The sequence below is a fragment of the Phoxinus phoxinus genome (assembly GCF_949152265.1).
Source record: "Phoxinus phoxinus genome assembly, chromosome: 9".
NCBI lineage: Eukaryota > Metazoa > Chordata > Actinopteri > Cypriniformes > Leuciscidae > Phoxinus > Phoxinus phoxinus.
The window spans coordinates 3,664,816-3,736,904 of NC_136884.1; the positions used below are offsets into that span (position 1 = coordinate 3,664,816).

Below are 72,089 nucleotides of genomic sequence, written 5' to 3' on the forward strand. Positions count from 1 at the left end.
TCCGAAAAAGAGAAAATCTCCAGCGAGCGGCAGTACTATGAGCGAACATGCCTTGTTGATGCCAGAGGTCAGAGGAGAATGACCAGAACGGTTCGAGCTAATAGAAAGGCAACCGTAACTCAAATAACCACTTGTTACAACTGAGGTCTGCAGAAGAGCATCTCTGAACGCACACCACGTCGAACACTGAAGCAGAAGGGATACAGCAGCAGAAGAAACACACCGGTGTCACTCCTGTCAGCTGAGAACAGAAAACTCAGGCTAAAGTTCACACAGCTCACCAAAACTGGACAATAGAAGATCGGAAAAACGTTGCCTGGTCTGATGAGTCTCAATTTCAATTTCTGCTGCGATATTCAGATGGTAGGGTCAGAATTTGGGCAACATTAAATAATTGATAGATCCTGATAATAAAAGAAACCTAATATTGGCCAATAACATATGCACAATATAAGACTCTTGAAAATCAGTTATTCTGAATAAGATCGCTTCTCAATTCCCCACCATAGGTGGTATTAGCAGGTTATAGATCCCTGTAGCAATCAGAGGATTGTACAAGTCACAACATACCTATGGCACATGTAATTTGACAAAAGGCCATAATTTGCTCTATTTACCCACAATTCACTTCCCCGTTCCAGTAAACATTCTCATGCTCCAGTGCATCACTACCATCTAAAGCATTATCTGTATAGCTCGGCTTGTGGTTAAGAGTGCTCAGGGCAAAGGAGAGAGGGGGCCCGTATGAGTCCATTATTCCATTTGCTCTGAAAAACAGATTTGACCTCTCAGTGGTGGAGTGGTACGTCACGGGCTGATGTGTGGCTGACAGTGCAAAGGGGTGCATGTCTGGATAGGCTAATTAGAGGAGCGGTGGCACGAACGCGCTAGCAGCCCGGGCTAAATCCCATTATTTGGCTCCCTTCCCAGAGAGAGTGAATTGTATGTCAAGTAGGATGCATGTGGTAACTGCTATGAAATTACAGCTGCCGGAAGGCTGGAGGGCGAGTAATGCACATCCATTGTGTCATCAAGTGCATCCAAATAAGCAGATCTAAAAGGAAGCGCTAGCACTAGGGCCAGAGCCGCGGCGGCAGGGGCCTCCCACCTGATGCGGCTGCGGCGTTTGTACTTGTCCCTCATTTACTGTGTTTCTTTACCACAATCATTACTGATATGTGCATGTGCGACTCTAGGGGTTGGATTCCAGGGCTTAAGATGAATGTTTTAAATCACCTGGTCTTTAGCCGTTTTCATGCATTGTGAATTTTGTCACATACACACCCACGGAACAGCATCTCTGTCCGAAAATGTAGTCCTAACCCTAACCCTATCCCTACCCCTAAACTTATCCTTAAATAAGAGGGAAACCATAGGTTAATATAACACTGATGTAGAAGCACCTAAACTTGGCTGTACGCCTAAACTTGACAAACTGTAAACGTGTCCCTCAAATCTGATTGGTTGATTGGAATGTTGATCCAGGAACATGCTGAAATCAGGTTCTCCCCAGTATTTCATAAAAGAGTGGCCCCATGGGCCCATGTCTGCAGACACATCAATAAAGGTATGGCCTGAGCTGAAATCCACTGAAATTAGAGCCGCACATGGATATATTAATGAGATGCATCCATTAACTTTCCTAACTAGCAATTCCTTGTGTTTAAATTAAAACGGTAACACGGTCAGATAAAGCAAAACAACCCAAGGTAAATACTTGTTTTGGAACAGATATTTTTGAATTTGTGTCATGCAGCTTCTGTCTCTATAGAGCTGGAAGAAATCCAGCAATCTCAAGTGGAAAAACTGAAGAGCATTTCTGCTATATTACAGATAGAGGAAAAAGAAAGGCTCTAAAACTGTCAGATGAAGACACAAGCCAGAGTTTCCGCAAATCTATTATGAATGAAATAAATCTTGGCAAAGAGGCAAGAGAGAAATCGTACACACACACACACACACAAAGGACAGGGCCACAGAGAGTGCCTTTCACGAAGAACTGTTCATTAAAACAACATGGGTCAACAACCCTTTGCTTTCTCCACAAACTCGCCATATATCAACCACACTGTCAGTAGGTAATGCGATATGAAAGAAAACAGAGAGAATGAGCGAGTGTGTGCAACCGAACAACAGAGGAAATAGCGCATGAAAAAGACAGTTTGTTGCCGAACAAAACTCCCAAAATTCCTGACACACACAGAATTCTTTGTTCCAGCTCAGAAAAGAGTTTCCCGGGACGGGCGGCAGTTACCTTGGGTCTAATCACACGTGCGTTATTTAGACTTCAAACACCGAGCTATGATGAAAAGTATGTCTCCTGCTAATATCTGCCAGCACGCTTGGGTTAAACTGCCTAAGAAGCTTATTTCCATCATAAATAATGCATATTCAGATGTGCTTGACTTTGCTAAAATAAGAATCGCCCCTGTGATTGACATCAGGGTTTGTTTAAGCCTCAGTTTCACCTTTGGAAATAGATCTGTCTGGTTTCATATGTAGATGCGGGTACAACTATGACAGCCCACCGTAGGTACACATCGCACAAACTGTATGCTAAAGCTATATTTGGAGGAGTGAACACATGTCGTCTTAGCCCATTCATTTGCTGTGGCAGATAAAGAGGAAGCGTAGAAAGCTGTCGCAAATAAACGACACGAGTGATTAGACGTCGCGATCCAATGAACAGATCGTAAACATGAAAAAAAAAAAAAAAAAACCCCAAATTCAGTCACACTGACACAAATTTATACATATTTTCGAAATACAAGAGGGAATTGGAATATTAGGTAGGGCACATTTGATTCACTTCTCACTCGTACGCGAGCCGCTCCGCCTGGGCTTATTACAGACACAATTATGGATTGTAAACTAGTTAATGAATACAAAGTAGGCTAAATCTATCAAGGTATTAATGTTTTAAAACACAGCGAACGCATCTGGAGAAATGCAGCTGGAGTTTTTCATTTGTGAGCGAGCAGAGATGAATATCTGCTACATAATTTCCCTCATCCAGATTTTTTAAGACCACGGAAATGTATCCCATTCCATATTAATCCTACTCTGTACAGCGATGCTACTAAGGCGCTCATATCTCCATGCCGCCCTCCCCTTCCTCTGAAATTAGCACATTGAATGTCTCTGAGTTGGCTGCTAATAACAACAGCACCTCGGGATGGCGGGGCCGTTCTGATCAGCCTGACGCCGGCTTAACGTTTGACCTTGGGACACAATATTAAGCTATTGTGGAGACGGATGTCAGACCCGCGACACAAACTTGAGCTCATAATGGTGGAAGCACGCACGTGCAAATCCACATACAAATATTCATAAGATACGAGCGAGTACAATCCTGCTTATTGGGGAAACCTAAACTACATGTGCGGACTAACGATCGGGCGATAGATTGTGGATAATTTATTGAGTCTTAAACATGGCCCGCATTTCCTTTGACTCAAAGTGCAGTAATCTGCCTAATTTATTCACAGGCATTCACAGTTTCAAAAATAGCTCATCTCGTATGTCTGAATATAAACCCTTTAATTATGGTTTTGACAATGTTTCAGTAAACCCAAGGCTAGTATAATACCACGACACAAAAAGGACACACTTTAATGTTACTATGAAGAGCAAAAAAAACAACTACATTTACATTTCCTTCGGACTGAACCTTTGCTATTTGGCAACTTTGTTGTCTACTCTACACTGTGCTGTTCAAGTCCCTGATGATAATTATTTGATCTTGTTTAGTTCATTATTCATCTTATGGGAACCTGCTGTGGCTTGTGTATAAATGCCATATGAAAGCATTGTGATCTGAGGATGCAGCTTCACTTTTATCCTCATTCCCCAAACAGATCAATTAGTAAAACTAAACAGTAAATTATTAATCGCATTGCTTTGTGTCCCGGTTTCATCAGCATTAGAAAAACAGTTCGTTAGTGCAGGAAATGGGCAAGTGATTGAGTGGAGATGAAAACCGAAGTGATGCGGCGAGAGCTTCGGAGGGGCGGGATGAACCGAGCTGTCCGTGACGTCGGGTGACGAGGGCGCCGCACCTGCGCCAAACGGGGTCAATCTCGGTTTCAAAGTCGGCGGTGACATATGCTGCCCGATGGGAGCTTCGTGTTCGTGGAAATAGCGCGACACGCCCTGCAATCAAAGAATATTTTGCATGAAATATTCAAATGAGGCTCATTCGCACGCAACCGAGGGGCCGTTTCAAATGAGTCCCTTATTTGTCAGGAGACGGCCAGGTATATAAACTTATTTTTTTCTTTTTCCCCGAATAAAATCTGAATTTACAGGTCCTCTCAGGGGCAGCAGATTGCTCCACTGTTCTGAGTTGGGCAATTTGAATAAATTATTCGAAGGAGGGGGGCGACTGGCGCTAGAAAGAGAAAGAGAGGGGCGAGAAAAAGGGCTCGGTGGTTCATTTTGCACGAAATTATATTTTTGCTGGAAAGGTTAATTTTGAAGGGAGTTTGAATGGCTGGGAACGCTGCAGTCGCTGGATGGTGTTGCTGGAGGTGGCTGCAGTTATTAAAAGCGATTGCGTTTCCTGCCGGATCTCTCCAGAGAGAAGAATCAGTGGAGATGTTAAACCTTGCTTGACACCCCAGTTGGATAATTGTGGGTGTGGAAGCTAATCAGCAGAACATGTCTCCTCGATTTAAATCTTGTCAGTTAGTCGAGATTAGACCCTCCCGTATTGGGTACCATTAGCTTTGTTGCATGTCAATGTGCTGGAGAAAGCTGTTGGCAAGGTCCGGCTACAAGGGTAAAAGACGAGCTCGCCGGTTAAGGCAGATGTATTCAAGACCGCTATGGAATTTTTATTTTTAACCTCAGAAATACATACATTCCCTGTGTGATATTATGCAGTGTTTGAAATGGCATTTGTGGCCATTGACCCAAGTGTGAGTCTGAGAAAAAGAAAAAGAATAAAAAGAAGGATTTGTTCTGATTCTTCCTCTAGAAAATAATAAAGGGAAAAACTATCCATACACTGAATTTTAATGTCCAAAAAGGTTAAAAAAGCAATAATTTGATGCACTGAATATCTGTGCAAAAAATTAAAGGATTTTTTAAAATAAAATTAACACACAAAATTTCGCTGAGCAAAACAAGAACAACAACAAAGTAAAAAACTAAAAATCCATTATTCATACATTGATATAGATTTAAAAAAATCATGAGGGTAAAAAAAAACAATTTGATATGTTAAATATCTATTTGAAATACGTGTGTGTGTGTGTGTATACACACACACACACACACACACATATATATACATACACACACACACACACATACATATACATATATATATATACACACACACACACACACACACATATATATAAATATATATATATATATATACACACATATATTATACACACATATATTATATGTATGAGGTGCAAAAAAGCGTGGATTGAAAAATATCCATATTTTTACATTAAAAATAATCAGATGGCTTGAAATATTAAACATTTCCCAGGAAACATTCATATTTTAGTCGTGTCCAGACTACAGAAATGCACATATGTATTTCCGCTGAAAGATATTAAATTACAGCACAGCACTCGCTTGAGTGTGATCATGAAATCCATACATTGACAGCATAAATGGCCAATAATCTTTGACAGCGTGATCTCATTAATAAAGGGAGGGTATAAATTTTGCCCAGTTTGAAAGGACGACTAATTCAAGAATGTGCAGTGAATTTTATAGCCGCAGTCTGGCTGGCCGAGGGCCAGGCCTTTGCATTCCCCCTCACGGTAAATATTTGTAACAGATTTCTAGCTGCAGGACAAAAGCTTCTTTCAGCGAGCGGCTACCTCAGCCTCGCGGCGAACGCTGGGTCAGGCCAAATAAACAACAAAGCTGTGCCAAGTTCACCGGCCCTGCTGATTTCTGCATACCAGCACTACTCCTCATCACACCGGCCTGAGTGCTGACAGATGTTCCTGCCTCGCCTCGCTTTTTTCTCCCTCCCTCCTTGCAGATGACACACACATCCAACATATGCAACCGGCAGACTTTTAGATATGAATTTAAGAGTTTTGCATTCTAAAAGTCGAAATTGACTTCAAACACGTTCCTGGTCTTTTAGTGATCAATTCATCAGTGCACATTATTTCAAAGAAAAGAAAAGCAGTGCCAAAATGAATGGACGTTCTTACTTAACACATGCAGGCTACTGGATAATGTTAACTGATAGGCAAATTGAAGTGATCTCCTTTGTGTGCTACAAAACATTATAGCAAACCTCTTCCACACACACACACGGAGAGAGAGAGAGAGAGAGAGAGAGAGAGAGAGAGAGAGAGAGAGAGAGGAGAGAGAGAGAGAGAGAGAGAGAGAGAGAGAGAGAGAGAGAGAGAGAGAGAGAGAGAGAGAGAGAGAGAGAGAGAGAGAGAGAGAGAGAGAGAGAGAGAGAGAGTTCAACCCTCCGATTAGTCGGATCAAAGCTGCATCTGCTGTGAGGCTGAATTGGTTCAAGGCCTGTGGGCTCTAAAGCTGTTGATAAACAGTTGTTTTTGGCTGTTGAGCTGGATCATGGACAAATCCACGCGCCACGAGAGGCGGCAGCAACAGGCGGGAGTGGCAGAGCGAAACCGACCCATAACCGCACGCGTTAACACCCCTCTGAGTGAAGCTGAGCCTGTGGCCAAAAAAAAAACATTTTCTATTACTAGAAGCTCAATCTGTTCAATTCAACAGCGTAGACGGGATAACACGGCTGTTTGTGTGTTGCATGTGCGCGGCGAGGGACAATAATCATTTGGCGTGTATTATATTCATCATTTAAATAAAGATATGCGGTTTGTCTCATTCCAGATGTAATGAATCACTGAAATTATCAATTTAAAAATAAATATGGAGATTATTTTGCCCCAGCAATATGTCACAGAGCTAAAATCATTAAATGTTGTCAGAGGCCATGTTGCAGTTTTATTTAGGAGTTTTAATAGTCATTGAAGCATTAATTATTGATAAGCCCCACGATTGATTGGCTGACTAGATAATGTAATTGAAAAATGAAAATCATCACAGTAAGTGTCTGGAGTACTGAAATCGACAGTGTGTGTGTGAGTGTGTGTGTGTGTGTGTGTGTATCTTAGGGGATCACCCTATGTAGGATTTCATCATTACTGCCAGACTATAAAAGTAGTGCTGTGATTAAAAAAAGCTGATTGATTTGGCTCTCATTGGAATTAGCCGTCCATGCTTTGTCTAAGGGCCCAGTCTGAGTGTGTGTGTGAGAAAGAGACGGGATGTGTGTGTGCGGGGGAAACACAGCTGTCTGTGCGTTCATGTCGTCAAAAGGTGGCCCCACTCCCTCACATTTTATTCTTGCAGCGTCGCTCCCGAACACAGTCTGCTATGCTAAAGATATCATTGCCACACACACACACACACACACACACACACACACACACACACACACACACACACACACACACACACACACACATTGATTTTACTATCTGCTGCAATGAGTGATCATCCACGTCCAATTCCACAACCCAAAGAGGAGTTCAATATCCATACGGATGCTGCAAATATATTTCATTAGGAAATGGAAAATATGATATATAAATCTAAAATTCAGAAAGAACAAAGGTCACACCATTATCTACTTTATAATCTTAAAAAAGGGGAAATAGCTTTAAAAATTAAAATCATAGTGATGCTTCTTTTCTTTTTTTAAATATTAAAAGATAAAAGATAAAATAAGTAAATCAATTTATAAATATGCTAAATATCAGTGGTTGTGAAAAAAAATTGGGCTACAGGTCTGATGTACAGTAATATTAATAAATTTTAATGTACATTTGTGTTTACTTTTTTATGGTAAATAATTATAATAGTGTTGGGTCGCCGCTTGACCTAAAAACCTGAAGGAAAAACTCTTATTTGAAATATATTTCATTAACCATCAGCTACATTTAAGCTACATACTGTATCCTAAAAACATCCTACACATGAACCTAAAAAGATAAGAATTACATCCCTGATTCCCACACGCAGCAATTTGTCACACTAACCTATTCTGCCATCATCACACTCAAAGGACAATAACGCAACTTTCCTTAACTTCCCGAGTGCCAAGAAAGACAGAGGGAGGGCGGGTGGTACAACGTCTTACATACACAAGCAGGAAGACGAGGTAGCGTCTCCTTTGTGCTCGGCGCAGAGGGGCTGATGTGTGTTAATCGGCAGCCCTCTTGCCCTGCCTGGGTGTTAATTCAGCAAGCTGTTAAAGAGAGCTGTAGATTAACAGATAAAGGTGCTGTGCGTCGGGGTCAGGCTGATATGGACTCCCAGTCTACCCGCCGCTTGTCAGATGCCTGCGTGGATTAACACCGAAGCTTCCTGTTCTCTCCCTCCCGTTGTCGCGGGGTCAGAGGTCAACCGTTTAGCCCTATCCTTAGGCCCTCGATGAGAGGCGAGAAGGCAGGCGATCTGCATACGGGCGACGTACGCGCACGAGTTCATTTGGAACGGGGCCGGGAGGGGAGAGAGATGCTGCCGTGAGGGATTACAGAGGCATAAATTCAGAGGATTTTATTTTGTAAATGCTCTAGATGTGAAAACGTACGGGAAAAGAGATCACACTTTGAGGAATGTGTCGTAATGGAGGGGGATGAACAAAAAGCTGGAGGAAAACGTGGGAAAAATGAAATATGTGGAACATGAAACTCTGCAAATTTGACTTATAACAAGCAAAATTACACCCGCTGTCATTTAAATTATGGCTGCCCTCTATAAAGGTGTCTTTTAGGTGCATTAATTGAATTCGGCAGTATTTTCCAATAATAATCTGTAAAGTTCATCCGTCCATCGCTCACAGGATCCCTGCTGTGTGCGCGAGGAGGACGTATCTATTTCAGTGGCTTAATTTATTTTCATGATTCGCTGATAATGACTGCCATGCAGGCTGTACATCAGAATTAACCTTCATTTCACTGAGGTATATTACGATGACAGTCTCCGACACATTTCACCTACACAAAGGGCATTCTCTCTCTCTCTCTCTCTGTCTCTCTCTCTCGGCTTTATAATCATCCTCGGCAGACGAAGATTGTTTGATAGCCGATTAATTTTCATAGGAAATCAAGTGGCCAGCTCTCCCAAAAGGCACACATGCAATGTGTTTGCTGCTTTTTTTCTGGCAATTAGCCATTTTATTTAATGCTTTCTTTTTAAAATTCCATTTTTTATTTTAGAATTATTTTTGCAATTATTACAAATAAAATCCCCACCCGGCGAATTATTTTCAGCGCTCCCGACATAACACAAGTGATGTAAATTAATCAGGCACATCAAGCACGGGAGCTTTCTAATTTCTATGCAAACCATTAAGTGTCAGATATGAATTTCACCATTTGCTATGGTCTCAGTCAAAGGATTTCATTAGGGGGCTGACGTCACGTTTGAGGCACGATCCGGATCATTCCTGTCCTATTTTCTCCCTCATGAGCTCTTTGTTCTTCTAGCCTTTGTGGGATCTTTGCACTAAAAAGGACTATGCAAATTGCAATAATAGATTTCGCTAAGCGCCACGGCAATGGTATGATAGCCTATTTAGGAGAAAACCAAAGCAATATTCAATTTATGGTATTAACCCAGGCACATGCAAAGGTTGCCAAAAAAGTGATTAAGAAATTACAAAATTGGTCCAAACCGCTTGCAGTCTCTCTCTCTCTCTCTCTCTCTGTCTGTCTGTCTCTCCTCCTCCTCCTCCTCCTCTCCCCGCCTCCCTCCGTTCGTTCGTCCGCACACAATGACATGGCAAACATAATGAGGGTGGACTGGTAATTAGAATGTTCTGGAGAGCTGGAATAGTGAGCTTACCCAGGGCTACACTGACGCTGAGAGTGAGGTCTGGAGGTTACTGTCCGGAGCACAACCAGACCCGTATGGATCACAACACTGCTGATATAGAGAATTATTTCATTATTCATATTTCTGAGCACGAGAAATGAAACGATGCTGTTTATTTAATAAAATGCAATACAAATACTATAATAAAAATTACATTTAATATATAATTTTATGTAATAAAATTATTTACATAATAAAAATATATATTAAACATTTAATTGTATTATAGTATTATATTTTTTAACACTATATTATTTAATATAATATTTTTGTGAATTATTCATATAAGTAGCAATAATAATAATTCCCTGGATAGATTATTTATTTATTTATTTATAGTAAAAGTGTACCTCTGTTACTGACGTTCATTTCTTTTTTCCACAAGTTTTCACTATTTTTGCCTTCAAAAGTTCATTTGAAATGGTTCTGCAGTGAGACAAATAATTTTTAATACAAATACAAAAATTCCCCATGAAGTCTCAATTCTCATAAGGGTCATAAAAGCTATAAGCAAAACATTTATAAAAATAGTATTTGGCTAATTATCATTTAAATAGTTTTAGATGAAGCACGTCAAACTGCAGGACAGGTCAACTTTACAAAGTCCTAAACGACTATCCTATCAAAACGAAGGAGTATTTTTCTTTTTATTATTATTATACATTACACAGAAGAGAGAAAACAGGATAAGGACACACTGCATGCCAGATTCAAACCTGCATCTCCCTGGTGAGCGCCACAGCTCAACATGTCTGGACCGTGTGCTAATAACTGCAAAGCCACCGCTCTGACGATGAAGGGCTAATTTAACTGGTTCTCACAGTATCTGGTGGTTTATACAGAGACCCCGCAGGTAGAGCCGCGACATGATCTGTCCCTCTAGCGCATCTCCACCGCGAGCCTACAAATAAATATAATCAATCCCACATTTACATACAAATAGGCTTCTTAGCCCTCTTCATACTGATCTGACGGCCGTCCACACGGGAGCAAATATATTCACTCTACACGCCAATTTCATATTTATCATCCGATGGCTTATTGATTGTTTCTTTTTTTTTCTTGCTTCTTCAAAGAAATTTTCCCCTTCGTTTTATTAGTGGATATTGAGGGGCATGTTTAGCAGATACGGCACGTGTGTTTCATCATTTCCTGGCGGGCGAGATTATGACTATTGACATTGTCACTTCTCTCGGCACTTATCGTTGCTTACTGGTCGCTATCAGAGCATCGGCGCGCCACTTAAAAGCCGTAAACCGGAGGAGCGTGTGTGCGTCTAATATGCCTCATTCGCTTTGTGTCAAACTGACAGCCCACCACGCTTAAATAGATGTCAATCCCAACACAGGACAAATATCCATCGCGGCAAGCGTGACCGACGCAGTATGTTAACACAGCGGCCCTATATACAGATACACACTGAGAGAGCTCCATTATGCATTATACGCTCTCAAACGGCCACTTCACACGTATAATAACACGTAAGGTATCACTTCCTGCGTCACCGATGATACGAAGTCACACCGAGGCAACTGTCGCGGTGAAAAATGCAACTTCCTCCCCCGGCGTAATTAAAGTGTCAGAATGCGGCCGGCCTCGCAGACAATAACCCTGCTAGGTTTAATTTGAATAGGCAATCTCTGCTTTGGCTATGCATTAAGAGAAACATCTGAGATATTGCTCTATTAACTGTTTCACTCACCCAGCGCTGGCCTTTTAATTAGAGTTTAATAGCAGTTATTAACTCATTACGGGGCATAGGGGGAGCATTCGTAGCTACTGTGACCTCTAGCAAAGTTGACACTTCAATGGTAGAATATTTCCAGAAAATTCATTCATTTAATTGTGACCTATGCAAATGCGGAGTTCGTCATTACAACCCAGCTGCAATAATTAACTAGAGTGCCTCAAATTAAAATATAAATGGAGGGATTGTGTGTCAGCCATGGCATGAAAAAAGAAAGGAAAAATGAGATTTCATTTGTTTGAATTGTTTTAAATGAACTCGGCACTGTTGGCAAAAGCCGCATCCTTTGTTTTGCAAATGGGAGAGGTATCAGACTATCTAAGACGATATGTGACGCTCGGTGTGAGTTTCTGCGGAATCATACACGCTGCTCATTCCAAAACACACACACACACACCATAAACAAACTCTCACCCTCGTTTCACACATTCGAACGTGGAGTTTCAACACGTGCCATATCACATGTCGGCACTCTGGGATCTTGTGAACAAACTTATTACGACTTGTTTTTCACATTTAATTTGTTTGCTCGAAGACACTAAGTGGTTTATTGACACATCAGAGCTACCTGACACCACTGCTGTCATGTGACGCAACAAAACATCGCATTTGCAGTCAAATGCAAATATATCAGGAATATTCCAGGTTCGTGATCCCTCCAAGACGAACAAATTGAAAAGGTCAAAGGTCAAAGAAACAGCACAGCAGGCATCTAGATATTAATTTTCAGGTGCATTAAAGGAATGATATTTTCCATGATCATGAAGTTCAGAGAGTGTCAGAGGAATGCTCTGAAATGAGCATTTCCTTCTGGAGAATTCTGGGAAGGTTTGTCAAGAAAGTCGACCCATCTGTACTTGAGCATATGCATTTGTACAGTTAATCTTAAAAGCAAAAACTGGCATTGCAATTTTGCAATTCACCACAAATATAAAGTTACAAGTTATAATCAAAATAAAATAAGATACATTTAAATCACTAAAGGCATGGATGCACAGTCATCAATATCTATTGCTGCTTATTAAGCAAGCAAAAAGACTCGCTTTAAGTTTTACGATACTCATCATATCGAATGTGTCTACAGCTGAGATTTCAGTCTTCCCATCCTCCCCACACACACACACACACACACACGATTTTCATTTATAATGCCCCCTTCAAATCGCCTGAAGGAAAAGTTTGATTCAAACAGGGGAGGAAAAAAACACCTCACAAATTAACAAAACTGTCACTCAGGAATTACAGCGGGCTGAACGCTGCAAAATGCATTCTTTGAAGTCCTCATTTCAGCAAAATTATATGAAAAAAAAAAACTTTATATCTAATTAAAATGATAACTGTATTCTCATTTTTCAAACTCTCCATATCCTGAGGGCCAATTGGGATGAGTGTTTTTTTTTTTTTTTTTTTTTGCCATCTCTTCACCGCTGCGGCGTGCTGAACTGCTCCTACAGCAGGATCACATCATTACCATCTCCCCAGCTGAGTCGCCAGCAACCATTATCAGGCAGCATTATTAATCTTCTTGTCTTATCAACTTGCAAATCACAAACCATTGAGCCTTATGGCGTGGTTTTGGGTCCACGGTTATTCATTTTGTAGGTCTACCTAGCCTCCAAGTCCTCTTAATCACCTGACGATTGTCAGTCTCTTCCTTTTGCCCTGCCCCTGGTGGCCTCAAAAAAAAAAAAAAAGAAGTCTTTTAGCCCCGCTCCCTTTATTACGCTTCCCTCTAACGTTTTTTTTCGAGGGTCCCTGCTTTTGAAGCGACTAGACAGTGAAGAGGATAATTTTCATTAATAGAAGAGAATTAACATCCCACTGCCATGAGATGACCTCTTTCCCTGACATGTATGTCTAAGTCATTCTTGTCATTTTTTTCTTTGCCATTAACATTCTTGGAAGAAAACGACAGCAGAATATAGGACTGATAGAGAGAGAGAGAGAGAAGAGAGAGAGAGAGAGAGAGAGAGAGAGAGAGAGAGAGAGAGAGAGAGAGAGAGAGAGAGATTCTTTAAAACTAGATTCACTGACCCTCAGTTCTTTGCTCTGGAATCAGTTTGCTTTACTTTGTACTGAAATATTCATATTATTGCGAAAGAAAAATGTGTGCTTGCTGCTTGCCTTTGTATGCGTTTAGCTGGAGTTCCCCTTTTAAAAACTATGCCTGAATTTGTCCCTTTTTTTAATGCTGGATGTAACTCGGTATGAAACTCGGACCGATGCACGCGAGAGCCAAATTAGCCAGTTCAGATTTCTTTGATATTTTAAGTAAGAAATTCAGCTCAATTCTCACAATCTAGTTTCTGAGCACTTCATTTCATCTTTGAAGTCACACAGTGTTTAAGTGGACACTTGCGTTCTCACTTCCACACAAAGGCACGGCTAAACGCACGCGTCCACACGCTGAGATTTCAACTTTTTTCATGGGATACAAGGCGAAATGTGTTAACGGTGCAATGCGGGGAGCAGATAATAATTTCCATGCTTCTCAAATCAATTCTGTGAGCTTCATCTAACTCCTATGAAACCTTTGCGTGAAATCCCAGCCCAGTTACACCTCCCGAGCACTTATAAATAATGAAAACTCGTTTGAGAGGAAAAAGACTGCTTAGGGACAAAATGTTGATTATAAAAGTGTCTTTTATCCTTCTGTTCCCATCTTTCTGAAGATGCAAAGACTCCAGGCAAACAAAGCAGAGCGGAGGAGCCACATCCAACCAAAAATTAATTTTGATGTGAAAAGTGCTGACGTTCACGACACAGATGGACAGGTGGTATTTAGATTCGAGCAGTGAGATTTAAACAGGCCTGACTCTTTGACTGAGATGTCTTGTGTGTGTATTTGTCCTTGCTCTTACCTTCTAAGGAACACAAGACATCTGTTCTCATGCATCCTGAAAGAGTTTTCTGCCCCGACCGCTGAATCTAGTGTCAGAAACGAGATGTTCCCTGCACAAGACGTTGGCTGGACATCCAGTTACTTGTGGTGGTTTGGGTGGACGGTTATTTGGGGTCAGTTTGTGAGCCAGACGAAGATCTGAGACTTCTGTGGAAAGAAAAAAAAAAGGATCTCAGTATCTTCAAAAGCATGTTTTCCTATTTTATTCATGCCGCTGTGATGCAGCAGCAAATTCAAGAGCAATTAGAGGCGGTTTCATGTCACTCCATAAATTGCAGCAAATGGATGTCAAGCAGACAAACAGAGGCAAAGTTATAGTTCGGTTTTAGTTTTAGTTTGATTCAGCCATGATTTTGATAGTTACAGTTTAGTGTTAACTTTATTTATATTTGATTAGGGTCAGAAATTAATGGGGGCAAAAATGCCACAAAAATTATTCTAAATGTGAGGAGTCGGACAAATATACAGTTGTGGTTATATAGTCATAATACATTGAATCTAAACTAACAGGACATAAGTTCTAATGAAATAAGTTCATGCATAAGTTTAGTTTGCAATTAACTTGCATCTGAATTAAACAAACACTCTCTTATTCTAAAGAACAGCCGAGAGAAAATATGATGCACAATTATTTTTGTTTTGTTTTGTGGCAAATATTTAGGAAATGTTCTGAGATGTAAATCTTACAAAAAACAAATAAAAAACACACTTTGTTTTAAAGTTTTAGCTTTTAGTTTACAATTAATAACCCTGGACAGAAGAAGAGAGACATGGAGCATGAAAGAATGTCTGTATCCTTTGGTGATCCCTCAGTCTAAAACTGAAACACAAACACGGCACCTAAACACACTCATGGGCGCGCTGTAAGTTTGCTTTCAAAGCCTTGTGGCGGTCAAGTTTTCCACATGCATAAATACCGGGATAAAAACAGGCGAGGATGACACTGGCTCCATGGTTTAGAGCCGGCAGGAGCAGAAACCCACTCCTCTCCTCCGGTGAGGATTTTCTCAAGGCCCCTGGCAGGTCAAGCGACAAATTGCAGCCTGAGGTGATGGAAGGTTCTTGGCCAGCGCGGATGAGCTGTCAGTGGCCATCTCTCAGAGGATCAGCTCCTAGATCAGGCCACGTTCCTCAGGGGGTTTCCAAGGCAAGCGTACTCAGAGTTTCACTTCTCTATGCTAATCCAGTCCTTAAAGGACTGTAGTTAGCGTTCTCGGGCCGGACTTTTGGGCTGCAGACCGGTTGATCGGGATGGGGATTGGAGGTGGGGGGGGGGCAGGACTGAGGCCTCCCAACCCCAAAGGCTGCTCTAGGGTGGGTGCCTGGGGCTATTGCTTGCAAATCAGCACATTTTCCCCAATCAAAGCAAATAGAGGAGGCCCACTGAGCTTCTTAAGAGAGTGAATTATTCACAGTCAAAAAGGTCGCCACAAACTAACTTCTCTGAAATGAAGCGAACCCGCGCTTTTTTGGGCCCGCTTCTCGAAAAGTACATTTCAATCTTTAATGGTTTGAGAGAAGAGGAAAGAGGAGGGGAAAAGAAGCACGGAAAAACTGCAAATGGAGAGAGTAAGAGCGAGATGCGATCAAAGTGATTTTCAAATTTGCAGATTTATGCACTTCGAAATATTAATGATAGATTTATTAAGAGCGGACCCCGGCTACACCCTCGCTGGCTGGGTAATTAAGTTTGCTCTCCACCTTGATGGTGAAATCCACAGTAAGTGAACTTTTGATGATGTAAACTAGTTTAAAACGGTTTCTGATCACCCACATCCCGAAAAGACGGAAATCAAATGTGTTCAATTAAATTAAATTAGTGGTCCTCGCTAAACTTTTAAAGGCGTTGTGGCTAAAACTACTATAACTGGCACAACTGGGGATAAAGACCAGTGTGTGTTTATACATTGGTAAAATATAAAATATAACAAGAATTGATGTCAGAGCTGTGGTACTCCTCTTGGTCAAATTAACTTTTAAACTTCTCCTGATCCATTACTTCTGCCAAAATTCTCAGTAAAAGTGAAAAATTATATTATACCAAGTCACATTATTTTGTCAAAATTTATTTTATCTCATCATTTTAACATTTTCACAATTATTATTGCATAATTTGACATGATCTAATACATTATCTCATAATTATAACCTATTGTGTCATCATTTTGACTTTATAATTGTTGACTTTTTGAAAAAGTGGTGGAAATGGGCTTCCATAATATAAAGACTCAAATTCAAAGTTGAAATTTTGAGATACTAAGTCATAATTATGAACATTTTTAATGTCATAATTTACTTTATCTCATCATTTCGACATTGTCACAATTTGATCTCATAATTTGGCATTTTGATCTCATAATAATGACTTAGACTGCCATAATTTTATCTTTATCTCATAACAATGATTGACAGCCGCAAGACGACGTCCGCATGCAGAGAACATTGTGCTTGGTACATTTTTTTGTCTTTAAACCAAACTTGGGTCAGATGTCGTCTGGCTAGCGAGCTTCCCATAATGTTTACGCATTAGGTCAGTAGGTGGAGAGAAGACGGTCTTTTGTTGCTGTTCAAACGCATTCGACCATGTTCTGGTCAAATGCTTTTCCGACTACCTCTAGAAGTGGTTGAAAGTGGACAAGCTCAAACCATTTTAGACACCGTTTACACCTGTATTTAGAGTCGGTCACTAGTGATCCGATCGACCAAAACGCATCTTAACACCAGGTGTAAACAGGGCCTTAGTAGCCTATCTCATAATTGTTGATTTTTATAATTGACTTTTTGAAAATGTGTCGAAAATTGGCTTCCATAATGTAAAGACCCAAATTTCTCAAAAACTGTTTATAAAGAGTGTCCAACAAGAAAAAGAGAGCTAAATGTTTCTTTGATGGTGCCTCGGGTGATTTTGCGTCAGCTCTTGAATAATTAATCGTGTTTGAGAGTCCCAGGCTAGCGGAAAGGCCCGTGGAGAGACTCGTGGGAACATGGATCTGCAGAGCTGGACCCATCACCACTAGCGGCACTTGTTTTCCCGTTTGTTGAGGCAGCGCCGGTCTGCCCTCTGTCTTAATGAGCGTGGACGCGCGGGTGCCCACGCACCTGTGCGAGGAACAGAGGGGTTAATCCCGCGCGGTGAGCATCGAGCTGACAGAGGTAAGGTGGAGGGGAGATACAGGAGGCTGTCGTTCCCTCGGGTTTCTACCCCAGCACGCTAGAATGAGTTGTTTCAGTCACTGCTGGATACCTGACAAGCAGGCCTTCATGAATTACAAAATGAAGATTGATAATCCCTTGTCTGTTTCCTCTGTGTGTGCACAAAGAAACACGCACAGTAAGAGAAAACCGAAGAGTGATGCAAAAATCACTGTCATTTTGCCATGCAAGCTGTTCTCACTGGTTGGTACTTTCTCTTAAATGTCATTAAAAGAATGTTTTGAGTTCAATAGGTTCAAAGTTAAGCTCTACTGAAATCATTTATAGCATAATGTTGATCATCATAGTAAATAACTCATCCCTCAGGTTAAAAAAAGAAAAAGAAATTGTGGAAAGCATATTTTGAGATGTACACTAGGCCTGTTTCACAGACAGGGCTTATATTAAGCCAGGATTAGGCCTTAGTTCAATTAGGATATTGAATTAGCTTTTATAAATGTGCCTTAGAAAAAACATTACTGGTGTGCATCTTGAGACATGTTTTAAGATATTTCGGAGCAAGTTGCTAAATATAAATATAAATATAAAGTTAAAAAATATAACGTCTGAGTTTTTGCACAAGTCTTGTGGATATATTTTGAAAATAGTGTCTACTTTAATGTTTATTAAAATGCTTGCACAGAATCCAGTACATTTCTTTAATTAATGAAAATAACTCCAAACACATCAGCTCAAGGAAAACTAGTCAACTCTTCTCCCAGGTGTGAGTAAAATAAGCTGAAAACCTATTTTTTCTTGAACTCTGAGCTGTTTAATCTGAAGTCCCGTGCAGCAGTCAACTATCAACTGCAGTGGAGTAAAAATTCAAAACAGTAGGTTTGACGAGAGTGATGGACCAGTGGCTAAAATTGTTAAGGGGTGGAAGAAGATGTTTCTCTGCTGGTGTCAGCAGAAGTTTGCGGTGCGTGGAGGAAAGCAGGAAAGCAGAGAAGCAGAGGAAGATGCACTTGCCAATCGAGTCACAGCGAGACCAAGGAAAAAAAAACAAGTGCCACTGTTTGGGAAAGCTTGTTACACTCCAACAGAAAAGTCTTGACTTTCTTTCTCTCTCTCTCTAACACACGGACTGTCAGGCAAGGATTTTTTCCTCTTCTACACTATATTTTCATATTAACATTTAATTTACAGTGTCATTGTGCCACATTTCTGTGAAATATCATTCCGGTTATTGGGTTTGTGTTCAGGGGAATGTGTGAAAATTAATTTTACAGAGACACAAAACCTGGTAACAGAGCTGCAAATGAAACCGGCAAGGAAAACAGATAATAAATAAATAAGTGGATACAAAACAAGACACCGCAAAGTCACAGCACGACGCAAAATAAAAACCCTGGAACGCATCCATATCAATTTCACCCCTCCAGCCTACCGAGAGAATTCCGAGGGAGATAAATAAAGAACATTTAACTGCTCTCCTTTCCTGCGTTGCCTCTGGCCGTGTTAAATTCAGGGCACTTTGGAGGAAGAGATTGATGCTTTCCTATCTGATGCGTTACAAATGTCTGGAGGGATCCCGCTGTCCTGACTCTTTAAAAACCTGCACATCAGCATAACCGCCACGGCCACACACGCGCACGCCCGGGAAGTTTATTGACTTGTGAAATCGCATTCAGGACAGCCTTTTATTTTTCCCAGACTATAACCTTGCCTTCTAGGTTGCTTACTCAACAGAGCTGATTATGAGGAGCCGTTATTCTCCCGTTGAAAGGTCAGTGTGGTACTACACGCTTCCGTTTTAATATCAGCTCTCCATTACGAGCCTGCAAGCACTCTTAGGTTATTAACAAATTGGCGCCAAACATTGGGGCATCTTTTTTTGCAGAAGGTGAGGGTTTGTTCATTGGGTTGGAGGGCTGTTGGTGGGGCGCAGGGGCGCAGACAACAACCCCCGTAGCTTGTCGGGTGGAACATGACAACATGCTACATCTCTCTCCTTGTCACGGCCAACGCGCCAAATTGGCATCGCTACGTCGAGATGGTCAGTCCTGAGAAGCAGGAACACAAGTGGAAAGAAAAAGGAGCGCTTTACATATAGACACACAAGAATGACTTCAGGGCCTGTCAGAGGGGAAAAAGTCAAATAGAGCTGAGTGATAGTTTTCTCCGTCAGCCGGCCAAAATGCCAGATAGCATGTAAATCATGATCGGCTGACCGTTTCCCCGGCTTCTCTTGGCTACTTGTCAGTTTCCTGTCGGCCGTCTCCGGCTGCATGGTTTGGACAATTGTCTTCGACTTAGAGAGAGCCTGAGATTGATGTTTATTCAAAGCGTCTCGCTTCAAGGGCCGGCCAACATATTTCAGCAACGGAACCATCAGAACGGACACCTCATCATTAGTCCACCTATTCTGGGTGTAGAGGAGTTTAATATGCTCGAGGATGGGAGAGCGGAAGAGGTTGAGAAATTGTATCATTTATCTAACCCATATTTAAAGGGTTGTCAGGGAAGTTTAGTGAGCTCGGGTTCAGGGAACTAATGGCTCAGGATGTCTTAATATCTTTTTTAAGTGTTAGCATTTGCCACATTGGATTTTCACATGATCGTTTTTAATGTGCCATAAAAAGCAATCGCTCAGACCTTATGCTGCCAGTGGTGGAGCATCAACAGTGGGGCATCTTGAGTGAGGACAATTATGAAACAATGACGACTCTGACGCTGCATAAAATTTCAGTCAGACAATGAAAATATGTGAATAAAACCAAACCATACAATGCCTGTTGCCAGCTGGAGTTTTGGGCCAAATGTAACACTCGCCAAGTCCAAAATGCGACTAAAAATGGGCTAAGGTGACAGTTGGCCGGAAACTTTATTAGGCATTACAAAATAATACAATGGTGTTACTGTGCGTGAATCGGATCGAACGGATAAAAAAAAAGAAAAAGAAAAAAAAAGGAATCTAGATGTATTGAAGATTTTTTCCCCCTCCAGAACTCATGACGAATATGAAAAAAATGACATAATGATAAAAAAAGATACTTTTTAACTGAATGTGTATTTTAAAATTATTCAAATTCTCATTAAGACCAGCGCTGCCTCAACAAACGGGAAAACAAGTGCCGCTAGTGGTGATGGGTCCAGCTCTGCAGATCCACGTTCCCACGAGTCTCTCCACGGGCCTCTCCGCTAGCCTGGGACTCTCAAACACGATTCATTATACAATTTTATTTTCTTTTTTTATTACATTTAAACCCTGACCATCTCCATTTCATTCCTGCAGAATAGTGCTTTCCTAAGAATTCTTGCAGGGTCATACTGAAGAGATGATATTAAATAAGATAAATAAAAAAAAGTATTAATAACTACCGGTAGTCAATTCTGTAATATAGGTGTCTATAGGTAAAAATAAACAAATAAATACTAAAAATCTAATAAAATCTATTTTATCCCAATCTAATTCTTGACCCCTGAATGTAAAGTGAAATTCAATCATTACAACAGGTCTTGTTTCCTACTTCTGAGACAATGGGAAATAACTTCAAACAACAGGAAATGAGACCTCTAGTAATGACCATATCTCACATGAGATACCAAATTAAGCAATTTTCCATTTATTGCTAGTATTGGAGCATGATGTAATGTCTTTACAGTGCTGCCAGATGGCAATGTAAAAGACAAACTCTTTTTGGACGACGTCCCGTAAAGAGTGAATCATCCTAATGCAGAGTAGTGGCTGTGCCTCCAATGACCCGGGAACGCGTATTGACTTAACCCAGTCGTCATAGCTACCCCGCTCTATGTATATTTCCACAGGTGAGCAGTTAAAAACATGGATGGGCCAAATCCTGTCCAGAATGAATTATCCAGACCGTCTCTCCTTTCAAAACATCCTCTCTGGTATAATCAGCCCTCTATTGGGAAAAAAAAAAGGTCTGACACCAAAAGCTTTGAATCAGGAAAAAAAAGTGCAAGTTTAAATAATTTTCAAAAACAGCAGGCCAATAAATTTCCAAGTAGAGGTTAATTTAGAAAGGAGAAACCCTAGCGTAATTACCCTGTCCGATTCCCCCTTGTGCCCCGGGGGCTCCAGTCAAAAATGTCATGGAGGGGAGTTATTTTCTCCTAAAACACAGCCCAGGAAAAAAACAGCCTGTCCTAACAAGGCCCCGGCTAATATCACCCCCCATCATATTAGCTTTTGTCACAGGATATTACCACATCACCCGCATCCCAACGTCGCAAATTTCTTAATAATGCACTCATGTTTTTTTTTTCACTCTCTCATTCTGCGCATCGCATAGACGAGGAAGCAATTCCACGCAAGGCAAAATCGTCCGGATGATATATTCCACTCGGGTGACAGTTTGGGCCAACAGAACTTCATTTTATTAATCAGCCAGGGCCTGCGTCAAGCGCAGGTTCCTAAATCTAACCCGCCCATTACACGTGGTGCCGGGTATTCATTCTGACATGATGTGAAATGTTTAGCAGTCACACTCTTGTCTTACTGACACATGGACTGCCCACCCTGTCAGCTGACAGCGCCCTCAAACACACGCGCACACACACACACGACTGCCATCCTGGAAATGTTTTAATCCTCTTCTCTTCCCATGCCGGACCGAGCCGCTATCACCGCCATCCCGCACGGCACTAATTATGATCTTAATCTAGTCACATCAGTTAGATCCAAATCAAATTTCCCCAGGCTGCAGCTTCAGCCACCCAGGCAGAAAGACGACGAGCTCCCCGTCCTTTAATCAAAGTCTGATTCGAGCTATTTCAATAAGACAGAGGCAGAAATACACCACGCTGAGGCTTTTGCAGAGAGAAAGAGAAAGACGACTCTTTGGTGAAACATAACAACCCCCAAAAACCCAAACAAGCCCAGAAAAACACACCCACGCACTTTTTGGGGCCTCTTTGGTGCGAAAACACGCTCATGTTCATTTTGTGGTCAATACGAGCTTCTATAAACAATCTGGGTAACTTTAGCGAGATGAAAGCTGCCAGTTTCTGTGAGTTACCTGTACTTTTGCACACACTTAATGTTCTCTGAAGCTTTAGATCTCATCGACCAATAAAAAACAGGGCACCCTTGAGAGAAAAAAAATAGCGGGAGATCAGATATGAGAAAAAAAAAAACTAAATTCAGTAAGAAAGCACTAACATCAGTTTGTTTATGTTGTCATGCTCACTCTTAGCGCTATGCTAATCTGAAGTGAAATAAACAAGCTTCTGCTGATGTTGCTGTTTCATAAAAACATAATCTAGCGTTGGTTGGGGAGAAAAACGCTCATTTGCACTTCAGAGGTGCAACATAACAGGCTTGGCAGGCCTTTGCTTATGTTTCATAGACTCCCCGCCTATCACTGCTAAACGCTAGAAAACTCGAGTGCGAGGACTCCAAAGCAGCCTATTAGAATTTATAAACAGTTTAACGCTGTGCGCTAAGCATTTAAACAAACATCATGAATATTTCACTATTCATAAGATTTTCCCTCTGATGCTCTAAACGCTGAATCCACAACTAAATGTAACCTGTAACATCTTGTTAGCTAATTGATTGTGACGGCTTGCTAAACACACGCAAATGCAATGCGCTCCGCTCCGACAGCACGAAACGGCAAAAGCAGATGATAGTCTGCTCTCAGCTCGCTGACTTTAGCAGGATCTATCTCTTGCAAACTAAGGCCTGTAGCAGCTTACTGTTACACATATTTACCACAGTATCTGGCAAAATACCATAGTAACTGTAGAAAAGATTTATTGGTTATCATCATAGATAATTGACTCTCTTCACACAAAAAGGAAGATTTTACTTAGTAAAACACTAACTATGCTATTTTGTCAGAAAGATTGTAGATACATTGTAAAAATCCATGAGGGGAGATGAGTGTTTAGAAACACTGATACAGTTTTTACAGAGCTATTTTCATTAAAATACCACACTTTGCCTTATTGAACCATAATTACTTTGCTCTGAACACCGTAAAAGAGGACCTTTTGACTTCCATCTTACAAAAAATTAAAGGTTCAGCTCCAATGCAAGAACTTGCTTTTTGTGCCCACTAGATATGTAGCAGTGTATTCTTAATAGCATGGCTTTGCAGTTGGTTCCCTGCATGCTGTTAGAGGCTCAAGAACAACAAAAACGAATGTGATGCTTCTTGTTGAGGGCCTAACATTGACAAACTGGCAGAGATCCATCACTCAAAGTGAACACTGTAGTGAATTTCACAACAAAACATGACCTTTGAGCACTTTTGGCATCTAGAACCTGTCCAGTGGTGTCCATCGCAAATGAAAAAGGCTTTAATTGTGACAAACGAGCAACCTAACTGACATTGGACTTCATGAACTTAGTACATAAGAAAAAACAAACGCCTAATGTATTACTCTTTGCAACTCTGGTCTTATGACGGACTTTCTCCGCAGCAGCTGCAGTGGTAACAGTAGGATGAGCCGCTGTGTGCTGCTGCAGCAGAAAGCACTGATTGAATCAGAATGCCTACACGGGGGCTTTGTCAAGCATCTGCACCCGCCAGCTCCCCTGGGGGACGCCTCCGACCGCATCCTCCACCTGCCCGGCACGACACGCGTCAGTGTGGGCCCTCGGTTCTTCTCCGGAGGGGGCCTGCACCCCTCTGCTTGGAGAGAAAGGGGGGTGGAGAGAAGGCCAGACGCTCTCGTAGGTACGATTCTCCCACCGTAACATTATGATAATGCTGTAATCGCAGCAGACAAGCAAATCACAAAGCAGGTAATTTCCTATCTGCCGTGCAAGACTGATGTAAATGCCGGTGTCTCGTACCACAGGGGGAAAGGCACGTATGGTGCTGTCTTGTTGAGATAATAGGCGGCAACTAAGCTATTTTTATACCCGTGAAATCCCAAATCTCGCCAAAACAGAGCCCCTTACACACGTTCTCGGCGGATGCTTGTGCATTTGGCCCCAATCAGTTCGTATTAAATTGTTCAAAACCGGCATTTGTCCGGTCACAAGAGAGATGGCTTTGGTGTTGTGTATGCAACGCGCATCAACATCTCCTCCCACAACAGTCTGGTGCACCCAACGCACTATATGATCAAGGGAGCCACCACTCAGTCATCCCTTCCAAAACATACACAAAAATCCACAACTCGCCTGGCACCCATCTCTGTCAGTTCGGATGCCGGGCTGAGCTCTTGTTATTTCAGTCTTTGTGTTGTGCGGCAGTGTGTTTACAGCACACAGGCCTTGTTTCCTCCCTCAGAGAACTGCGAACTGATGAATAAGTAACAGTGTGTCTCCATGTGGCCGGCCCTCTCTTCATCCCTGCGAGTTCCACGAGCTCCCCTGGCAGCAGAAGACGCTCCGCAGAGGCTGCCGGCTTTCCGGAATGCTCTCTGAGGGTCTGGGGACAAACATGCAGCAGAGAGAGAGGGGAAAAACAGCTCTTTATCCCAGACATCAGTGGGAATATGTAGAGACGGAGGAGGGGGTGGAAGTGCTACACTCTAGCAGGAAAGGGAATGCATTATGGAAGTGTCAACTCTCCTGAGGAGACACTCCAGCGCCGGAGGAGGAACTTATTAACCCTTAACCTGCTAATTAAACAGCTCCAACACTGAGTCAAATGCCATTTCATTTCCTTTAACTGCGAAGAGGAGACTGTAAATACTAACAGTTTTTGTGTTCACGTGGGCAGGGGGAGTTCATGTATATTTGGCTCACCAAATAATCATAGAAGGAGCTGTTGCCAGAAGGAGTTGCAGGCCATGGATGTGCAACATTAAGTTGAAAATGCCTTTTAAAATGCCAAAATCTTAAATTTTTAATTGTGGTTGCAAACAAGCCGCAGAATTCCAATAGAAATGCTTGTTATTTTTTAACTAGAAATGCAAAGTTGTTAAGACAAACTTGTTGGGATGTCAAAGTCTTGTATGAACGTTTTGAAAAAAAGCTTAAAAAGCCTGACAGACAGACGGATCGACGCATTGATGTTCAACTTCTTGTGTGTTTTGAGGCCAATTCAATTCACATTCTAACTCATGCATTGAAAAGGAGCCAATTCTTCAATTGCGAATTTTACACAACCCTGCCGCAGGCGTTCTTCACAGAGCGTGACGTCTTCCAAGAGGGTGTTTCCTAATCGCATTGATGTAAAAAATCTAAAAAGGCGCCTTAAATCTTTAAAACAAGCACACGTAGAGAGCCGTGACTCGCTAATGGCGTGTAATGCCTTTTGTTGTCGAAATGAGAGCAATTCATATCGCCGCTAAAAACAATGCATCAATTAAGCAATTAGCCGCGAACAAACTGGGCAGCTATCCAAGCCACCCAATAAGGCACTGTGCCAAGGGGCTTGTACCATTCATTATGAACATCACAGAGCAGAGGGTTGCCTTTCATTCACAGAGTGGAGGCATTTGTCTGCCACTGAGGAGATGTTTTGTTCCACCAGATGTGCTTTTAACAGGGGCCACATGGTCGGTCAAGGCTTGGAACTATGGGGGGACACTGTGGCCTCTTCACTGAATCAGATTAATTAAGTCATCAAAGCAGCCCAGTGGCAGTCGGGCTTAATTGTGGTAATTGAGGTTAATAAGGAGCTATTATGCATTGATCACAAGCTTTGTCTCATTGAAGCTGCAAATTGTGCTTGGTTAAACACCCAGAGAGTGGAACGGCAAGCTCTGTTTCTGTGGTGCTTTTTCATTTATTCCCACCCAGGAACCCAGCCGGTCTTAAGGAACGGTCACAAATTCAAGGCATGCGAACACCGCGTGGCCATTCTTTCGCCGAGCTATTACAACAATGCGCCCGCAGCTTAGATGAAGGTCAATTTTATATTTGAACAAATCGCTCAGTGGAAGGTGGCCGAGCACTTAGTTCTGCTGTAGTTTGAGATCTTATTAACAACAATCTAGATGGTGGCTTTTATCCGCCTGATATTTGAATCGGACTGAATCTTAACCTTTATGCTGCGGGCCGCGTTATTAATTAACACCCACCAAGAGCGTCCCTAAACCCCTTTCCCGCTCGTTCTGCATTAGTTTATTAGGAAGTCATCACTCCGGGTGAATTTAGACATGTCCGTCGCTAACACTTGACCGTCTTCCTTAAACAAATGTCTCCGACCTTACGACAGAAAGATATAAAAGTGACGTGGCCGCCTCTGATTAACGATATGCTTTCACGTCTGGCTAATTTCACCCACGCGCTTCTAAAACCCTGCAAATCATCTGCTCTTGATGCGTCTAGGCGGGAACCCAAAGACAAAGAGGTATACTATGGGTTTAACAAACGAAAAGTCCAGAAACTTCATTCAGGAACTCTAATAAGGGCTAATTCCAGCCCTATTACGGACTTTAAGTTCCTGCATTAACACTGCTTTCTCCCACACAGTGGCTGCAAAAAGCTCTTCGGGAGTTAATGCCGCAAAATTATCTGCATTAAATAAAACGATGCGGCTCGTGGTCTGTCCTTTCTCACTTTTAGTGGTTTCACGCTGACTGAAGGCAAAGGCTGGAGCGCTTCATAAATTAGACGCTTATGGCTGATAAAAGGCCTGCGATGCGAACGCTTAAAGCCTTGCACGACTAATCCGATGGAAGGGCCGCCAGGCAACTGTGTACTTTCCAGCTCTGATTAATGCAGCATGATCTGTTTTGGGCAGTGCTCCACATCCTCACGGACAAAAGAGCGCAGCCCTGTATCTCTCAGCAAGTGTGTTCTGAAAAGCACATCCTGAGGGAGAAAACGAGTGCGGTGTGAAGTGAAGTGGCGGAGCTTCCTGGTTTGTTGTGCTTGTACAGGGCTGGATTTTCCCTGTCAGGTTCTAGGATGAGGGGGATGGAGAGGTTGTAATTAATCAAAGTCAGGTGTGGCTGAGCGCCTGGCCATGCAGTAGATACCTGTCCTGGAAACCTTTTTTTCCTTTTCCGCTCTGTCACAATCTCTCTGTCTATCGGAGCGCGCTTTCATACTAGAGGCTTTGGTCCAGTCTGATGTCAAAGTTTGGTTTGTTTAGTTGCCATGAGAGCTAGTGCTTGAGCTTTCAAACTGTGGGCAAACTGTGAGAATGGTGCCGTGTTCACGTTAGGAATAAGATACGTTTTTAAAATAAATTAACAATACAGTGAAACTTATTTTGGAAAGTGTTTTCTGATTCATGAACAAATTAGTTTTATGAGACAGTTCTTTCAATGAAGTGTTCACAAAGACATGACTCGAAGAATCCTTTACTGAAAGTACTCTAAATCCATCAGAGCAGCTTCAAAAATAAATAAATAACAGTAAAGCACAACAAATTAGTTATTTATTCTCATATTTTACAAAAAAAAAAGAGTTTTTGGTGGTTCTGGGGTACTGTTCATCTATATAGCAGCATATTTCATTGTGCTTTTCAATTTAATCGATTTTTAAATTAACCATTTTTATTTATTTTTATATGCTTGCTTAATGGTTTAAAAATGGACTTTGACATTTTTATTTTTCTCTGTTCTATGCCCACATAAACTCACTTTGAATAACCAGTGTACAAAATGTGCTATATAAATACACCTGCCTTGCCGTGCCTACAGTGAATCAAAGGAACAAAATCAAAAGGAAAACAATAAAGCTAGTGTTTTCTCCCCTCAAGTCAACACAGAACCAAATAAAACATTGCACAAACTATCTAGGCCTAGTGTTTTGCGTGAAGACTTAAGATCTTTAAGGGAGGAGAACTGAAACTGAATCTCAGTTTTCATCTTCAGTGAAAGCATCAATAAATTAAAGATTACATCCGCCACCACATGCGCACACAAACACACGCAATGTGCTCATTAAATAGGAAAATAAGCAGATACACAGACACCTCTTGGCAGACCAAACATAACTAACAAAGAAAAGAGGCCCAAATCAATTCATTATTTTTGAACTCGACAAGGAAATGGTTTGCCAATTAGAGCGAGGTCGATAAAGCAAACCTGGAATGACATTCAGGAAGAAAAACGGAAGCTTATCACCTTGTTTAATCACACCAGTTATTCACGGCTCCGCTGGGAAAGGGGGTTTAAAATAGCACTGTACATCCTCACTTAATCCAGTATACAGGAACATAAAAGAGCCTTGGAAAGAGAGAGAGAAAAACAGGATACATTTATTAGCCCTGAATGCTCTAATCGGACGATTTTGTTTTTTTTCCGAGTAAACAGCCCTAGTCAGAAACAGCTTTAAGTAGTCATTACTGCGTCCGCGACCAAACAGCAGCATGGCAGCTCTAATTTTGCCCACCTGACCGCCTCTCTTGTAATTGCACTTGCGTCCATCAGACTCAACAACATGATTACACGTATGATCTGGAGTATGTTGCATGTGTTGTTGTACGAGGTGGAGTGCGGCTTAGGAGCTGTTTATCAGCCGGGGCAAGCCGTAATTATATGCTTCTGAGCGAGAACATGTCGCAGAAACAAGAACAGAGAGAGAGAGAGAAAGAGAGAGAGAGATCATACACACCAAAAATGAAAATGTATGTGATTTGACTCTTGATTATCTTACACTGCAACTATCTAATCAAGCCTCTCTGCTGTCAGATCTAATAACACAGTGCCGTACATTTTCTTACTGCTTGACCAAGAGCTCCAATTATTCTGATTCTGAGCGATCTACTTAAAAAATGCAAGTCTATAAATAAATGCAGCATATTGTGAAGATATTCACTGATTATTAAACGGAGCATATCATGGAAAACAGGATTTCGACGCTTTTAAGAGTTTGATGCACTAAAGTAGACGTACTCTAACATTCACAATGCAAAACTATCTTTTCAGTCCATCTAAAGCATTTCTGAACACTACACTGCTAAAACAAGCGGTTCAAAATATGGTATTGACATCATAAACACACTGACCTGCCCTGACTAACTGCTGTGCGAAGTGTGCTAGTACGTGCTGGTTAGACAAACAACATTAATGTCATTTACCAAAAGTGGATGACTGCAAGTTGGAAGTTACATGATTTTACTCAGTCAAATTGACAAAAAAAATTATAGTTTTGGACTTAAAACATATCTTGTCTTTTTATGACTTTGTGTATATTGTAAATTGAAAATAAGAACTTAACTCTTGTTTGTGACTGCCCATGCATGCATACTTATTGCATACATACTTGCACGTTAAAGGTTAAAGGTTCTATTTTTAGGAAAGGTTTTTCTGTTACATTTTTGAGGAATAATACAAACAACGTAAATATTTTATTAAATAAAAAATAAAGAATTCAGAATATAGAATAATATAATATAATCTTAATTGGAAATCAATAAAGGTTTGCTGATTCATTAGTCTTCAAAAAAGAAACCGCCTAGAAATGCATTTGCATTTATAAAACCCCACTTCTACAACTAGGGTGTTTCCAAATTTTTGGAGGACACTGTGTGTTACAGCATGAAACCATGCAAGCAACCATGATTTACATAAGAGGACTTCAGAACAAAAGGCAATAAAAGTGGTAAAAAAAATAAATAGCTAAATCAACTGATTATACAAGACAAAAAAAAAAAAAACTGAAATCAGACGGCAATGGCAAGGATGAGATTATTCCTATTATTAAACTTTTCAGTGCACCATAAGGCCTCCCAAAGACCAGCAGTCTCTGAAGAAAAAAAAAACACCTTAGTCCTTCTATATTGAGTTTCTAGCTTAAATATTGTTCTAGGAAGACACAAAGTGAGATATTTCTTTCTCTCTCACTCGCTCTCTACAATGCAGTACCAGTGCAGGATGGGGGTCTAATAGACTCTACTGGGACCCAGCATTTAGCACTTCTGAAAGCACTGGCGGGATTCCTCTGCTCCTTCACTGGTTTTGTTTAATACACTATAATACAGTTTTATCCATAGAGGAGAGCCGTTCCATCTCCACCAGCCTCCGGCCTCTTTGATCAGCGGCTATGTCGAACACGGTACCTTCGCTTTGTGCTCGTTTGCCAATAGAGACCACTTCCCAAGGAGTTGTGGGTATTCTCCGTGCGGTGCTTCAAAAAAAAAAAAAAAGACTCCCTTAGCCACAATGATGAACTAAATGCATTACAATTCGAGAGTATTAAGTGTATATCTAATGCTACATTCAAACAGAGGCAGAACCAACAGTGCTTCTCGCATTTTCCCCTGAGAGGACGGCCATGCAATCTAAATGTTTTGAAAGCAAAGAGCAAAAACGCATTTTATGCTTGCGATGAAACAACACACATGGCCTAACTGACCTCCGTCTAATAGAGCACCTATGTAAAACAGCCACTGACCTTTAAATATTATATGCTAATAAATAGCTGTGCTGAGGCCAGGATCCCCAAACATGGGATCTCAGGGTGCCGTGTGGACTTTTAATAAGGCAGGTTTCTTTTCTTAAAGATCCCAATGCCAAGTAATTGATCCCAAAAGGAAGGGCTTTCACCCGGAACGGCACTCTGTGCATTATAGTTCAGCCACACTGCCCTTTTTCACAGGATAGACGGAGTGAATGAATGAAAACATCCTGAAGCAACTGCTGGTTACACCAAAATAGAGTTTAGTGACTAATGTGTTGGAACGAATCCTGGCATTTGGGGAGACTCAAGGTCAAGAAAGAGCAGGATTGAGTCAAAAAGTGGTAAGAAATGAAATAAAATGTGTGGCTAAATGAAGGGAGTTTGTTTGCCGCAATCACCTCAAACTCACAGAACTCGCGGGTGCTCTCATGACTTATAAACACGTTCGCGCGCACAAACAGAAGTGCGTCTTCTCATCTAGGATGAGAGGCGAAAATCGTTTTCCATCTCTGCAAGTCGATGCCATATCCGCACGCACAAAGAGAGATTATTCCTAAAACAATTAGTCTTCTCCTTCCCTTGTGAAGTGGAGCAATTGATCTGGTGATAAACAAGAGACTTATGGGCTATTGACTCCGGCCGGGTTTAGTGTCTGCCTAGAATTACAGCTGAATGCAATCCATAGAACATCTCAGTGAGACCACTGGACAAACAAAGAGTCAAGGCTTTTCAGCGAGGCCAGGGGCCTGTAATGACCCAGCAGCATTGTACAGGTTTAAAGAGATTGTCTGAATAAGCCAGGTTACACCAGTCAGGATTTATTACAGATGTGATGTATACTCCACAAGCTATCAATCATAAGACATTTTGAATGAGTAATACCAACAAGGTTGATAACTGTGTGTAGACGCTAGAGGTTATGTAGAGTCAGAGAAGTTTTCAATGAAGATGGTGTGTTGCAATAAGTTTTCTAAAGTGACACTCAGTCATGTGGCTTAATTTTGAACATTTTTAATGTTTGCTGAGCTAAATGCAATGCGATGAGACATAAAAACAAATAGTTTTGATTGGGCTTCACTGGCACTTTTTGATCTTAATGATAAAGTATTGTCCATGATCGCTGATATGCTTTTATGTGTGTGTATGAACAAACTAGAGAGATAAGAAGAGACACACAGGTAAAACAATTCCAAAATCATAACACTTATCATATCAAATCACTTCATCAACCTAAAGAGATGAGACTTCAGAGAAAATGACTTCAGCTGATAGCTTTCACACGGCAGGAACACGACAGCAAAACTCAATGGAATTAATCAGACCAGTGCCTTCGGTAATTGTAAATTCTTCCGTGCAGAATTTCGATATAAATAATATATGCTATGTACACACATCCATGATGTAATCAACACTAAAGGTGGAATACAAACAACTGTCAGCCCCAGAAAGAAGAGACTCAATGCCAAGATCTATAATTGATTTATATGAAAATAAGTTTGGCGGCCATCTCCTGGGTAATCTGCTTTGTATGATGCACGACTGCTGCGGGTTTCATATCATTTCATATATCTTGCCTAGGTGCTTCAAGTACATAGAAACTGCAAATAAAGCTATTAAATAAACGGTAAACACCAGAGTGGCCTGTTGGGGAATAACAAGAAGCCCTTTAATTGACAGATTTGAAATCTAAGGCCAATTCTCTCCACTGCACTGTGATTCCTGTATGCACGTTGCCTCTAAACTGTCCCATAAAATCCTATCACTGCACTTAATTGTTCGATATCAAGCCGAAGCGTCCGAGGTAATTCAAATGTCTTTTGCACGATGAATATGTGCAATCGTTCTCTTTTCCTATTCTAATTTAATGCCATCTGGGCCACATGATTGGCCCGGTGTTGCCATTGCTGCCAACCGAGGTCAGCATAACCATCAAGCGCTGTAATTGAGTAGTTAGTAGCAATTTTCTCCCTTTAATTTCCATCTGCAAAACCCAGGCCTGGCATGGCAAATAGCACATTACACCCGCACAATGCAGGCGGCCAGTAATAACATCATTTCCACAGTTTGAAAACTTCCATGAACAAATGACGAATTGTCGGTGTATATGTTATCTCATTCGCCGCACACAGGCGTACGTACCTATTCGAAACCGAGATATTCTCGTTAAGAAACTGATCTCTATTACCAACAAATAATCCCAGTTGATCGGGAAACAGTTGACGTTTTTCATTTTGCATCTGCGCATCAGATTTATGAAACCCTAATCTTTAACCGATGCCAACCCGTGTGTATTTCCCACCAAAAAGGACAAGGTGCTACAGCAAACTAATGGCCCAACGCAGTCTATCGTTGTGACTTGATAAGTTTTGCCGACAGATTTATGAGGATCGTAAAGCAAAATCAGAGACGAGAATGTAGTAGGCCGACGTTTAATGGCTGCTTATCACACGAAGGGTTTTATTCGTCTACACGCGTGTATACACACACACACACCGGCCCACGCACACGGATCGCATTCACGTTTGGCCAAGTGGAAAATTAATGCTTTATTCTCGTCCTAATGATGTCCTTCTGAATGTGAAAGGGATGTTTTTAAGAAAATGTTATTTAAAATAATACATTAAGCACTGTCAACTCAAGACACAATTCCCTCGTAACATAAATTTGATTTTTATATCGCTTGCGGAGAATGGAATCCCTTTTTATAAAATTTTGTAATTACTCTGATGCACTACATCAAAAGGAAAAGTAATAATAGTTGTAATTTAATCTATTCTCACAAGTCATTTTCATAAACTCTCCCTCTGTCTGCCTAATGCACGTTTCATTCATTATTTATAATGCGCTGATGATGTGGTAATGACAATGCCATTGTTTTTTACACTTAGCGGTGATTCAGAGCTTTCATTACGGGCACGGCGGGCCGCGGATTATCAAGGGCAAACAAAAGATAATTAACGACAGGAAGTAGGGCAGCCGAGCCCGGCTGGGCACCGCCAGGAACCCCCCGACTCAGGGTTCAGCGAGCACAGGTCTATTTAGAAGACTTGGCTTCTGTGAGGACTCAAACAGCATAATTAGTGAAGGCTCCCTGTTAGGAGGGGAATGCAATTTATTTTTACCTCCTCCTCTTCTTTGCACCTCCTCCTTCCATTCTTCCATTCCCTCTGTCTCTCTCCGAACAGATATCAACGCTGAGCTGGAGGTGTGAGAATCTGAGCATGAATATAGAGCGATCAAGAGGAAGTTAAACAATGGACACTCAACTAAATGACAAAATGTAGCAGGAATTATCAAGTCTTAAGTCAAAAAGATGATGATGCGCCTGAGTGTGTAATTTGATATTTTTTCTTTTTTAAATATTCATATACTGTGAGTGTGTGTGATAGAATAAAAATAACTAAAATAAAATTATATATATATAAAATAAAAACATTCTATATTTAATATAGAATTATAGAACATTCTATCTTTTTTTTTTACTAAGCTATTTTTATTCCTAAAAATATATATAAATAAATATATTCTTTAATATAATGTTCCTATATATATAATGGTTTAAATATATATAAAAAATGTAATAAAAAAAGATTATATATATATATATATATATATACACACACACACACACACACACACACATTTTGTATATAGCAGTAAGAAATATGTTATTATGGCATTATATTATTTTTATTATTATATTATATTATGGCATTCTGAACATAAAAGATTATTTGTTAAGTAGTGCTGTTTGTATGCCGTTAAACGACAGTTAAACCACTTTGCTTTTTATTAAGACATGAAATGACATTCTTCACAAACCGTAAGTACCGTACCATCATCCTCTCTTTGTGTTATTCCAGCTTTTCTTTCTCCGCCTCAGACAAATAAACGTTTGGATGGCGGTAGCTGACAGAACCCCAGGCGTTCCTGTATGTTGTTTGACAGTGAGCAGGGAATGACAGCTGTTCAGCAGTACAGATCTCAATCTGTCCTCAACTCCTCAAGAAGTGTGTACTGCCGTTCACACACACAACAGAAGACTCCACATCACACCTGGACCACAAACGTTCAGTGTGTTAGAATGATTGTTGTACTATCATACACAAGGAGCAGCAAGCCTACTTAAAGCCTTTAGTGTGTTTCTAAACTAGTTTTTATAATATTGTTCACAGCTGAAGTAAACCTGAAAACTTTTGGGAATGTTCTCAACTGGAGAAGCGCTTCGTATTCCCAATTACCAATTTTAATCTATAGCAATGATTATCTATATGTAAAATGTATGGTACTCCCCCATTCAAATACCCAGTTTAATGTGTCTCTGAATTTATTATCCATACTTTTTGTTGTTATTTTTCAAAACTGTCTCCAAAAGTGAGATTAAAAAAAGTTGTTTAAATATATACACATAATTTTTTGGTAATTTATTATTATATATTATATATATTTTTTTATATAAAGAAATTAAAAAGGTGCATATATATATACACACACACACACATACAGTATAGTATGTTTGTTTGAACCAAGTAAACCCACTGACACATTTACCTGGGAATTTACATTAATTTAAGGTTTATTTGTAGCCATTCTTATTCATTTTATATAAAATAAAATGGAAGTCTACGATATGCCCCCATTAGACAGCAAAGTAAATATTTGTGTGTGTGTGTGAGACTGAACACACGTGGGGTTGTTATGTGCATCCACTCTCTGACATGTTTTTCTGAAAATATAGAAAAGAACAATCTGAAGATTCAAAGAAAGAAGTAAATACAGCTAGAAGAAAGAGTTCCTGTGAGAGAGTGAGTGTGTGTGTGTGTGGGTCTGGGCAAAGCACTCGAGGACCTGTAGCAGACTTGACTGGCATGACACCAAAGAGGAACGCCTTCAGTATGACTACTAAGAGCTTTGGCAGGATTTTTATTAAGGAGTTGGGACAGCATTCATTTTTAAAACCTCCTCAATAAAATATCATACAGTCGTTACATATTCCTCTGGATTATAATGATATGAATATTTAAATTTAAATGCATTCTGAGCACGAGGTCTCTTCTTCAGTAAGGCATCAGATCTCATTTTCTACTTAAGCTGCCCCGTCATGTTTATGCATCTCCACATGCATGATACATCTCTCTCTCTCTCTCTTTTTAAAGCTTCTTAATGCAACCCGGGTAATTTAGCCTGACTTTAATAGCCAATGACTTTTCATTGGTGATCTTTTCTCTCTTTCTGCCTCCAAAAACTATAATATGATCAAATGTTCCTTTCATGCATAACACAGCGTTATCTGAAACTTCACACTTTGTTGCACTTGAAGAAAAAAAAATGAATCCTTAAACTTAATCAGTATTACAGCTGGTTTCTGATATGGAGAGGTATGATTACTGTGTATACACGAGAAGAATGTGACAAGTACTAAGACGAGGCGCTGATTAGCTAAGATCTGTTGTGGGAAGATAAGGTGCGTTACGAATCACAAAAAGTAGCCAACTTTCATTCATTATGTGCTTGGTGGAAGCTAGTACTTCTGTGACAGACCCTAGCGATTTTATCTCTGATCTTTCAACTTCCTTGACAAGATGTTGTCATTTTATTTTTTGATGGGTTCAAAGACGCTGGGAGATCGAGGATCGTCTGACATACAGTAGATGACTCAGTTTAACTCAGCCAATGTTTAATTGAAGGATGTAGGGGGGGGACGACGACATTCATCTCTGCCTTATGAGAGTGCCGTATTTCAGTATCAGCGGAGGTGAAGCATGTGAATAATTTCTTTGTTTTCAGAAAATGAAATAATTTAACACAGAAGGATATGCGAAAATAGTATAGAGAAACTAACCACAACTGTTGCATACATGTCCTTCTTCCTGTCCTAATGGTTTCCATTGTTTGGCCAAATAGATAGTCCCACCCCCATCTTTGGTTGAGCCAATAGCGTGAGACAATCTCGGGCTGCAAACAAAAAGAGACAGGAAAAGCCACAGTGTTATTCTTGTAATGAAATATGACGCTCAAGTCACTGGACAGAAGAAAATGTAAACATTTATCATTGTTCTGTGAATTTCCGCAGGCCAAATCTAATCATTTCAATAGGAATCCATGCAATGGTGAATTTGGTGTGAGATTTCCCCATGCAGGCTGAGGTAAATACTAATATATAGATAGTGCTCAGTGTCATACACACAAACACCGTCATGGTAACGCACATCACTAAATGAGTGCAATAAACATTAGTCTAACAACATAAGATCTACACTGTAAAGTTAGTTTAGTTAAGGCCTTACATTTTTAAGTATAATCAAATTTGCTATACAAGTAATTTCAACTTAAATTATATTAAACTGACTTGAAACGTCGACTTGAATTCCGCATGAACCGGTTTTGAGCATAGAATTTTTAGTATTGTACCATTAAAATTATACATTTACATACATATCTACACTTTTGACAATAGACATTCTGTGAAATTTCGCTAATGTGACCACACTTTCCGACCGATCGGAAAAAAAAGACACGTATGAGCTTTAAATAAAAAGAAACTCCCACTAGTTACTGCTTGTATTAGCGAACACACTGGCTCAAAACTCTCCACTTATGTGAGGACGGAGCCAAAAGCGAGGGAATGGATTTCATCCCTCTTGACCCGGTGACCCCGTTCGCCCGGGCCGCCTCTGAGGGTGGTGTGGTTGGTGAGTCGCGGTGGTCCGCGCCACCGTCTTTGATGTTGGGGGTGGAGTAGGTGGGTAAATGGCGAGAACGCGGTGTCCTCACATAAAACGGAGACAGTTGCCGGCACTTGGCATTTCCAGTGCTGACAGGCTGGCTTGTTTGTTCACTCTAACGAGCACTCGGACTCCATTAATGAGCGGACTGAATCCATTATCATCATCATTTCAAAAGGCAGCGCTGCACTAAACAGCTCCCCGCATTAGCTGCCGTTGCCCTTGTTGTTTCATTTGATCAGCGGTGGCAGCAGGGACTTGCCCCTCTCTAGCCTTCCAAGCTTAAACACACACATACACACGCTCGTTTTATTACCCCATTGCAATGGCTGCAAATTTATGGGGTGAGAATTAAGCACGGAGTGGAAGTTACAGATGCCACGACCCTGACAGGAGTTAAAATGCGAGCTAACGGAGTAATGACATTCGAAGTAGGGATGTGCAACATATTTTTAACAACGGCTTGTCAATGGGTCGCATGCAGTCTACTTATGGATGTACTGCATAATTAAGCGTATTTAGAGTCCATTACGCAGATCGAACGTGTTTTTGGGCCATTCACAGCCCGCAAAAGTGCTTTGATGAGTTTACAGACGAAACTTGAGCATAAAAAAAAACAATTCACACCCCAGCATTTAAAACAAATAACTAATGTAAAATAACTGCAACAACAACATTATTATTATTACTACTACTAGTACTATTATTATTATTAATGTTGTTGTCGCTATAATTTTTAAAAATATTTTAGCTAAAAATATTAATATATAATTATAACAATAAAAGTAATAATAAAAATAGTAGTAGCAGCAATACTAGCAGTAGTAGCAGCAATAATAATATTTTAATTAATATTATTGTTGTTACATTTAGCAATATTAGCTAAAATAAAGGGATTTTTTTTTTTGTAACATAATAATAATCATACATAAAATTACAACTTTTATTATTATTATTATAGGATTGTCTCTAAAAACAAAGGGGGGGAAGATAAACTCACTTGTTGACCTGACTAATCGAGCATCCTGACCCATCACTATTAGAAAGCGAGAAAGAGGCAGGTGAAAAAAAGAGAAGCACATCTTTTGTAAATCGTAAACAATCTAAGCTGGCAAGCATTATGAAAGTGTGCGACGGTAACATTTCCATCTCTCTGCCACCTTTCTAAGGGACATCAAAGACCCAATTAAGGCCCTCTGAGCAAATGGCGTATGTGTTCGCTGCTCTGGAGAGCTGTCACAGAGTCTGCGTGTGGCTGTCGACGTCCCAACTCACTGACAGCCTCCTTTACAATCCCAGCCCAGCTCCATGTGCCCCGCTCTTTCTCTCTCTGTTAAAGGATTTTAATTAGGCCTTGCCTGCTCAGGCTCACACAGCCCTTTTGTATGTGCTGAATGGTACAAGGACTGTGATTTGGAAGCCCCTTCACAGGCAGTCACTGATGTGTGTGTGTGTGTGTGTGTGTGTGTGTGTGTGTGTGTGTGTGTGTGTGTGTGTGTGTGTGTGTGTGTGTGTGTGAGAGAGAGAGCGAGAGAGCGAGAGAGAGAGAGAGAGAGCGAGAGAGAGAGAGAGAGAGAGAGAGAGAGAGAGAGAGAGAGAGAGAGAGAGAGAGAGAGAGAGAGAGAGAGAGAGAGAGAGAGAAGGGCTCTTTCATTTTGATATGTGCTACTTCACTACAACGAGCCCTTTCCCCCACCCACCCACCCTATTGTACGATCTCCCCTTATGAAGAACTGGAAAATATTCAAATGTTAACGTGCCCGTGTTGGCTTTGATATTTAAAGACAAAAGGGTACAGCGTGAGACTTACAGTGACACTTCACAAACTGGAAACGGGACACTTCATCTGACGCGTCATGATCTATCAATAAGCTTTCAGTCTTTAGGAGCATGTATTTGAGCGGGTGATTTCTGTGTGGGTGTGTATGTGAATGTCAGATTCTGTTCCAAAAACAGCCGTTTTACTGTTATTCTTTTCTATAATTAAAACGTTTGCCACAAGTTTTTGCCAGAACATTATACATTGTGCCAATGTGCTTACTAACGTGACTACATGTACATGTATGTCAGATTCAGTTTCAAATAAAATCCTAAATGTAATCTCTTTAACATCTCAGTTGTTTCTCCTAGACACAGATGAGATTATCTAAATAAAATAAATCAAGATATATTTACTTGAGAAGATATTAACTCTTGTTTTCTGAAAAAATTTGTCAAAATGAAGTGAGTTTTTGCCTAAAACAAGATACAATATCTGCCAGTGAGGTCAGAAAAACTTAATAAACTTTTCTTTTTTTTTACCCCATTGGCAGATATTTTTACTTGTTCTAAAAACAAAAACATTTTGATGAATTTTTAAGTTATTTTGCTTCTCAAATTAATGTCTCTTGATTTAAGAATGTTTAGATATTTGTACTGAAAAACAAGACAAATTTTTTTTTTTGCAGTGTTCAAAAGAGATTCAACAATTTCTCAAACTGTGCTCAGATTTGCAAGCAATTGTAATATGAACGTAAACATAAAATTATCTCGGCTATACTGGCCATAAATGTTTCAGCTATTTTTACTGTACGTCAACAATGTTGTCAACTGTGTCAAATTTAATTTTCTATAGAATTTAAAGAGAAAAATCAGTTACTTTATCTCGTTGGTCCACTTTAGACATTCAACTAACTATAAGTAACTTTGCAACTAAATGTCAACTAACTCTCATTAGAGTATTAGAAGACTGTAGTAGACTGTTTGTAAACTGTTAGATTAGGGTAGGGTTAGTTAAATAAATTGACACGTAGTTACAAAGTTACTATATGGTTAGTACAATGTCTAAAGTGGACCACTGAAATAAAGTTTTACTGGAAAATCTCAGTTGATATCCAAAATAAAAGTCTCTCGAGCTTTAAAAAAAGAAATCTAGGTATTAACTTAAAAATTATTTAGTTGCATCAAACTTTCAGTACAAAACAATCATACAAAAATACATATAAAAAGTCATGATACGTGGATATATTACAGCCTGCGTGTTTCCTATCGCAAAAGCGTGTCTATGTATACAGCATGCGGTGCTTGATCAGGCCAACTCTCCAATCTCACGATCCGATGGCTCGCTGCCAGTCGCCCTCCTCCTCCATCGCCCCAGAATCCTCCCCTTTGGATCCCGCCGAAGCAGGGTCCTCCGTTTACCAAGTGTGCCCGGAGCAGGCAGGCATCGTAACCCTCCCCAAGCCAAGACGCGGTGTCCCCCCTCTCTCCCTGACATTCCTCTCTGACAGCCCTTTACATCTGCCTGCGCCGCACTCCGTCGGCAGACAAAGAAATTAATACCCCAAGTGACTGTGTTTTAATTAAGCAATTTCATGCAAATTACACATTTTAGATTGTCAAATAATATACTGCGCAAAATGGAAGGCTGGCTGATCTGATATGCATGGAGCGTTTTTCTTCCAGGGCACTGTGCATACATGGAAAATGAACAAAAATGCTAATTTCTAATCTATTATGCAAACAGTATGATACTTACATAGATTTGCACGCCTTTCTCGGTATGGCTGAGCAATGCCTTTGTATTGTGTATTTAAGGTGCTCGAGTGTTTAAAAGTCTTGTTTTTGTACCCTTTTGGCCGCATGTTTACTTGCGAAGCTTTTCGGTTTACGCCGCAAATGCAGCAGCATGCGTGCTCGGTTCAAGTTTGTTTTCGTTTGTTTGTGTTCCCGTATCCAAATAACATCGCAACACAAACTAGCATAATGAATTGCTTGAATGCATAATGAACAAACAAATTATACACCTAAAGTAAACCTAAATAAAAAACTAACTATTCAATGCAGCCATCATTTTAATGCCAATTATGCAGGGAAAAAATATCGTCCTTTCTTGCCTCACATTGTTATGGGATCAGCCAATATAACTAACAATATGTACAAATTATTCAAATGTGAACAAAAGCCTTTTTTTCCCTCCCCAAGTTGATTTGATTTAATATTAGAGTAGAACTGCGAAGAAAGGCCTCTTGAAACCACAGGCACAAAAGTCGGTGAGCACAGGTAGCACAATGAGGCCCTCATTAACAAAGGCAAGGGAGGGTTCTTGCTGTTTCTTTGTGATTCAAATACATTTAATCAAAGGTTTGTTTCAATATACTAGTACTTAATAGTGTACATTACCACATACAATACGTCTGAATGAATTGCAGTCCTTCTAGTAGGCTTTTTTAATGGGATCAAATAGCAGGATAGGAGTAGGCAACCGAAGCAGTAATGGCAGGGTACGACATGGCTGTTGACGCGGTTTCTTCATCTTCAGTGCAGAGTTGTTCTTTAAATGGACCCTCATACCATAATCGTTCCCCGTGAGCATTAAAATCAGGAAACAATACAGGAATGGGGCTCCACACCAGGTCTAAAATATCCTTTCCCAATTACGAAGCTTTGAAATCAGACTTATGAGCCCCTCCTGTGTGTGTGTGTGTGCGCGCGTGTGTGTGAAGGTTTTGAAGCGATCCCACTCACCTTAATCAAGTCAACAAGGGGGTGGAGGTGGGTGCCTGGATGGTGCTTGTGTGTGATTGAATTTTGATGTGGCGAGATTTCCAAGAACCGAACATGGTGGCTGCGCAGCGTGACTTCTCCTCAGGTGGACAAATGCACTTCATCTGAAGGTCACGTGCGTCGGTGGCTGTGGGGTCAGGCAAGCTGAGGGGTCAGGCAAGCTGAGGTCAGATCTGTTTGAGGTGAAATAATGTTTGAATCACTAACAAACAGGTGAGGAACTTATGGGAAACTTTAGTGTAAACAGGAGCTCTATTGTGAAGCAAAACTAAAACTTAAAGCAAGACACCCTCAATGAATTGAGTAAAAAAATAATAGATAAACTTTAAAACACATCCAAAGCAGCAAATTAAACTTCACTTTAAGGCGAGCCCTCCCACAATTCCTTGTTTCGCTACACTTAACGTTTCCATCTTAATGTTCCTCAGATTCTAAACAGGAATCTGATCTAAATTTGAGTGCCCCTCCATGTCCAACTGGAAGACAGCGGCTGCTGAGTGAACCCGAGGCGTCGGGCGGCCCGTGAGAGTGCCTGCTGTCCTGCGGTCGGACTCGCGGATATAAACACTGCTCCAATGACAGAGCGGGGAATCATGAGCTGGCAGCCAGGCGTTCTCCCTCTGTTCACTGTAACCGGATATTAAACAGTAATTATATGATCCTGAGGCAATCTGATTAGCACAGAGAAAAAGCCTTATTGATCCCAGGTGCGGATCAGCAGCCAAGGATAAATATTTATTCTACATCTCTCGCTATGATGGTATAGAGCCACTCAAAACATGCCCGTCAAACAGAGGGAGTTTATGCCAGTATCAAGATGAACCCGGTCTGTGACGGTCGGTCTTGCGGAGAGAGGATAGAAATGGAAAGTTGGCAGGGAAACTAAAAAAGGGGATAAAGACATATGAGGTTGGGCATTACATCACTTACAAAATAACTTGTATAAATATAGACCGATTTTACTCACTGCGGACATGGCACAGAACTGGGGACCTTCAATTCAAGAGTTCACCATGGCACAGCGATGATAATGTATCAGATATTCAAGGTTCCAATGTACTTTTATAGATACATGGTACTGACTGATTGCTATATTCATATATCATGGTATTTATATGGTACATATGGAGAAAAGTACCAAAAAAACTGTTTCAGCGCCATGGTGTATATGGCAAAGTACTATTTGATACCATCAATGTACCATGGTACTACCACAGTACTTTTTAGGGTGCTATTTAAACTAATTTAAATGAATACCATGGTAGTACCACACCATAGAAGTCAAGGTATTTCAGAGAATACCATGATCTATCTACACTTTTAAAAATAAATGGTTCTTGAAGCAATGCCACAGAACCATTTTTGGGGTTTCCCAAAAAACATATCAGTGAACAATTCTTAAAAGAACCATTTTTTCTTACTGTGAAGAACACCGAATAATCTTTGGCAATAGAAAAGTTCCATGGACGTTAAAGGTTCTTCATAGAACCATTGTTGCAAATAAAGAACATCTCTTTTTAAGAGTGTATGTCCAAAAATCCATTGTTTTACCATAGTACATGTTAAAAAAACTTAAGTACTCCAAAGTATTTCAAAGAATATTATGGCAGTACCATGGTATATGACCAAAAGGCCATAGTAATATATAATTATACATTTCCAAACAATCCTGAAAAAAGGTATCATGGTAAAAAGGTATCAATAAAACCACGGTATCATGTTTAAAAAACAACAACATAATAAAGTGATGGTCCAAGGCATTTCATAGAATACCATGGTAATACTATGGTACATGTCTAAACATTATAGTATTATCATTGTACCCTGTTAAAACACTGATAACACTGGTATTCCAAGGTATATCATAGAATACTATAGTAAACTAAGTCTTTCACAAAGTTTTCGCTATTGTTATGACCGCCGCTCAAGACGTCATTTGCTAGAAACTGTTCCCAGAGAATGACGAGTCTCTCTTGCTGAGATGACGGGGGGCCACAAACATCCTTTGCGGTGTGCGGCTCATTAAATCTGCCTCTGGGTAATCCAATTGATCTGCAATTCGTTTTAAGTAGCATTAAATCAATGCGCACAGACATGAAAAGCCAGGCTCCTCGTTGACTTCAGTGGAGCTACCTGCAACACTTTGTAATATTGATAATACGCCACTCTCTCCATTTGAGCTTTCTTTTTTTCTCATGCAAATGATTGCTGTTTGTAACCGGGCCTGATCAGTGGGGTAAGAAAAGGGAGTTGAATGCCGCGGGGAATTGATTTAACTCTAGAACAATGCAAGGAAACGCAGCGCTTTTCTCTAAGACTGCCTGTGTGTAGAGATAGTGTTTATCTTGAGTGTAATCCCAGCTTCTCTGCGTCTTTAGCAGAGACTGTGGGCCTAAAGCAAGACAGACGCTGTAAATAAGGATTTCCACCTGACGTTTTACACACCACACATGCTAAGTAAAGGACTTAACGGTCCAAACACTAGGGGAAAGGGGTAAGATGTGTCAGTGCAGTGAAAAAACTGTTATTTTTTTATGAGACTCAACTAATTTTGCATTTAAAATATCTAAAAATCGTTGAAAATGTACTTGAAAAGCAACAATGCATAACATGCATCTTTAATCAAATAAAATAAATTCACTTATTTCAAGTAAAAACAAGGAGGGAAATGTGCCAGTTCGTGAAAACAAATCATTTAAAAAATGTAATCTATGAAAACAAGCTTCTCAAGTATATTTATCTAGTATTTGATTTTTAGATAGTTTTAAAGAAAGTCATTAAAAAGTCATTAAGAAGCCTTTTTTTGCGGAGTGGGTAAGACGTGTCACTCCTGTAATGCACAATTTGTCTCACAAGGAAAGTAAACAAAATCATTTTGCAAATTTTGAACAAAGTAAATTTTATACATGACATGTCAAATTAATTATGTAACCAGGTCTAAAAATGCAATACACCTCCATTATTTGACTAAGGAAAAGCAATGACTTCTTAAACAAATCTTTCTCAGAATATGACGTGTGGGTTAAAGTGTGTTAGATGCGTTGGCATAAAATCTGCCACTCAAAGGAAATACTATTTATGTTACTAATAACATTAAACATTTTTGTTGTTGCTCTAACGTACACAGAAAAACATCCCTAATGTACCCCCCTAATGATGGGCAAGTTACAGTATGTAACTTCTAATTTGATTTTAAAGAAAACATCCTGAAATCTAATAAGGGATATTAGTGTCCTCTTAATGGACAACTCACATAAAAAGTGGCACAGCTTACCCCACTCTTGATAAATCAAAACATGGACATGGCATCTGGGGAAAAAGGGATTTGCATATTAATAGCATATAGTACAAGGTACTAGAGTTGAAGGTATAAACAAACAATGTAATTCCACAATTAAAGCACTGCATCGCGTCAGACATTACAATCCCAGCTATTGACGAATCAAACTAAATAAAATTAGAAATGGATTCCAAAAGCAAGCTCCCAGTGTGATGTGCAGCCCTTCATCTGAATATTACAGCGTAATTAGGTCAGGCTGTTGAATTTTTAATGCTCTCTGAAATCATATTCGTGCTCGCTGTGTGTCAGGTAGAGCCCGGCTCCGACGATACATCATCATGCAGTGACACCAACATAATGGCCATCCCTTCAAATGTGTGACCTTTTCCAAGCTTGCACACCCCAGTGCGACATATCCAGCCACCACGTTTGGCAGGAACCCCCTCACGTGTCACACACACCAGAGGGAATAAATGCTCAATACTAAACTATGAAATAAGACAGTCCAGCATTTGATTCATAATTATTATAGACAATACAGGACCATTTTACAGCTACTGTATTCATGTGGTGTACAGTACCACACCAAATACTAAATATATATATATAAATAAATATAGCTGCAAGCAGCGATTACGGGCCCAAGCCGGTGGCACCGCCACCCCGGTGCCTTTAGTGTAACTAAAGGCACCAGGGTGGCGGTGCCCCCGGCTTGGGCCCTCCATCGCTGCTTGCAGCTATATTTATTTATATATATATATATATAAAGCCGCCACCCCGTTGCCTTTCGGGTTCCTGTGCACGACGGGCAATAACGTAACCCGCTTTGACTGTCGAGAGGGCAATATAGCCCTATGTATCACTCGATTTTATTTAACCAAATGTTTTTTTAACAAAATATGTTATTTATCTGATTCATCCAACCCTATACTGCACTCTTTTACTAATACTATATTATATTTCATCGTTTTCATGTCTTGCCCTCAAACATATCGGTTTAATCTGCTTATTTTTAAGTTACACATAATACATTGATTGAAAAAGAAACTGAAACTTTTTGTTTATGGTAATATTATTTGATACAGAAAGAAATAAGTGAGACTGTGGGAGTGAGGGGAGGGTAATGACAGCCAAAGGGAGACAGAGACAGATAACTTTTGAAACTAAAAAAATGACATCCTAACTTTGATAATGCTTAAATATACATAAAAATGCAGCATATCATTAATTGAAATTAGTGTACTTTAAAACACTTGTTTAAAATAAAAAACACATTTATACATAGTATAAAACACTAGATGGCACAATTGTTCATAGTCTTTCTGCTCTCCCCCCCCCCCCCCCACACACACACACACACACACACAGAATGGCTGGGGGAACTCTGTCAGAGAGAGGCAGAGAGAGACAAAACCACATTCAAACCAAAATATCTGACTTCCTGTTGGTCGGAGCTAATGACTGTAAATCAGAAAGTTGTCCGGCTCGATGTGCACAATATACATACCAAGTTTTGTGACTAGGTAAAACTAACCCCCCCACTTTTGTCAAAAGTAACACACTTCCTGCTGCCAGTTGGTGGCGCTATAACTTTGACTCACATTAGTTACATCCATGTGATCGCTCTCTTACAACAAACACGCTACTGAAGTTTCATCAAGATCAATTAATGTATGAAGACGTTATAACACATCGTGTTTCTCTTTTCTCGCCATAATTTTGTTTCCTCGCCGCAGCCAAACTGTTCGAGATATCAAAAATCCGTCAGCAATTTAGTATCCTCAATGTCTTGACGTAATGCTGACCGAGTTTGGTTGCGATTGGATGAATTTTCTAGAAAGAGTGTTTCAAATTCCAGGGGCATGCGTTTTCATACAACCCACAATAGCCGACTTCCTGTTGGGCTGGCGTAAAACTTAGAGCACGAAAGTTGTTCGGCACGATGAGATCTATATGTGTACCGAGTTTCATATTATTACATGCAAGCGTGTTTGATATATACGGACAAGTGTTTGAATCCCATTCCAGGGGGCGCTGTCGAGCCCCCCTGCCACGCCCGGGTACCAGCTTCAGCCCGTCCCTGATGGGTTCTGACCTGTGTGCAAAATTTCAAGAGTTTTCGAGCACGTTAAGGGCCCCAAAAGTGCCCAAGATTTTGCACACAGCAGAGAAAGGGTTAAACTAAACTAGCCCCCCTCCTCACACACACACACATACACAGATCCCCCCCCTCCCCTCCCCACCCCACACAGACAGACACACACACACAGAATGGCAGAAAGACAGAGAGAGACACAATTCACATTCAAACCACAATATCTGACTTTCTGTTGGTCGGAGCTAATAACTGTAAATTAGAAAGTTGTTCGGCTTGATAAGATCAAAATACACGCTGAGTTTTGTAACTGTAGGTAAAACTATAACTAAGTTATAACACACTTTATGCATCCTTTTTTAATCATAAATTCGTTTCCTCGCCACGGCCAAACCGTTCGAGATATCAAAAATCCGTCCGCAATTTAGCATCCTCCATGTCTTGACTTCATGCACACCGAGTTTCGTGGTCATCGGATGAATTCTCTGGGAGAAGTGTTTCAAATGCCAGAACATGCGTTTCCATACAGCCCATAATAGCCGACTTCCTGTTGGGCTGGCGTAAAACTTAGAGCACGAAAGTTGTTCGGCCCGATGAGATCTATATGTGTACCGAGTTTCATATTATTACATGCAAGCGTGTTTGATATATGGACATGTTTTTGAATCCCATTCCAGGGGGCGCTGTCGAGCCCCCCTGCCACGCCCGGGTCCCAGCTTCAGCGCGGCCCTAATGGCCGCGGGTTCTGACATTTGTGCAAAGTTTCAAGAGTTTTTGAGCACGTTAAGGCCCCCAAAAGTGCCCAAAAGGTAGTAAAATAATAATAATAATAAAGAAGAAGAAGAAGAAGAATAATAAAATATATATATATATATATATATATATATATATATATATATATATATATATAAAAACCGCCACCCCGGTGCCTTTAGGGTTCCTGTGCACGACGGGCAATAACGTAACTCCGCTTTGACTGTCGAGAAGAAGTCTGCTTTAGAGCTTGCATCAGTGTGGGTTCTGCAAAAGTGCGCATCGAGGGCACATATCAACCACAAAGTATGCGTGAGCACCCTTCTGAAACCTAAAATGAAAAATAAGACACCCTACAGTCTCATGGACTTAACGGCCACATGAAATCAGCAGCCATTGTAAGTACACAACACCGAAAATTCCTATGAAGTGTGGTATATATATTCATTGAAATTACTGTACTTTAAAACACTTGTTTAAAAGAAAAAACACATGTATACATAGTATAAAACACTAGATGGCACAATATACCTAGTTTTAATAGTCTTTCTGCCCCCCTCCCCACACACACAGAGACAGGGGGGGCTGTCTGTGTGTGTGCCCTCCCTCCCCTCCCCACACAGACACACACAGGGGGGCTGTCTATGTGTGTGTGTGTGCCCTCCCTCCCCTCCCCACACAGACACACACACACACACACACACACACACACACACACACACACACACACACACACACACACACACACACACACAGAATGGCTGGGGGAACTCTGTCAGAGAGAGGCAGAGAGAGACAAAACCACATTCAAACCAAAATATCTGACTTCCTGTTGGTCGGAGCTAATGACTGTAAATCAGAAAGTTGTCCGGCTCGATGTGCACAATATACATACCAAGTTTTGTGACTGTAGGTAAAACTAACCCCCCCACTTTTGTCAAAAGTAACACTTCCTGCTGCCAGTTGGTGGCGCTATAACTTTGACTCACATTAGTTACATCCATGTGATCGCTCTCTTACAACAAACACGCTACTGAAGTTTCATCAAGATCAATTCATGTATGAAGACGTTATAACACATCGTGTTTCTCTTTTCTCGCCATAATTTCGTTTCCTCACCACGGCCAAACTGTTCGAGATATCAAAAATCCGTCAGCAATTTAGTATCCTCAATGTCTTGACGTCATGCTGACCGAGTTTGGTTGCGATTGGATGAATTTTCTAGAAAGAGTGTTTCAAATTCCAGGGGCATGCGTTTTCATACCACCCACAATAGCCGACTTCCTGTTGGGCTGGCGTAAAACTTAGAGCACGAAAGTTGTTCGGCCCGATGAGATCTAAATGTGTACCGAGTTTCATATTATTACATGCAAGCGTGTTTGATATATACGGACAAGTGTTTGAATCCCATTCCAGGGGGCGCTGTCGAGCCCCCCTGCCACGCCCGGGTACCAGCTTCAGCCGCGGGTTCTGACCTGTGTGCAAAATTTCAAGAGTTTTCGAGCACGTTAAGGGCCCCAAAAGTTAGGGATGCATCGATCCGATATTCAGTATCGGTATCGGCTCCGATATTGCCATTTTTGCCAGATCGGGTATCGGTCAGACGAGGCCGATCCAAATCCGATATTGTGCGTATACTATTCTGTGCTATTGTTAAGCCCCACAAAAGGCACAAAAACATTATAAAGCACCATAAAGTTGTCGTGCACTATATTATAAGTGTTCGGAAGCCATTATATAGTATAATGTGAGATAGAAATTAATATTTAAGTCATTAAATTCAAGATCACGTTCACTTTTCCCTCCGCTGCGGCTGTCAGTCATTCTCCATTCAGCATCAAGCAGTGCGTCACGTTCGGTTACGAGTCAACACGATGAAAAACTCTCTCCAAGATGATTCAAAGTTACTATAATTATACTTGATCTGTAGATAAAGGGCTATGGTTTTGCATTAAACAACTTTATCTTGCTGGACTTTATTGCTGTACCTTAATCATGTTAACGTTACTTTCTACCGGGTGTCTCTCACAACACTGGAGAGCATTATAATTGTTCTTCACGCGCAGAGTAACTGACATTTAAAACTGTTTAAAGAAAATGCTCTGTTTAAAGAAACGATTGCATAGATGGATAGATACTGTATAATACACTACGCATCAATATGCCTTTCCTTTGTGATTTGAACTTTTCAATGCGGAATCGACGCGCTGCGCGCTGTGACTCGTGTTGCTTCATGCGCATCATTCTGCGCTCGCGATGCGCATAAGCGCTGTGTGCCGCACTGTACTGGAGCCTTTCATATCATAATACAGCGACGCAATGAACGATTATTTCTAGTTCTGTCCTATCTATCATATGTTGCTGCCTCATTAAACCGCTGTGCTATAAATTTAAAACATGTCTCAATTTTATAGTAGGCCTAGGCTATATATAAAATAATTAATCTTTTTGATTTTTGTTATCTTGTTTTTCATGAATGTATTTTACAACAATACAAAGAGCAATGTGTAACGTTTTACCAAATTTAGTGTTACACTTATTGTCTCATATTTGTTCCCCACTAAATGTTTTTTTCATGTTCAGATTTAATACAATTATTGTGCACTTGTGATTTTTTTTTTGGCTAAATTTTACTGCTGAATTATCCACTAATCTAGTTTATAATAGCATTTTTGTCACAGATTATGATCATATTTTTTTTTATTTGTTGTTTTTCTTTATAATGAAGTTGTCTGTATTAAGTAGATTGTGTTTAACACAAAATAGTGACTATCAGTTCAACACACAGAGTTATAGAAATTCTACTTGATTAAAAATAAAAAACTGTGCTGGTATCGGATTGGTATCGGTATCGGTCGATACTCAGAATGTTTGGTATCGGATCGGATCGATTCTGAAAAAATGGGATCGTTGCATCCCTAAAGTGCCCGAGATTTTGCACACAGCAGAGACAGGGTTAAACTAAACTAGCCCCCCTCCTCACACACACACACATACACAGATCCCCCCCCCCTCCCCTCCCCACCCCACACAGACAGACACACACACACAGAATGCCAGAGAGACAGAGAGAGACACAATTCACATTGAAACCACAATATCTGACTTTCTGTTGGTCGGAGCTAATGACTGTAAATTAGAAAGTTGTTTGGCTTGATAAGATCAATACACACGCTGAGTTTTGTAACTGTAGGTAAAACTATAACTAAGTTATAACACACTTTATGCATCCTTTTTTAATCATAAATTCGTTTCCTCGCCACGGCCAAACCGTTCGAGATATCAAAAATCCGTCCGCAATTTAGCATCCTCCATGTCTTGACTTCATGCACACCGAGTTTCGTGGTCATCGGATGAATTCTCTGGGAGAAGTGTTTCAAATGCCAGAACATGCGTTTCCATACAGCCCATAATAGCCGACTTCCTGTTGGACTGGCGTAAAACTTAGAGCACGAAAGTTGTTCGGCCCGATGAGATCTATATGTGTACCGAGTTTCATATTATTACATGCAAGCGTGTTTGAGATATGGACATGTTTTTGAATCCCATTCCAGGGGGCGCTGCCGAGCCCCCCTGCCACGCCCGGGTCCCAGCTTCAGCGCGGCTCTAATGGCCGCGGGTTCTGACATTTGTGCAAAGTTTCAAGAGTTTTTGAGCACGATAAGGCCCCCAAAAGTGCCCAAAAGGTAGTAAAATAATAATAATAATAAAGAAGAAGAAGAAGAAGAAGAATAATAAATAATAATCCTAAGAAAAACAATAGGGCCTTCGCCTTTTCAAGGCTTGGGCCCTAACTAGTGCACTTACCAGTGTACCTGTAGCTAATCCAGCACTGCTTGAGATATGAGTGATACCTTGAGAAAAGGTGAGGAACTGTTTTTCTAAGTGATCAGACATAGTTTTAACTGATTAAAAAAGTCCAATAACCATATCTAATGACCAGAAAATAATATAGGCCTAAATTTGTGGTCATATATTAACTTGGACCACTAAAAAAATAATCTCAGACGCCCACGGACAGTTACCTGAATGTCTAATGTATAAGTAAAAACTTCAGGAGTTTCAAAGTCGTCATCTGATTGGTTGAATTCTACAGGATTCCTGGGAGATGTGTGTCGCATTCTTTAATGGTCTGCCTTGAAACAAAGCCATCATAACGCCAAACCCCATCATGGAAGAAGAAAGCTGTCATGTTCACAATTACTATGTTTCCATCAACCTATTTTTATGCGAATTTTTGGGATATTGCACAACAACAAAAAACGCTGTATTGAAATGCCAAGATGTGCATAAATTCTAAACATGCACATAAAAAAACTTGTGCGCTCAATGAAAGTGGATAAATAATTTTATCGGATAAGAGACATGCGCAGAAACTACGATGGAAACACATTTACAAAATAAATTAAAGCCGTCAGTCTGAAGGTCTGGCCAAGTAAGACTAGTAAGAAACCACCCAGCAACACCATAACTGCATAACAGGGTGTTCCTTCAACTTCCACTGACTCCTAACAATTCACTTTTTTTTATTGTCAATTTATGCATCATGAAAATCTCGCTAAAAATGACTGGCGCACTGTGCGGACACCATCACCTCTCTCTGGTGTACATGATGAGAGCTCATCCTCCAGTCCGGAGTGGAAGTGGCCACCGCAAGGCCATAATAAAGAGCCCTTTCTTTAATGTGAGCAGCTCTGTGAACCAGGTCAAAGGTCAACGCTACCCACTTTCCTGACACTTTTAACCCTCTAATAGACGAGAAGAGACAAAACATACAATTACCACTAGGTCAGACAGGCCCGTTGCTATTAAAACCGGTACAGGGAAAAAAGGTGTGGATCAGGAGAGAACTCTAGCTTGACACTTTGCTCACCCTCAGTGTGTAAAATCCTTCATTAGAGAGTGATAGCTCATCCCACGCCAGCTTTTCAACACAAACCCCACTTCTGATCCCATAACTATCCCAAGATGGAAATGATTGCATCTGGAGTTTCTAAACTGACAACTCTATTTGCACTGAAATAATCCTCTTTCTTGGCTCCTGATACCTGAGAATAATCTACCCAGTGGAGCGGGAAGGCACCGCATCCCCCTGCCCGCGCTCCGACGCAGCCGCTCGCTAATTTAGCCATCCAGCGTGGGCTTTTTGAAGCATGCCGTACTCTAACTGGAGCTTTTAGCTTAGCCTGCTATGCTGTAATTTAGGCCGGGCTCGGAGGATGACAGCTTACATATGTGCTGGGGTTGTTGTGGGGGATCCGAAGATTACAGCACCTGCCAATAAAATGCATGGCGGAGCGCTGAACGGCTAGTAAGGAGCGCGGATGCAAGCTCTGCATAGATACGGTATGAACCCTATAAAATAAAGATTTGATCATTTTGATAATGCTTCTATAAGTAGGAGCCATGGCTTATTGGTTAACACACGTCCTTCGACATGGAGGATGGATGGATGGATGGATGGATGGATGGATGGATGGATGGATGGATGGATGGATGGATGGATGGATGGATGGATGGATGGATGGATGGATGGATGGATGGATGGATGGATGGATGGATGGATGGATGGATGGATGGATGGATGGATGGATGGATGGATGGATGGATGGATGGATGGAATTAATTAAAATGCACACACACACACACACACACAAACACACACACAATATAAAATAATGCTTCTATACACTTCAAGTTGATATTTTAAAGACTTTTTTTTCTTTTTTTAAAATACGATTACACTTTAAAGCTGTTCTTTTTAAACAAACTGCAGAAGAAATGCTGCAGAAAAAAAGTGTTGAATAAGAGAAACCACGAGTCACGCTGGCTGGAAAATTAATAGAAATTGCACCTTAAAACAGCATTAACAACTTATGAGGGCCATTCATTAACCGGCCGGGTGTTAATCCATCACTGAGAGAGAACCATGAAGGACGTCCTCTTACAGCGCCCTGGCAGCACACGTTTCTGAAATTAAAATTCAGAGGAGGGTCCATGTATCACCGGCTAGTGAGAAGCCATGAGATAATAAAGGCAACGCAGGTAATAATAAATAGAAGACAGTGAATGAGAGTCATAAATACCCCAGCGAGCGCTAGTACAGAGTCACGTTTGACAGTATCGTGATGATGGGTAAATACATGCTGTTTATCCATTTGACCTGACACTTTCAATGAAGAGGAGGAGTGTGTGGGATGAAGGGATGAAGAAAGACTCCCATCACAGGTAAAGATTAAGAGCAACTATAACAACTATTACAAAGGGTTTGTTTTACTAAGGAGTAGGGATGTGTTTTGTGAATCATTATAGAGTGACAAAATTATAAGGTCAATTCAAGTTCTTCCATTTCGTTTAGTAAGTATGGACATCAGTCTGTCAGAGCAGACGCCATGTTTCATTCGATTTTCAGGGAACAGAAGTTCAGTCGAAACATCGCAAACAAATGTTTTCACAATGTTCTGGTGAAAAAAAAAAAAGATTAGATGTAACCTATGACCTTAATAGAATGAGCAAGGTTTAATAAAAGTTAACTATAGTTTAAAAACTGTTTTTATCACCTCTCCCCATGTACTTCCATTGTAAGTGCCTTACTGTCACAATGATTTTTAATTTCTCCTTAATTTGTTGAAAATGTGTTCTGTGATAGTCGCCATTATGCCACAAACGCTGCAAATAGCCAGTACATTCCTTTAAGACTTTTGTTTTAATGTGTCAAATTCTGATACGGCAGTAATAATAATAATCATAAGCCTTTTAAAATGTTAGACTCTGAATGTCTTAAATCTTTTAATGTACTGTATGGTATATATTCATAAAGAGGCGCCATGATCGAATCGCATGACACTGCAATATTCAGACAACCGTTACAACAATGTTAATCAATTAACATTGATTTCAAAGACATGCCGTTTCTTTCATGATGTTAGCATCTTTAGCAATTGAATAATAATTATTAGAGCCCTTCCTCTCCGGCTTTACAGGTTGAGTATAAATCAATAAACACATAATCACAGATCAGTGTTTCTCAATACTTCTTGTAAAATAGATTCTGATTGGTCAATGCACCATTTCAGCCATACTAAATAATTTATATATTTGTATGTAATTAGATGTAACAGTTATGAAACTAATATATATATATATATATATATATATATATATATATATATATATAGCATTACATTTTTTTTAATGCATTTATTCCTGTGATGGTAAAGCTGAATTTTCAAAAACAGTAATTTCAAGTCTTAAGTGTCACATGATCCTTCAGAAATCATTCTTATATGCCGATTTGCTGTTCAATAAACATGTACTATTATATAAAACAGTTGTGCTGTTAATATTTCTGTGGATGAAGGGATAACAATGATTTTTTCTTAAGGATTTTTTTTTATTAACAGAATGTCTTCACTGTCAATTTTGATCAATTTAATGCATCCTTGCTGAATTAAAATATGAATTTCTTTCAACAAAAAAACCCATATAGCAGTTTTAGGTTACCTGACAAAACATTCATAAAGAAGCACTGCCATTTTTGCCACGACTTTCTGACCGTATAGTTAATCTTTCACAGTTCTGAGTCACCTGTGAAAGACCAGAAGAGGTTATGATGGTGAAGATGGACCTCAGGTATCTGGGCTCTCAGCAGGGTGCTTCAGTCACACTGGATGAGCAACAGCATGTGTGTGACTGTGTGTGTGTGTGTGTGTGTGTGGCAGCAGATTCTCCCTGGGCATCTAGGGTCACTAATAAGGAGATGTTTATGCAGAGCGTGTCAGAATCTTAGTGTCTTTTCCCCTCTTTCCTTCCCTTCTCTGTTTTCAATTATTTACCATTTTTGAGCAGGAGAGAGGAAAAGGGAGAAAAATAAGAAGAAATAAGTAGTCAAGCTTTTGGACGTTTCTCGATGGCGTACTGCACTTTTCTCAGAAACATCATGCATATTTAAAGTTAATAAAGCCTATTCCTTACCTTTTATCCAGACTTTTTAATGTTGCGCGAGAGAGGAAGAGCTGGGAACATCAGAGTGCTACTCAGAGGCATCGGCTGTGTCCTCAGGTTCAGTGTGAAGAACCAGACCACGTCCCTGAGGAAGACATACACACATCATTATTACACTAATGACCTGAAAACAGCACCAAATAATAAAGCATTGATACTCCAGAGATGCTTTTGGCTCAGAGAGGGCCTTGCTGCTAATCGGCATCATGTATCAGCTTTGGTGTCAATTAAGTTTTTGTGCACTTCTTGGATTTCATACAGTATTTATGAAAGAGTAGATTGACAGAGAAGGAAAACAAGAACAGCTTATTCACGTTTAAACTAAGATTTAAGACAAGCTTGTGGAACAATAGCATAATGTTTTGTCACTCTCTGCTATCTGTAGCCAACGGGTATTGTAACGGACATAGAATATCTAAAGCAAGTGTATACAAAATAACACTTGTCAAAGTAAAGGCTTTGGCGGGTAAAATAATTTTTAGCTGTTCGCCAGTTGGCCGGTAACTTTATTAGGAACAGAGTAGATTTTATCTAGCACCTAAAATATATATTTTTCTTCTGAATAAAATAATAATAAAATATTTTATTTAACATTTAATGAATTAAAATAATGCAAAATACAGTTTCATGTCTGCAGAAATATATTAACATATAATTCTAATAAATAAATAATTTTAATGATTAATTTATCAAAAGACATTTATGGCTAGTAAATGTTCTTAATTCACCCACCATTGGCTTATCGGTGCTGTGTTAGCCAAACAGGCAGTAAACGATTATGAAACAACTAAGCATGAAAATCCACTATCGGTGACTTATTCTATGTAAACAGTAGATTTATATACAACATTTGGAAACAGTTTTTCTTCTCACTGCTATCGTCTTCTGAAGACAAAATTGACAGTCCAACGGTACCAGTTCTGTGAGCGATTTGTCTTCACCTCGTGCGTATGCGTAGTCGTGCTATCGGCTCAAACGTGGGCATCTCCGCTGAAGGAAAAGGCAGCGGGTGGATTTGGTAGGGAGTCTGACTGAGACGGTCATAAATCAGGGCCGGCGTGGCAGGATTCCGACAGGCTGCTATGGCTTTATCTGCTGAACAGCTTTCATCCTCCCCAGCCCGTTTATGCATATCCACTGGATATCCCACCTCCACGGCGTCCAAAGCTCGGGCTCAAGGCCTCTCCAAACCCGCGGTCTTCCCAGAGATCCCTATTCCCTTTCCTGCTTAATTGATTCTGCTGGGGTGTCAAAAAAAAGAGAAATGTAGTGTATATCTCATCTTTTATTTAGGAAAGCTTTGATATGGGCGATATTTAAAAAAGGTTAATATATATAAGGCATATATATAAGGCTTAATCTCATGGGTGGGTTTAAAATTTCATGAACAACCATTCGAAAAATAAAAAGAACTAGTTCCAAGTGTTAAAAAAATGTTTTTTTTTTACTTGAACTGACAATTTACAGCATGAATGCAGAGTAAAGTTTAACTTTAAACAACTTTAAAGTCAAATATGTTAGGTCTTTGCAAACCATTTTACTTTAATGTGATGTATTTCAGAGAGTATCCAAAAGAAAAAAAGAATGGCATTTTATCCATCAGGAATTGACTGGATAATCAAAAATGGCCTGCGCATGACATGTTCGGAGGGAGGGATTGAAAATTGGAGGGCTTGAAGATGTCATATGAAAATAAAAATAGTTTTAGAAGTGGAGCAAAAAGATTGCAACAAAAAATGTGAAGATTAGCTATCCATCCACCTACCAATCCATTTTCTTTTTCATCAAAACAGAGGTAATAGGTTTAGTTCTTAGTCTAATGGACAACTACTGTTGATTTTAGATCTCAGACTCTCAGATCGGCCTACAGTCTCCTGACGTAACGTGCCTGTAATCTCGAGCACAAAAAGGGGAAAAGGAGAGGAAGGTGGAAGCACAGGGACGGTGGCGGCCCAAGATGCCGGCGGAGCCGTGGAGAGCGAGCAGGCTTCAGCCCCCAGCATATTCATAAATCAGCTCTTTCAGGAGCTGTCAGCCACTCCATAATGAGGGTTATTATTCAGCTCGGGTGTCAAAGTTACTATCAAAGGACCGTCTCTGGAAGGCCCTCTCACTCTGCTCCTTGTTAAATAAACAGCGGCGTACACAAAATGGCAAACAAGACGTGGGTCAACCTGATACAGAGCGGGGCCACGCGGGCCTCTGGAGTAATTTACCCTTCGGGAATAGCCGACTGGGGAGATGGATGATATCAGGCCTTTCAGAAAGATTAATGGAGAGAGAGGACAACAAAAACCAAGAAGTGAGAGCAACTGAGACATTGGAGAGGTAGATGGAGGATAAGGAGAGATGGCATCACATCTTTCTAGAAGGGGTAATAAAGTTTGTGTTCAATGACCAAAAAAACCCTAACATTTATCCATAATTAGCTATTTACCCATTTAAGCAGTGCAAACTATTCCCCAAACGGTGGTTAAAATAACTACAGACCATAAAAAAGGCTTCTCGTCTATACAGCATACAGTATATGAAGGCATATAAAATAAAGTTAAACGAATAACGACTAAGCTATCAAAATTGCAGAGCTCCGACAACTGACAGCAAAATTCCCCACATCACTTGACCTCTCGATGATAACTGTCTAATATTAACCCTCTACGAATATATGCTTTAAAAAATTCATTCTCTTTATTACTTTGTTAATATCAGACAGTGGCCTCGGAGCTGAGGGTAGTATTAATTTTGAATACTTGAAGGGGGCAGAGGAGACGAGGGGGCGAGAACTGAGCTGTATGGCAAATGAAAGGGCTAATCTCTGTTTAACATTAACAAGGGCTCCACACATCCAGAGAGCAGCAAGATTATAGCTCTCAACGTGGGACTCCGGGTTATGGCTGCACTGAAATACTTGACTGAATATTAAAAAATGAACTGCGTTTTCATACACAGTAGGTTATGGAGTAACTTACTATGAAATAGTTGGGTAACACTTTAAAATAACAATAACAAACATTATAAAATAGCTCTCTGGGATACTGGATTCTGATTAGTCAATCATGTCATTCTGCAAACTGTTTAATTAAATTTAATTAACTAGTACTAGTCTCTTACTGTATATAATTAAATCATATTGATACACTATTAATAATAATAAGTTGTAAGTTGTTTAGAGCAGCCAAAATGCAAGTGGAAAGGGTGGAAAATAACTCTTTCTTTGTGCAGAAAGGGTTTAGAATATGATTATATTTAGTTGGCATCTTGGGTGGTAAAATCAATTAAATTCTGCATTGAGTAAATGGGAGGAAATCACTGATAGTTGCAGGCCATTCCTCAAATTGTCATAATTACCACAGCCAGAGGGGTCACCATCACTGACTCTGTTCAAGGACAAAAAAAAAAGACTTTCCCAGGAGGAAGAGGAAGTGCTTTCCTCTTGTGTTTAAAGAGGAGAGCAACTCCAAACAGTGAGGAGTCGTCATCGCGGGCATTGATTTTCATCTCACCTACCTGAAGGCAACAGATTAATCTTTTACATCTGTGAGTTTGAGACAGGCCTTCACGCTGCGCGAAAAATCACCAACGTACCAGAGACCAATTAATGATTTTGTCATTTCGGTGCCGGGACAGTGCATGTTTGTCAAAGTATCTCTGCGACGGTAATTTGTGCCATCTGTTCTCGTAGTAGTGAAGAAAGCTGAAATATGTGATGCGTTTAAACTCAATAATGTGTCATATGACTGGTGGGGCCTTGTCTGGTGGACATGAAGAGAACATATGTTGTCTTCCAGCCCGCGGGCTGACATTGAAGATGAGAAAAGACAGTACTTCAAGGCAAATGCCGTCCCTGAAGAAAGCCTGCCAGAACCTATATGGCTCAGTGTATTGACAAATCTCTTGTGGACGGCACAGACATGGAGGTTTATGAGGCTAGTCTCTTTCAGTCCCCGTCGCTGTGATGGGAAGGACTGAAGTCTTCAAAACAGGACCGTCCCGGGGTGGCTTGGGGGAACCCCGATGACACGTTGACTGACACCTTGCGGGCCAAAGTTAAACCATGTTTGAATTGAATTAAACAGCTGAAGATGCAATAACCTTCACTGTTTCTATATTTGATCTGGTTTAACATGCCCTGCTTGTTTATGACGCACAAGAGGTTGAGGTTTAATTGCAGTGCTGAGGTGAGACTTTGGCCTGAAGATGGATGATACAAAGATAGACTCCTGCCATTGGAGACTGCAAAACATACCGGCACCACCGGTGATGAATGACGAGTCAGAAGCTCAGTTTTCCCATAGGAAACCATCTTGTACAAAAGGTAGAAAGTATGACAACCAACCTTTACAGCTTCCCAACTCCTCATCTAGGCTAAACAGTGGAAGTTTCTACACAAATCACACAATATACTGCTAAGCTTCAATGGTGGCAAAGGATAAGTCAACGTTTAGTGTCAAAATATCTTGGAGGATAGACAAGAAGAAAGGGAAACGAGTAGCAAGACGAAAAATAGCAAGTGGCACATCTGCAAATTAGCTTTGACTGCTCAACAAGGAGCATGTGTTGACAAGGGAGAGAGATGATGTGATTTGCTGACACCAGCAAAGAAAAAAAAAAGAGAGACAAAACAAATCTAATCATCCCTTCCCATCAAGAGGAAATCGCTGCCTTCTTCTTTCCACAAAGACCCCCTTGGCTTAAATCAATTTCTAACAAACTTGATTCTGAGGCGGTAACGGGGGGAATCAACAGTACCTTTCAATTTAATTCAGTGCTGCGCTCAGGGAGAGAGCAACTTTCATCCATCACCATCATGAGCCAGGAGCACAGCTGTAACGCTTATATACAACACAAGACCCGGCGGAGGGAAAACCCCATGAAAATACATCTTTAAATATCAGTTTAAATGGCCAAACCACTCACATCAGGTTGTGATGGGAATCACTGGCTTTTCCTAAAGAATTCCGTTTTTGAACTCTTTTGTAAATGTGTATCTTTACACACTATCATAAAGTAAGACATTTGAGATACAGTAACTGTGCTTACAAATTCAGTGTGCGTTTCGAACTCTTAACTTTTTGTGCGTTTTTCAGCATCTTTCAATCACAAAATTGATCAGTTTCTCCAGAGATAAAAGAAGCTGGTGTAGTGAAGTTTGCACTTAGTCAAAGGCAAGAAAAATCTAAAGAGACAAGAAAGAGAAGAAAACATCATAAGGTAAAAAAACGTGTTTTTCACACTCACTTTGTTTTACTAATGTGGCTACAAGCTGCTTAAAGCTGCAATACAGTCTCCTTCAAAAGGTAGTTAGTTACAAATGTCGACAGCTTAACTTTAACCCTGTAAAGCCCAATATATATATGAAATAAATCAAACGCATTCTTTTAAATGGAACAATGTATGGTTAGTTAAATAAAGTTGCTTTAGTCTAGAAAGTGTTCATCTAGAATTATTCCTAACAATACAAGTTAGTAATAGGTCGGCATGAAACGGAAGTTGCAATAGTCTTTTCTTTCCTATTGTGATGGATATCAGAGTGAAACGGCTACTCGTACAAGAAAAATGTAGAGCGGGACTTTGTTTTTGTTCATCGTGAATTCTGGTTTGTTATTGGTCGATCTCATGTCATGCGAGTGACAGTTTGTCCCGCCCTCGCACCACTAAACGCGTCATCACAGAAGAGAAGAGATGTCGCTGCAAGAGGGAGAGGAAGATTACGAGGACGCATGAATAAAAAAAAAAGGATGTGCACGGATAAATAATTTACAATAAATACTACAATATTCCATAAAAAATTTGTAATTGTCCATTTTGATTTCATGGGGACTTTAGATTGTGCACATTTAGAGGCCTTACAAATGTGCATATCAAATATGATACAGTAGGCTTTATAGGATTAAAGTGTCTTCAAACGGTTTCTCCACCATGATAGCGGTGGACCTGGAAGAGAAAACTGACTGTAAAAGGACCGTTTAATTTAACGCACGCTTCAGCGCCCCTAGTGGCGGCGCTGCAAATGCAATGCACTCTTGCTTGCATAACTATAAGCGTCTGCGTTCGCATACTCACAGAGAGTGCGTTTGGGAGCTCAAGACTGGCAGCTTGCACAGGTGAACATGCCGCAGCTGAAGAAGATGATTTGCAGGAGGAAGCGAAGACCCTTCTGAATCGTTTCTCTTCCTATTTCACTCTGGCCACATCCTCCCTACCCCTCCACCCCCCGCCACTTCCTGTCATTAAGCCTCTCACTGCCTGTCCCTAAAATAATCCCAGCAGTTTTTTGTCAATCCACTAATAATTCAATTTAGCAGGCCCGGCACAGAGCTTCGCCATTAGTTTTGAGGACGTGATTTAAGATTGATGACTTGTGCCCCTTGGGAGTCTGTTTCATGAGGTGCTGGGGGGTAGCGGGGGGCGCCGCGGCCAAGGTACGGAGGGAGAACAGGCATGGGAGTCGAGCGAATTAAACTTTGGAATTGATTTTCTTAAAATTTGAGTTGACTAATGTGACAAGTCGCAGCTGTGAACGGCAGAGCGCCGGGTTAAAAAACCCGTGGCCTGTCTCCTCCAGGCTTCTCACAGTGACACGCCAGCGAGAGAGAGAAAATGTGTGTTAGGAGGCCTTTTGCGCACACACACACACACAAACATATGCTGCCGCTCAGTCGTCAACCTGCTGTCACCGACACAAATTACAGCCAGGAGAGAGAGAAAGCAAAGAAGAGAGACAGACCTCACATCACCACAGCCTCAGAGTTGCAGGTACTGCAGGTAGTGCTGACAAGGGACAGGTCACTGCTGTGACATTGTTGAATAATTCAAGAAAAGAAAGAAGGAACGAGGGGGGAAGAGAGAGGGAGTAGATAAGTCAATGACAAAAAGTATAGAACATGTATGGGTGGATACTCTCGGCTTGTCGTAACACTCTGCTGTGCCATCAAAAGCAACATATTGCAGTGTCTACAAGTTACATCACCGCAATACAATACTTCTGGTCTGGGAGGCCACATCTGCTAACATTTGCATCCGTCTACTCTTCTGAGTGCAAATCATAGGCTTCTCAGTCTTTCTGAAATTAAAGTTGACCCTGAAATTAAGTTTCTTAAGGGTATATAGACTCTTTTTTTTCTTCTCATGAAACAATGTTGATGAAAAATGAGTGCTTTGAAAAATGTGTTGAATGCAGAAATAATTGAGCATCAGTAACCAAATAAAAGTAGTTTCATTTTGCACGGAGTGGGTCACCTCATGGAGGCTGCCATTTTGAGATAACATGGTCAGTCAAATACAATTCGCTTTATCTCGGTCATCCCTCTTTAAGCAGAGACTTTTACTCATAGAATAAATTAATCATGACCAAGTAATGCATTTCTACAATAGCATTGGAAATATAAAAAAGATATAATATACATATTGAAACAATGATATTGATATATAGATATATATAGATATTCAGGCTGATAGGTCGTTTACATACAAATTATGCACGCAATCATCGCATTGCACAAGCTGATTGGCTTCTGCTGATCTGGCAGCCAATAAGATTGCTAGCTCAGCATTTAAATAGTCTGGTTCATTGTTTGCTGTAAGCTGGTCCTGCAGCGCTGCGAGTACCTCTGAGACCCTCCACCTCCTCCAGCTCCACCTGCCTAGATCTGCTACAGGATTTATAATACATTAACATTGCCATATTCAGAAACATGCTAAAACTATGTCATGATATATATATCGTCCTAGATTTTTTTCTCATTGAATATCACAAATACATTAAATTGACAAAGCAAAATGTGTTGTTTTGTTTAGTTGTTGTCTAGAAATTAGGCCTTTTAAACCCTCATAATAATTTGCTCTCCAAAGTACCACCTACTAGACCACCAAACAGACTGAATTATTTTCTTCATTAACAGCAGCGTGGCCGTAATTCCCCGGCCAATGTGAGTCACAAAGCGGTCCTGCTTGATCCAATGGCGCAATTCAGAAACGACTTAAAGCAGCAGTAAGCAAACAGAGCCGAGCGACGTGGCCCCTGATGAGTGAACGCTGGAATTGGTTTCACGCTCGAGCGCAGCCTTTAAGACAAAGTACCTCAGGAGATAATTATAGTGTCAAGCATCCGCCAGGCCGGCCGTTGACGATTGGCCAATATTTAGCTTTAATTAAATCAAAGCAGAAATGTAATTTCTCCTGAGTGATCTTTACACAGAAAGTCGACTTTAGAAAAACACAACATAAGTCTTAACGCGTCTCCTTTCGTCCCCTCTGTCGCTGCTGAAGTTTATTTTGCGACCAAACACATCATCCAGCGTATGTGAATCCTGCAAACTGATGAAGTAATGAACTTTGTGAAGTGTTCATTCACCTGAGAGGCATCGATTTAATGAGTTGGCTCTTAACTTTGGGGTCTGTGAGAAGTGTATATTTTATTTTTAATGGCACAATACCAGCCGGATTTAATACAAATTATATTAAAATGGCAAATTGTGTTCATCTTAAGAATATAACCAAGATGCTACAGAGTTTAGCTTAATACTTTGACACAAGTGCAGTGGAGTTGCAAACATTTTGGGACCTCAAAAATGGGTCATGGACCAAAAAAATTCTTGAGAAGTTGTAGAAATGCAGTGCAATTTCACAGTAAAATGACCATAAAGTTGAGGAACGCACTTCATCGTAATGACATGAGGCCAGAAGCTTTTTGAATGTTGCTGAGAATGGCACACATACAGCGAATTGTGCACATATCTGCAGTAAGAGTATCCTAAAATAGACATCCCATACAAAACACTCACCGGAGACATCACAAATATTTAAAATCTATTACTTTCAATGCCTGTGCTTAAAGTCGTGCTATTGATTTCATTTGCTGGCATCCAACAGAAAGGGCTGTACTTTTCCCTGCCGGCTGTTTGGGAATATGGGAATGTTTGGCTATAATCATAGAGTGGACTATTGATCTTGCTATTTTAATATGTTGTGTGAGCAGCTCTGTTTGACTGCCTTTTTTTCATTAGCCGACGGCTCTCTGCCTTCAAGCCGGGGAATTAAAACTGCCTCTTTCTCTGTTTGGACTGCCGGATGAAGCCGGCTAAGAAAGGTCAATACAAAATTAATATGGGCATTAATATTCTTAATGCAAACCTGACGCGTGCAAAGTCTTAGTTTTGACTGAGGTCCGCACAAAGTTAGAAATGATCCTCCCGAGGCGGCCTCAGGCGCAGAACACCTGCGGTCACGCATTAATTGCGACTGTCTTGTGCACATCATAAACTCGCAGCTGATGGTGATCAGAGCGCTTTGGCGATGACTGTGAATCTCCTTCATTTTAATTGATTGTAAAACAGCGGGAGAAAAAGTGCTTCAGCAGTGAAAACATTCGGAGGTTGCCTCTGTGTTAAGAGATTTAATTACATTTATAATATGAGGAGGGATTTGACTATGCAAATGCCTTTAAACTGAAGAGTGTTGTATGTAAACACGCCAGTTGATCGGCGCCCAGGAGGGGAGCGAAGGGATGATCTGTCTGAATAAGAGACCCTACATAGTTGCTGAAGAAAAAACGAAGATGATCCATAATTCTTAAATTAGGCTAATTATAATTAGTATAGACTATTTAACTGCTAAAGCTACTCTCTACTCTAAACTCTTACTGTCTGTATGTCGACATCTGGAAAGAGACAAATTTGGACCACATAAAAAGCAAAACTTGAAAAAAAAGTACACACTCACGAGCATTAAACTTCCTACTCCGGCTTGCCGTCATCCCACAGTGCATCACTTCTCCAGGTAAATGCCCGCACACGTACACGCGGCTGTGGTTTGTTCCTCCTTGGACCACTGTTGGTATATATATATATATATATATATATATATATATATATATATATATATATATATATATATATATATATATATACACACACACACACATTATCAGAAGTGGTCACTGGAGACACTTTAAGACTTTTACTCAGCTGACCATTATTGATTATTGGTAACTAACCAGAAAGTACCCTTATTAAGATTCTAGGCCTAACAACCAGTACAGTAGTAGCGTGTTTTCCGAGTAAACCGAGGGCTTGGCTGTAGAATTCCCATCTGTGTAGATGTAGATGTACCTGCTGTTATTTATGAGGGCTCTTGTTTAGGCATGCACACCACAGATGCTGGTAATTAATCCAGCGCGCAATTAGATATTGTTTCAATTCACAGCTGAGTGTAATTAACTTCTGGAGTCCTTCCTCTCGGAGCGAGCTGGCACTGGGTTGAATTAGATAGTATAAGCATGATTTCTAATCTCTAACCTAAGGCAAGAAGTGCAGGACTAATTTCATGTTTTCTTTCAGAAATAATCAATTTCCTTTGAAAGTGTTTCTGAGGCTGATTAGTTCACAGACCGTTTAATTGGCATGTTGTTCAGATAATATGAGGACAGAGGTCACATTTGCAAACGATCTAGAAACGAGAAGTTAGTATTACAACAACTTTGGATACCAAATCCAGGTAGTGATGGGGCGTACTTGTTCCACCAGACTTGTGAGGGCCAAATTTCTCAAATATATTAAAATGACTGACTTCTATATTAAAAAGTTTTTTTCTCTACCAGCATTAACACTAAACTACAAATGGTTCCATTAACTTCTGGACAACTATTAGTAAGCCATTTTTAGGTGGATTTTCATTGTATATATACGGCTTTTAAAAACTGCTCAGAAAATTACTTATATACTGTATATGCCAACATATCTTTCAATACATAATAAAATGTCAATATATAAATCAATGGCCAATTGAATTATTAAATGTTATTTATTGACACATTATTGAAAGACATTTTGGAAGAACTATTTATTAATATAGACAAAAGGCTTAAGGCTGAGATTTAGGTAAGTTTGTTCTGAATGGTAAAAGATAAAGAAAGGTCCTCCTTTTCGGTAGAAAGAAAATTGGTTGCTTTACCCTGTAACTTTCAGCTTTTGAGTAACTCTACAGTTGCTTTCCATAAGACCTCTCTTTGATCCGTGTTAATGGGGGCCGTTAAGGTCTTTTCAGTGTGTAGACGCATGGAGCAGCTCCATTTATGTTGCTTATGAGCACATCTCGGGTTTTGGGCAAACTGGGAAGCAGACCACCTATGACTCTGGCTCTGCTGGGCCGTATTGCCATATCCTTCACTGGGGTGATGCTTCACGGGTTCACCATGACCTCACCACCATTTCCAGCCATCAATCTGAGCCTGATTCTGCCTTCTGCCTTTGTAGATGGGCACATCTTTTTATTCTAAATCCGCTCTCATTACGGTTCCTCTCAGCCGGTCAGTAAGAAGACCTCAGCTGAAAGTTGGGGAGGTAATTGAGCGGATCTTTCCCTCCGCTTCAGTACTGAAGCGAAGGCCTGCCCAGCTCCTATTTGCCTAGATTCAGGATGTAGTGGCTACGGCTGAGCTGTCGGCCGGACTTCATCTGAGCGTTCATGTCTGGGCAGTGGGTTCGTCGCCTCATTATCAGCTGGTAGAACTGTCAGAAGTGGGGAAAAAACATGGTTGTAATGTAATCTGGTCACTGGACTTTTTCCTCTTCTTAATGACGGCCTTCCTCGATCTCTCTGCCCTTCTACTCTTCCTAGTCACGTCTGATAGACTCACACGGCGAGGAGAACAGGCCGATTGCATAATATGATATTGATCTTCACCCGGGGGCAAATGCTATTATCCCCGATAACCACGTAGATGAGACAAACAATCTAAAATTAAGAAAAAAAATAGAAGGAAAGAATGCATTAATTTGCTGTGCAAACCTCCGAACATCTGTTAACTAGTTAGGCTTGGTTAATAAGCAAAATAATTAGGGTTCTATCTTGTTTGATTCCCTCAGCTTCTTCTTCTGTAATCATATCTAGAGAGCAACGAGCGCTGCGACCCTCAGGCAGAGGAAGCAATAATATGAGCCCAGGAGAGCCATTCACAGGCAGGGAGAGAGGAGGCATCCAGAGGAGGCTCCCTGGCTCTCCACCTGGGCGTCTGGGAGGCTAAACGGCGCAGATATCGCTTATTAAACCATCTGCCTCATGCTAATTAGATTATTGCAGATAAAGAGAAGGAGTTTTCTTTGTAAATTTTAATGAGATAATGTGTCAACCAATTGCACAGGGAAGATGGATGTAATTCGGGGACTTCGACTGCAGAATTTCAGGTGAAGGTGTGCAGAGGAACAGATGCGGGTTTGAGGGTGATTAATCGCGTGTATCCAAAAAAAAAAACAGCTAAGGGGAATGAAAATAAAAACAGAACCGCACAAGACCTCCGAGATTTAAAAAAAAAAAAAAAAACTTTATCCGAGAGCTGTATTTTTTGGTTTCTTCAACTACTGACACTTTAGATTTTACTACTACTAGAACTAACATTTTTATTTTTGCTATCTGAACATCAAACGGACAATATATACAGTGAAATAAACCATTGCAACTTTTACTGTATGAAAATGATAGATTTTAACTAAATTACAAATGACTCAACTGCCATTTCCACCATGATGTGGTAGAAATTAAATTAGTTTGCATCTCTGTTGATAACTGAATAAAGAACATAAAAAGTATTACGAGTTTATTTTATAAAAATACATAGGACTAAAATAGCCCCAAGTGAAAGAAATAACATTATTATTCATACTAAATATAATCTTAAATCTGGCACCAAACAAGGTCAGTATTGATTTACTATTGTACGCGAGTAACAGGACTGACAAAGAACACCTGGTCTAACAAGCACCTGGTTTCCCCTTTTTGCCATACGTAGATAAATTTCAGCTTTGAAGGAGAGAAAACTGAGAGCTCTGCTAACTAATGAAGCAGAGGCTATCGATTAGGGCCGTCACAAGAGGAAGGCATAAAAGTACACATTCAATAAGGGACTTCATATCCCATCCAGCTAGTGTAAAGGTTAAGTGCTAAGGAATATTACCAGGATCAATATGTGACTGCAACTTCACATATAGCGCACCATGTCTTCTCACAGGATAACTTGACTTATACAGAAGGAAAGGAAGTCCCATTTCCGTGGAAAGGGTAGGAAGCTTGCAACAGTGCGCAAACCCCCGTTCATTGCTTACTGGTGGTTAGCGCCGTTCTGTAATAAAGCCTTCGCTGTCATCAACAACTCAGCAGTGTAAACTGGAGCTTATTAAAATTTAATAACCGTCACTTTGTCTCTGTTCACAATAAATAACAAACTCAATTTCCTCCCCGTTACGGCAAGAGAGCCTCCTTAAGCAAGACAAATTAATGGTTTGCAGCACAGACTAACAACATTAACTGGCTAATTAAACAACAATAGAGGATGCTGGGGCTTCTTGCCATAATTATGCAATGTAGTTTAATGAAAAGGTTAACTGTGCATGAGGAATACGATGTCTTTGTCTCAGTGCCAGACCATTTGGGGAGCAGAAAAAGAAACACATTTGCTGGATTTTCCTCACTAAACAAGGCAAATTAAATGTGTTGCACGGCTTCTTGGCACGGCTCCAGCCATTAGTATACCAGACAGCTCAAAACCTTAAATGAGGTGCAAGTACATCCTCCGATGGCTCTGTGATGAACCATTCTTGAGGGCCATGGCCTTGTGTTTAGCACATTGCTATGTGGTGCACATGTGCGAGATGCGGGTTCGAATCAAGTTCACATTTGGTCCCAACTCTATCCTCTTCATCCCATCAATTCCTGTCAGATTTACAATCACAGGCCACTTTATGTACCACCTTGCTAGAACTAGGTTGGACTTCAAGCAGTTGCTGCAGATTTGTCGACTGCACATCCATGATGCAAATCTCCCGATCCACCACATCCCAAAGCTGCTCTATTAAATTGAGATCTGTGGAGTTTAGTGAACTCATTGTCATGTTCAAGAAACTAGTTTGAGATGATTTGAGCTTTGTGACATGGCACGTTATCCTGCTGGAAGTAGCCTTCCGAAGATGGTACACTGTGGTCATAAAGGGATGGATATTGTCAACAACAATATAAACTATGTTCAATTGGTACCAATGTGCCCAAAGTGTGCCAAGAAAGTTTCCCCCGCACCATTGCACCACCACCAGCCTGGACGAATCCATTCTTTCATGTTGTTTACGCTCAAATTCTGACCCTACCATTTAAATGTCGCAGCAGAAATCGAAGCTCATCAGACCAGGCAACTTTTTTCCACTCTGCGTCCCAATTCAGAGGCTGCATTCGAGGGCCAACTGCGTTCCCACGGCATGACGAAGGCTGTCCCAATTCCAAGGCTACTTCAAATGCGGCCTCCAAATGAGTCCTTCGTTTCCCGTGCAATGAAGGATAAAACAGATGGATCCTTCACAGCCTTGCCTATCCCAGAATTCATTGCGCGCCAGTACCGACAGGATTTTTTTTTTAGCGAAATTATGATGTGTTTTTTTTTTTAGATAAATGTTGACATATCTTGCTAAGATGCAATTGTATGGAGAAATGGACCATGGTGAATATATTTAGACAGTTTGTGAATCCTGTTTTGTATTCAGACAGTTTAATAAAAGTTTCAAACAAGTCCAGTACAAACGTTACTGCCTCTCATCAACGGCAGTTGCCACAGTATAGGTGACAAGAACAATCATACAAAGACTAGACCTTTCCGATTAACAAAGCTTGTTCCGACCTTCGTGGCCTTTTTAGTCAGTGTCCTTCGAATGATGCAGCCTCTGAATTGGGACGCAGCTACAGTGTGGTCCGAAGTGTTGTGCGTTCAACTCTTCTGCAGACCTCGGTTGTATAGATGAAATCCTCACACAAGCCGACTAGCTGTGCTCCATATACCTGTATGGCTTGAGAAGCTGGTGACAGCAGTATTATCTAATTGTGAGCTCCAGTGTGACTTCTCGGGGTTGGTCAGGTGACTTACTGAGAGCTCTCCTCCACTGGCCTGCTCTCACTGAAACGTTCGGAAAATGTAATTACAGCCCCTGCTGAGAGGTATGGATAGCCATTTCAGTCAGCCACATTTCCATAAGCTAAGCCTTTAAATATTCCATTAATTGATAATGTAAATGCCCTTGAGACGCAGACTATAAGCTGGTAAATCACTACTGGGGCCTCCTTTCCATTGCATTACTACCGTCTCAGGAACAAAAGCTCTTCTAAAACCTTCCAACGGAGGCCTAACGACCCTTCTGTTTCTACATCTATACAACAAGCTGCTTTTTGCATCTATATCCCAACACATGGCCTATAGGTTGATGAAGTTTACTAGAGTGAAGGGTTTGGGTGTGGTGTTGACCCTCCCCGCAGTGCCTGTAGAGGTGAAGCTCACCTTGAAAAGTGACTTTTTCCTTCATTCTGATGATGAACATTTATGATTCTAGTTACCTAAACTCAAGTAATAGTACCTTGGGTATAAAGGCCACACTGCTACTCTTTAGATGAGATTAATTACAGTCACTCTTGTTTTGTATACTGACCCTTCAGAATCGCTTTTAGGAAGGCATATCTGAGATATAGCGGAAAGAGACAGGAATGAATGCGATAAGGAGAAATCTAACCTGTATCACCCATATGAGCATCACAACTCACTCTGCCGGAAGCCTCTTCCTAATGTTTTCAGCCTTCGATGTTCTGAAAAATGAGAGAGAAAATACAATTAATAAAAAAATATATAAATATGCACACCATATATGCATACCATAATGCTTAGAGATGTGTATGTGTGTGTATTCCAACC

At 40.5% G+C, this 72,089-nt stretch overlaps 2 long non-coding RNA genes across 2 annotated transcripts; both read right to left on the bottom strand.

The window, feature by feature from the left end:
• Nucleotides 1–14,513: 14,513 nt before the first annotated feature.
• LOC307003551 lies at nt 14,514–42,386 on the bottom strand. Its single transcript, XR_013798744.1, has 5 exons — nt 42,204–42,386; nt 36,815–36,927; nt 34,809–35,028; nt 34,095–34,187; nt 14,514–14,696 (listed from the first exon to the last, which is right to left on the bottom strand). It is a non-coding gene; the product is annotated as an uncharacterized lncRNA (long non-coding RNA).
• LOC307003554 lies at nt 42,386–57,598 on the bottom strand. Its single transcript, XR_013798747.1, has 3 exons — nt 57,316–57,598; nt 56,345–56,459; nt 42,386–42,415 (listed from the first exon to the last, which is right to left on the bottom strand). It is a non-coding gene; the product is annotated as an uncharacterized lncRNA (long non-coding RNA).
• Between the last annotated feature and the right edge of the window lie 14,491 nt (nt 57,599–72,089).